Here is a 72089-nt window from a genome sequence, read left to right on the forward strand (position 1 = left end):
CGAGAACCTTATTCTATTATAATATTCTACATATAACTTTTAAAAATAGGTCATATACAATATTATTATATTAGAATATTTTATATATACACATTATTTACATGTAGTAAATAAACTTATTCAATTAAAAAGTTAGAACATTATTATATTAGAATATGCTACGTGCTACATATAACTTAGAATATTCTAGAAATTCTACAAGAGTATAAAAGAACCTAATTTTAATTAAGAAATATTCAATTAAAATATTCTACATATAACTTAAAATATCCGAAAGCATTATTCTATCGTAATATTCTACATATAACTTTTGGAAATAGGTCATATACAATATTATTATATTAGAATTTTATATGTACACATTATTTTCATGTAATAAATCAACTTACTCAATTGAAAACGTAGAACATTATTTTACTAGAATATTCTACATATAACTTAGAATATTCTAGAAATTCTATAAGAGTATAAAAAACCTAATTTTAATCAAGGAATATTCTATTAGAATATTCTATATATAACTTAAAATATCCGAGAACATTATTCTATCATAATATTCTACATATAACTTTTGAAAAGATGTCATATACAATATTATTATATTAAAATATTCTATATGTACATATTATTTACATGTAGTAAATCAACTTATTCAATAGAAAACATAGAACATTAGTTTATTAGGATATTGTATATATAACTTAGAATATCCTAGAACATTATTCTATAAGAGTATATAAACGCCTAATTTAAATAGAATGTTATACATACAAACTTTAAATATAAACTCATGTAATATGAGAAAGATGTTACTGACATTACATGACATAAACTAAAACATTACAAGTACTATTTTTGTAAATACATAATTGAATATCAACATTACACATCATATATTCTAAAATTACAACTATAATGGCATATGTACTTGTTTATATTCTGTTGACACGTCTTGATCAAATGACGAGTTATCGAACGAAGTATTATGAAGTATGACTTTTTTTTGTCTTTATCTATTTCCGATGATAGAAATTTTTCAACATTCTTTCCTTTAGGATCATAAACTCATTTTCCCTTGATTTAGTAGTTTCTTCATTTCAAGTGTATCAAAACATAAACTATATTATTGTTAAAACAATAAAACTATGATATAAACAATCAATTTATTATACTAGAATATTCTAACATTCTGCAAATAATTAACAATATTAAAATTGTTTAATAAATAATTTATAATTAGAGAATTTTATTTTATTTTCACATTAAATTTTACACAAATCTAATATAATCAAGGCATTATTAACAATACACAAGTAGAATATGAGATAAAATAACAAAAAAAACATAACTGTCCACATGGTACTGAGTCCAAATAAAGTTATGTTCCTTTAATTTCGATTAGTAATATGTAGTATAATTCAAACAAGAGATTTAATATTATATAAAAAACAAAAGATCAGATAACCTAGTCACCTAATCAGACCTTTATGTTAATAGAGGTAGTTCTAAATTATATGTTATACAATACTATATTACATTACGTCGTAATTTTCAGAGATAACTATACAGTGGAATATCTTGATTATAGTACATCTTCGAAGATACAAAGTGATTTTTGACTAAAACTATACTATAAGCAAAACACATAGATTTATAGAATATCTCAGAGATGAATATATTAACTCTAAGTCACATACAAAGATACAATCAATGATATTAATACATTGACTCAAAATCACACACAAATATATAACAGTGAAAAAATTATAGTATTATACGTTACCTGGAATAACTCTGGATGCAAACTCTAAATCCGATTATGTAGAATAAACCATTTGCTAGAATAAAAAGCTTCGGTTTCTTTTATTTAGGAATATTTGATGATCCAGAACTTGATCTAGTTTCATAATCAGAATCACAAGATTGAAAATCCAAATGAAAAGGAATAAGAAATTGTGTTAAATCAGAATGCCTAGAATATTTATGTATTAAACCTTATTTCAATGTATGTGTAAAGCATTATCTAATTAATCAACAAAATATCATTAGAACTCAAATTTTACTAATCATAATACTTATAATATTACATATTTTACATCAGAATATGACACATAATTCCAGAATATATCACTTCCTTCATTGGTAATTAAATACTATCACAATACTTTACAAAAAGGTTCAAAGCAGAATTGTTTCCAACAAAAGAAGAATGTGTAAAATAAGATATTACACATTATTCAACAAAAAGGTTCAAAGCAAGTTGTTTCCAACAAAATGATAATGTCTAAAATCGTAATATGATACGTAATTTCAGAATATTTCACATTAACTCATCATAAAAAGGTTTAAAGAAAGTAGTCTCTAACAAAATAACATCTATATAAAAAAAATCAAGATCTAACTTATAAACTAAGAATATGTATAATACCAGGTTATCAGGCACACATTTACTTAACTTCGATTAGTAATATCTAACATAATTCGGACAAAAGATTTAATATTATATAAAATACAAAAGAATAGACCTAATCAGACCTTAGGTTAACAACCACTACCAACCTGAACAAACAATTTCAGCTTTAAATGGGTATTAAAAACTAACCATTTCTACAGTAAACAATTTTAAAAAACATTTAACCGAAACTACAATAAACAAGTTCATTCCTAACTCAAGCTATAGTGAATCTGGATCAAATACAAACCATAGCTACAATAAACATTTTCAGAAAAATAATTCACAATTTAGAATAAACAAAATAAAAACTTCCTGAAGGCTATTGCAAGAGACAATTTATAATCTATATTATCTAGAATATGAATCTAAATGTGATATTGTCGGACTAGAAATACAGAGAGATGAATTCGATTATGTCAAAATAGAATAACAAATCCTCAGATTCTCAAAATGTATTATAGTCAGAAGCATAAAACCAATAGATTCCATTACAGGGTATCTTAAACTAAAAACCATAATTTCATCAAAACATAATACTAATCTATCAAACCCTAGTTTGCTAATGTAGTGTTAGATTATGTGATTAATCAACAAATTAACATAAAAAGTTAAACAAACAATTAATCGAAGAGTCATTTCATATACTATCAATATATTCAAAGAAGATAAGATCTAGTTTATCAAAATCTAAAATCAGAAAACCTGTAATAGAGGTAATTTTCCCATGTGGAGAGGTTTTTGTGTTTGAAACAACCACGATCGATGTTTAATCTGAATAAATCGATGTATTGAAGAAATAAATCTCATCAATTAGGGATGCGGCTATGGATTTTCGTTGAATTGATACAGAACCAAAACTTGGGTTTTTTGTTGCGAGTTCTCGTTGATGGGGCAGATTTCTAGGGTTTTGTGGAATAAGATTGAGAAGATTTGGGTCGATTTCATATTCTATGGAATTACGCTTGAGAAAAATCCAGATCAAGAAAAGTTTAAGGGAGAAAGAAAAAGCAAATCACGACTAGGAAGAGAAGAATCAGCTCTCATATGATTAACTTTGACGGATTTTCAAAATTGTCACCGCCTACATTAGCTTTTTTATAGTGTTTTTATGTTTTATTCCTAGCCACTAATTATTTAAGATGAGTGATCAAGATTTGGTCTTTTTGTCTCACATGAACCTAACCATATATATATATATATATATATATATATATATATATATATATATATATATATATATATATATATATATATATATTCTAAAATCAAATGATCAAAGTAGGTTTCAATCCGTTCCCATTGGAGTTAAATTTGACAAGTTAAGAATATTGATATGAAATAATTAATCTTGCTTTCTTTGATTGCAAGTTTAGAATTTTTTTAAGGCATAATTTTGACTTATTTTTGTGTATTTAATTATTACCGATTATCACATGGTCTTTGGTGTAACGGTATTAGATGTCTTCAAAATGTATCCTTTATTAAGAGTTTAGGACAAAAATAAACTAGTTTATTGTAATTTTGCCATAAAAATAGCTTATCGTGGTTTATATAGTAACTATAACTTAAAAACTATTTTTTTTTCAAATAGTTTGTCAAACATGGCCTAAATATTGGAGAGATTCAAATCCTATAATAGACAATATGTAATTTTGGAATATGATCATATTAAGGTATTCTTTAGGTGTTATAATAGAAAAAATCAATTGTAGGTGAGAAACTTAGTTTATTAAACCTTGCAAGTTAGCTAGTAAAATGGGTTGCAAACCTAAGCATGCTCGTGATCGAATCCAACTCGCCAACTCGGCTTTCTGTATGTAGGTCACGTTAAGCTTCGCTCCCACATCCTTCGATCTTTTTTATTTTGGTCTTTTTTGTCTTTATAGCTTCTTGTCAAAACGCCGAACATTTGCTTCTTAAAAGACAACCTTATTTGAATGTATAGGAACAAACTATCGGTTATGACAAGCTAATTTTGATTTTGAGTTTTCCAAATTCGTTATCAAACTTCCAAGAGGTTATTTTGAGGGGTAATCTTGTTTAGTACACTGAAAATATATATACACAAGATGTAGTTTTACTTTTTTATTGAGAAATATAAACACTGTTATAGTATTATATATATTTAGATGAGTTGGTACAATGAACTAAGAACAATGTCAATATGCGCCATTTGCAACTATTTATTGATGGTCGAACACGACAAAAGGTCCAAGTTTGTTAATGATTGTAATTTTGAGGACGAACATATGAAAAATGAAGCTTGAAGGACTTAACTTTGAGAAAATTGAAACTCACGGGACTTTGAACATAGTTTACCCAAAGGGGAACAACCTTGGGAGGCATAAAGTGGGAGAATCAAGCAAGAATCACCAAAAGGTCTCCACCTTTGTCTCATCAAGAATCAATATATAATCTTTTTTCCCAAGTAAAAAATTTGAAAGCTATGCTTTAACAACTGGATTTTTATTTTAATTTTAGATGTATATATTTATAGTACTATATTTTTGGTTTTTATTAGTTTTCGAGGTTCACACGCTACACTCATCTCTCTGAAATGGATAAACTTTTCTTTTTCCAAATGAATTTGATTCACTCTGTCGGAACAAGGATAAAACTTGTGTCTTTCGGACATAAATATTAAATCATGTAATAAAATGTTGCATTTGATACGTGTCTTTATTCTTTAAAAAAAGGAAAAAAAAAAAAAAAAAAAAAAAAAAAAACTATAAATAAACCTCAATCCATGTTTGAGTTACTAGTCCTTCTAAGTTCTAATATATACATATTGAAAATTTATATTATATAAATATATATATTTTTCTTAGATAAAAAGGGAAAAACACCTAAAAACATGAAAGCTGCTATAGATTCTCCTTTTTCAGGTCGTTTTGTTGGGGATTTTTTTGGAATGTATTTACTTAATGGAGTGTGTTTTCACTTTCCTTTTCTTTTCTTATCTTTCTATTTGTTTATTTAGCCTTTTTGCCATATATATATATATATCTTTGATCCAATAATTCCGAATTTAGATTAGAAATCCAGGCAACACTCTCCAAAGGTGGGTCCCATAGCCATGGAAGTGGACCCACTAAGATACAAATCCAAAGAAGCAAGCCAAGAAGAAAATGAGAAAGAAGAATGGTCTCAAATTTCCTCTCTTCTCATCTACACCTCTGTCTATCAATGGCCCTCACACTCTTTAACTTTGAGTCCACCCAAAGAGACGTGGATTCCATTTGTTGGCCACTATTTTCCCTCCATCCTCTGTAAATTTCTTCGTTTTTGAATGAATCTTGATCTGGGTTTTAGTCAATTTTCAATCTTTTTTGGTGTTTTTTTGTTGATTTCGTCAGCAGTTGAGTTGAAGTCTTTTGCTGTTGGGTTTCCTGAAACCTTGCGAAAAAGTCTATTGTTTTGTCCCATGTTATCTTTGCTTGCTATTCCTTATTTCCTTTCTGTTGTCAATTAAAACATGTTCATAGTTTTGTTTCTTGTGTTTTTGCAATAAGGTTTTCCGTGATCTTGATTAGAGATTGATGAATTGCTAATTCTTAATCATGGAGCTTAATCTGGATCTTACTTACTTAATGACCATACCTTTGAATCTTTTGTTCTTCAAGCTTACTCTGTAATTAGGGTTCTAAGCTTATTCTTCCATTCTGTTGGGTCTTCTGTAATCTTTAATGGAAATTGATTGAACAATTACGGTTATTTTTATTGCTTTCTACTCATTGTTAATCTGGGGTCTTAATCTTGATTTGTTTCCTCGATCCTTTTCCTTTGTTCTTGAATCTCGTGCTGTATAAAGTTTGTGGGGTTCAATTTCCATTTTTTTTTCGGTATTTTGTTTAATTTTTGGGGAGCTTTTGTGATTAGAGGAATTAGATGTTTGGTAAAACAATGAATTTAGTTACAACAGTTATAGGATTTGCAATGAGTGCCACTTTCATTGTATTTGTCTGTGCTAGACTTGTATGTGGGCGTTTCCGTCGATACGAATCACGTGAATTGTTCGAGATTGACTCAAGGATTGACCTCGAGAGGGTATGTTTTTGATCCTTAAATCTTTCTTCTTATATCTATAACATGCATGTTGATATATACTTGCAAAATAAATTGGATATGCATACCATATATGCTTGTTTGTTATTTTTCTGAATTAGAATTCAAAATTTTGATCAATAAGAGCGGAAAGTAATTGATTCCGTGCTTTTAAATAATTCATTTACGGTTTTGAAATTGATTTGAACTTCAAGTAGCTTGAAATGTTCATTGAAACAATGTCGGTTTATGGTTAGCAAGATAGATAAATTCCCCAGAGAAGGTTCATGATTTTAGAATTTCCGAAAATACCCTTATTGGTATACGATCTAGTTACATAAATTGATAAGGAAAACTTGTAATCGTAATTATTGTATGTGATATGTAAGTTGCATGCTTTGGATTCTTCTATATAGAATTCGGTAGGTATTAACTTTTATGTAAAGTCAAAAAGGTTTGTATGACTATTAAACAATCGTCTAATATATCCTTGAATAAGATGACAAAATATCAGATTTTTGTAGATAAAATAGATAGATAGTATGGGCAAATAAGTAATGTTAAATTCAAGTTATCCCGACATGGGAACTTTTGTCATTGGGCCAAATGCAAGAAATAACAACGTACTTTGATTAATTTGTGTATTATAGCATCCGACTTTTATTTCTTTATATCATATATCAATGTATTTACATATTTATGTTTATATTTACGGTGGTTGTTTTTGCATCTTAACCTTTGGAAACACAATGACAGCAAGAGCATCGGGTGGTAGGCCTTGAACCAGCCATGGTTGCAGCCATTCCTACAATGAAGTTTGACCGTGAGGCATTCGGTTCCATGGATGATGCCCAGTAAGTTTAGTCCTACTCCACCCTACACCCTGTCTTATATAATCTTTAGCTGTTATTTCATGGTTGGTTGACTTTTGTTGACAAATGACAGGTGTACTATATGTTTAGGGGAGTATCAAGAGAAAGAGGTGCTAAGAATAATGCCAAAATGTGGGCATAGTTTTCATCTTTCTTGCATAGACATGTGGCTGAGAAAGCAGTCAACGTGTCCTGTTTGTCGCCTTTCTGTCATTGCCGGAAACAGCCCCCCCGAGATTTCAAGGGAGATTTCGTTGGAGCGGTCTCGTCAGTGGCTCCTACCCCACCATGGTCAAGGAACTAGTCAAAGTCAAAGTCAAAGTCAAACAGATTCCGCCATGGGAGATGCAGAAGGAGGAACAGGAACAGAAGCAGGAAGATGATATATATATATATATTATAGATTATGAGAAAGTTGAAAGATTTGGGATTGGTGTATATTATATGGTTGCTTTTGTTTTTCCTATTTTTGTTTTAATTGTTTGCGTTGTGGAATTTAACACATGAAAAAAATTGCTTGTGAATGCCTGTACTCACTCCTTATCAAAATCACAAACATTAATCATAACGGTTTTAATGTATATTCATTTTAGCGAACTGACTGTTTTTATTTATCCGAAGATCGGAAAAAGTTTAGTTGGTATACTTTTGTCACTAAAAATTAAGTGACTTGAGATAACCTGCAAAAATGTGAATGTAGATGACGATGATGATGAAAAGAATAGTATTCATATTTAGTTCCCTTAAATGGACAAAAAGAATAATAAATTGTCTAAAATGAAGATACATGAAAAGTTGGTTGCTATTACAAGCAATTTAGTATTTGCCCTTAACTTCTTTCGTTCTATTAATTTCTTTATTTATTTACCTGCAGGATATTTTTGTACACATTATTTTTACTGTAAGTATCTTTCTCCTTTATTACTTATAAAGGGATTTTCTAACATGTGTCCTATAAGACACATATAAGAAACATTAATTTAACAAATATTACTATAATTAAATGTGAGATTCATTAATAATCTCTATAATAAATGCATTTCATATTTAATTATAGTAATATTTTTCATAATTACTATTCCTTATATTATATGTGCCTTTAGGATAAATATTAGAAAATCCCTTATTAATTTATGTATACTTCTTCAAATGGTAAATTACATTAATTGACACTCTTAATTGGAAAAAGTGTAACATCCCAAAATTTAAGACCAAAAATTTCTTTTTAATAAAACATTACTTTAAACAAAGTCATTATTTCAAAACATAATCTGAGTATAAGTTTTCAAAACACATGCTTATTATCAGAGTAAACATTCCCAGGCTGACTAATCTATGGTGTGTGTCATGCGATCACCCTGAGCTCCTCCCTCCGCTACCGGAAGTACCTGAAAACAAAACTGAAAACCGTAAGCACGAAGCTTAGTGAGTTCCCCACCTTACCACATACCATGCAAAATCACATACTGCACATACTGGGCCACGCCCGCTATCCTGGGCCTCGCCCCTACCCCGGGCCTCGCCCGATACAACGGCCCCGCCTGGCTTCGAGCCCCGCTCGGATACAGATCTGTTTCACTTAGGCCTCGCCTGTCACAGGGTCTCGCCCACTAACATATAATAGCACATAAATACATCACATAACATTACATAAACTAAACACATACTAACAACTCTTGCTCTAAGGCCTCGCCTATCTCTGGGCCCCGCCCGTGCCGACTCGCCGAGTTGGTCACGTACTCCTCGACCCGGATCCCGCTCCGACTCGCCGAGTCCTTCCTTGGACTCGCCGAGTCCCTCTTAAATTTAGGGTTTCCTTTACTTTCTTGGCTTTCAAAATCTTGGGTGTTACAACTCTCCCCCACTTAAACTGAACTTTGTCCTCGAAGTTTACCATGGCCCATCGCCTGCGATCTGCCTCCAATACCCCACACCAGCCGCCTACCTGCGCTGGTCTTCCACCTTAGAAACAGAACTTACTCAACCGATAATCCTTCTGGTACTCACCGAGTACTGCACTGAACCCGCAGAGATTCTCCACTACTTTCCTTGCGTAATTTCTCTGCCTTCCCAAGGCAAAGCCTCATAACCGACTTTTCCTCTGACACTGTGAAGGTCCTAACCTTCACTAACTCCATCACCCCTCCCGCTATTCCCAGAACGGGTCATCACGTCAGTACTCACTGACACTCCTTTCTGTCAACACTTGGTGTCGAGTACCCCTCGACTCAACTAACTGAATTCCACCATACGCTGCATACTCGCACTGCCACCGACTGGCATTCTGCTATTCCTCGACTGACTCTCTGATGAACTGAGACCACCCTGGTCCCTACCAACCTATCAATGACTGGATTACCGGCTCCCACCGGTAGCTAGTCCCAACACCATCACCGGTCGCTCTCAGCGACTTCCAAAGAAACCTCGACCGCCTATAACTGCTCAATCAATCCTGCCATCCAGGCACTACAAACCTGGGATCCCCGATCCCCTAACTTGACACTAAGGTCCCTACCAGGTCCCACCTGTGCTGCTAAAACTCACGGGCCTCGCCCACGGGTCCCACCCGCCTCTATCCTTCTAGTCTCACTAGTCTAGTCACTCTCGCTCGGGCCTAGCCCACGGGTCTCACCCGACCATACTACTGAGCAACCCTGCTCCCAGGTCTCATCTACACTGCTAATCTTATACGGGCCTCGCCCACGGGTCTCACCCAACTATATCCTGGAGCGGCCTCTCCCAAGGTCTCACCTCTCTAGAGCTATACAGGCAACTCCCTATCATTCTCATCCACTTACCCAATCTTGATCCCTACCAGATCACTAGGAGATAAGGGCCTCGCCCCAACTCCACTAACGGAGCTAATAAGGAATGCTACGGCTTACCCATAGGCTTACATCACCATTCATTGCTGACCTCTAGTGAATGCTACAACTGCCCTGTAGTCTTACAACACTTCCACTACTGACTGCTAATACGAAGGCACCCACGTGCCATCAGCTTCTCAAGATCCTTATTCCGACTCCCGCGAGTCCTTCAGGCGATCCACAACCTGAATTCTCAACCATAACTAACCATTACCATCGCACGCGCTAGCTGATGTGGAGTTTCTCAAACTCCCAACCCTGAAATCCTCAATCCATCAAACGCTGAACTACTTCTCTTCCCTCTCGGAGGTCACGTACTCATTCTAGGTCTGCGTGCTTCTCTCTGGGCACACCCGGAGGATTCTCCCCCACTTCGATCCTGCTTACCCCTTGCTGCTCAATACTCAAAGAGATCCCGATCTTTGCTACCAATCCATAACTCATCTACTGAGGAACCCAAGCCCGCCATACCTAAGGATTTAGCCAATCCATCACAATCACTGCACCACTCCGAACTAGCGAAAACGTACCAAATCCCTCCCAAGCATGCTACAGTTACTACATCCTTCGAAACCTTCCTCAATAGAGCACATCCCCTAACTACTATACAAATATCCAAGGTATGCAGATGACATATAACTCGATCACAATCAACCAATCAAAAATAAAATACTTTTTACCGCTAATGATGCAGAACCATAACAATGAAATCATGCACAAATAAAAGAACTGAAAATGGGAAATTGCATACCTACAACGTCCGGCGTTGCTCGCGTCTCCAAGGTCGTCATCTGAAAAGCCCTGCTCCCTGCTGCAGGTGCCTCTACCCGGCCCTGACGGCCATCTGCGATCCTCAAAGTTGCAGGGGGGGTGCCATCACCCGTCCTGCCGAAGACAAACTGGGGCACTGGGCCTTCTTGTTGCCCTTCTGGTTGCAATGAAAACATATCATGTCTGATCCCTGCGCGGCGGTAACAGTACAATCCCTGCTGAAATGACCAGTCCGACCGCACTTGAAGCAGCCAGACTCACCACCGCTACCACTCCTGCACGCGCCCCCGTGCGCCCTGCCACACTTTCCGCACCGACTGCGGTCCTGATGATCCCTCGATCTCAAATCCGATCCCTTGGGCCTTTTGCCCGAACCCGTAGCTACCTGAACCTCATCTGGCTTCCTCTTCCGGATCTGCTCCAAATCAATTTCCCTCTCTCTAGCCCGAGAAATCATATCTTCCAGCGTCTTACAGTCGGACCTGCTCACGAACTCCCTGATGTCGGCTCTCAACATCTCATGGTACCGAGCCTTATTCATCTCCTCATCCGCGACATACTGCGGTACAAGAAGAGCCCTCTCCCTGAACTTGGCGGTGATCTCCGCCACAGTCTCAGTAGTCTGCGTCAAATCCTGAAACTCTCGTGCCAGCTGTTGCACCTCAATAATCGGCGAAAACTCCGCCCTGAACCTGGCCGAGAAATCGCTCCAACTCATCGCGTCCAACGCGGCATCATCCCCCAAAGCATGACCAATCTCCTCCCACCAATCCCTCGCTCTGTCCTTCAGAAGACAGGAAGCGAGTCTAACCTTGTCCCCCTCGGGACACCTGCTTGTACGAAAAGCGTTGGCTATATCCGCCAACCATCTGCTGCTACCAATGGGGTCCCGAGCCCCATGATAATCTGGTGCCCAGCAGGCTCTAAACTCTCGAAACGTCAAGGTACGCGCTCCCATCAATGCCATCATCTCAGTACGGAAGGCTCCCAGCCTCTCCTCCAAAATCTCCAGTATACCCTCCTTGACCGTGCCAAAGATCATAGGAGTCTGAGCTAGAATACTGCGCGTAACCTCAGCTGATATCAACTCTCTCATCCGCTCCTCGAGCTGCTCGGTCCCTGAACCCGAGCCTAATCCCTCTCCGGCGCCTGATCCGCCCGCTGGTCTCTCTCGCAATGTCACCATGCTGAAAATATACCACAACCACTATCAGAATACTCATCACTGATACGAGACCAAACACACCCCTTACTAGGTTCCCGGTCTTGTCTTGGCCCTTCCCGAATCAAGTACGGATCCTCTGCTTTCAGTAGTACGGGCCCATACTACCTTCCACATCTATCCGTATTTTCCTCAGGAATTGCTTTGACTCCACCAGGTCCCTTATCCACTACTACTGCTCCCAACACTATCTCATCCTAGGCTTACCCTAGGGAAACCTCTGACTCAACTCAAACCAGTCCTCAGCTGCTGAGGGTCTCCTTGTGATGCCAATTAGCCATCACCTGGATACCATCACATGCGACGAGGCTCAGATAATCCTTCAGGTAAAAGACTCGTCCCTACAACGGTTGGACTCAAACAAGAGCTGCGCAATAGGGCCAAATCCAGCACTCTGAGATTATTCAACCCTGATCGCATGTGACGTATTGTATCCACCTAATGGCTAACTCCCATCACTCAAAATCCCACAATGCACAAAGCAAGCAGCATTCTGTCACACCCCGAACCAGGCGGCGGAAACGTCCGAGGGCTGTTGTGACTTAATTGAATACCATAACATTGAATATATATATGAAATATAACATCATTCATCACCATGCATTAATATAGTACAACTGAATAAGTTTACACTGAGTACATTGTTTTAACATTACATTCCCAAAAATAAATTGTTCGGTTCATAAATAAACAAACTGCAAGCCATCACTGAGTACATTTTCCTTCGGTTTACTTGTTACTTGAGAATACAAGTATTTTGAAAAACGTCAACATATGAAATGTTGGTGAGTTCATAAGCGGTATTTGAAAAGCAATGTTTTGTATTGTTTTGAAAAAAAACTACCAGAAAATCCGATATTTTCTGAAAAGAGTTTATGAAAAAGTTTGTGAAGATCCATAAGTATGATTGTTTGTTTCTATAGTTGTAAAAAAAAATTGTTCATTAAACTTGTGTGCATTTCGAAACCGTATGTATTGAAAACCCTAGGAAAACCCGATGTTTTCCTAATGCTTTGAATTCCATGTAGTTGAAGAACCATCGCGGCGTGTGAAGTCATTGATTCCAGGCGACGTCAGATTATTGCGCATGGTGAATTGCTATAAACACGCGTTACGCAAACGACCAGTTTACAACTATACTAACGATCCCGTAGGCGTCGTCCGTACTATTCACGTAATCCAACCGCCTTGACTTCGAGTAGTCCCACATCCGAAGAGAAAGAGGGCACGAAGACCTCGATAACTCCGTTAACCGGTTGGGGATAAAAAAAAAGAGTGTGAAGGGCCCTTGACCCGACTCGCATTAAAATAACCGACTTTACTAGCAGTACCAAAGGACCCTTGGGGACCAATAGTATAAAAGCCATTGAAAGTCCTTTTACGCTGTGTTAGATCATGTAAGACCCAACAACTCGTAAGGTTGAAGTCTTCGGGCCTAAAGATCAGGTCATGGGGCTAGCTAGGCCCAACAAACAAGATTTTACACTTTTGGGCCCAAAGGTGGTGCGTCGACGTCTGTGCACTCTCACGTGTGTATTGAATTCCCAAATGTTACTTGTGCGAATCGAGTTATCGTCGTGTTAGTAGTTTCGGGTTGTTATTGATTCGAGACCGAATCAATTCGTTTAACAACGATTTTTGGTATTGTTGTGTATTATATTTCGTCGGTAGTCGCGGTGCCAATATTTGATCACGATGGGTGTATTGAATTAGCCTTGAAAATTTTCTGTTTTCAGCCCCTCTTTATTTTGTAAATTTACTTTTTCAACCCTTTGCGTAATAAATTTCCGGTTTAGTCCTTAAACTATTTTTCTTGGCATTTTAACATCAAAACTTATTGGAATTGATATTTTTCAGCACATTTTTAGTTGAAAACAGTTTTAGTCCCTGAAAATACAGTTTTCTCGGTTGTAACCCCTCTTTTTCGCAGTTTTTACAATTTTGGCCCAAATTGGAAAAATTTTGCAACTTTGGTCCTTTTTAAATTTGAAAAGCATTTTAAACCTTAGAAAAGGACTTGGAACACTAGTAGTCCACTTTTTTACAGAAAAACACAGTTTTGGCCCTTCAAAACAGAAAATTTCGCATATTGGGCCCTATTGGGCCGAAAATGTCATTTTTAGCCCATTAAGCTTGAAATTTATGTTTTTAATCCTCCAAAAGAGTATATTTTCAGAAAATACATTATGGAAACTGTTTTGACTCATCTCACCCATCAGAATTCGAAATATTTCATTTTGGGCCCTTTAACTTTATATTTTTAACATTTTATGTCCAAAAATTGAGTTTTTAGCCCAAAGAAGATGTTATTAAGCCATTTAGCTATTTTTCTTGGAACACTTTGTATGTAGAAATATATTTGATGCTAGTATCATTTAACATAAAGTATATCTCGATTTTTAGGGGTTTATGGCTAGATCCAACATCATAAACACACAAAAATACACATATGAGCATAGAAATCATACAAGGCATACAAAACACATATAGATCTACACTTTCACTTGTATTCACCCCCCCCCCACAAAACTTATAAAACAGAAAAATAGGGAGTATGAAGCTCACCTTAGGGTGTAGTTTCGGTTTTTGAAGAAAAGATGGAAGAAAACTTGGTGATTTTTGGCCTTAGCACCCTTTTCTTGAAGATCTCGAGTTTGAGGGGTTCTAAGACACAAGATTATGATTTCATATGAGTTAAGAAGAGATTTTTGGATATAAAAAGTAGTCTAAAGTGTGGATCCAAGTTTCAACTTACCTAGATGATGATTTTTGGGAAGAATTCTCCTTGTAATGCTCTTGAATCTTCGAAATTTAGGAGAGGAATGGAGAGAGTTCCTTGAGAGAAAAGATGAGTGAAATGTTTGTGTGTGTGTTTGGGATTCGGCCGAGAGGGAGAGAGGGAAAAGAAGAGAGAGACCTTGACAAGATACTTGCTTGAAAATATGAGTTGCATGCATGGAGACCCAATAAATAAAAGTGAGGTGGCAATCCAAAGTCAACTCTTCCTTTTCCTTGGGCTTGGGCCGAGAATGGAGTGGGAAGAAAGGATTTTTGGGCTTTTTGCCCCTAAGCCCAATATTAGAGTTAGTTTGGGTGATCATTGGCCTTATAAAATAAAATTGTGATTTTTATGCTTTATTAAGCTAGATTAGGTTAATCATGGATCAAAGCTTTTAATTCATTTCATTCTAGGCCCAAAATGGCCCAAAATGTTGAAATAAATGATTGTGGGTCCAATTAGAGCCCAATTAGGGTTCTAAGCCCATGATAGTCAAGTTGGAAGCTTATTGGTCCATTTGGGTCCAATAAGGAAGTCCTAGTCCAAAATGGACCTAAACAAGAACTTCTAGGGTTTCCAATTGTTTGTTGACTATTTGTAGTACTTGCATGATGTATTTGATTGAAGTTTTTGATGTCATAATAATAGGTATCACACATGCTCTTAAGTTTTTGATTCAACATTAACTTGAGTGTATATATTACATGACACAAAATTTCTAGTTGTGACACATTCGAACAAGGGAAAAATCTAACCATAACATACTCAAGCAATCATATCCACATAGCAAGAATCTGAACTAGCATGCAACACAAACTCACAACCCAGGCATAACCTAAACAGGCTATCCTACTACTGCCTACTCAACACTACTATACAGCTTAAAAGCACAAATAACAGGCACATAAGGCATCATCCCTAGATCCTTAGTCCTATTCTAGCATGTTGTTCTATCAATTGATAATCATAACATAAACTTGTATGGGTATTTTGGGGTACTTACTTGAGCTCGGTTGATTGCATGCACCACACCTTTTTTTCTCTTTTCAAAGTTCTTTTCTTTCTGAATTCTTTTTGCTTTTCTAAAATTGTTTTTCGTTCTCAAAATTCTTTTTACAAAACTGTCCTTTCACTTTTGAAAACTTTTTATCCGACCCCTCAGTTTGAGTTCAGGCACACCCGAGAGTATGCCCGAATCCCTCAAACCAAGGCTCTGATACCAACTTGTAACATCCCAAAATTTAAGACCAAAAATTTCTTTTTAATAAAACATTACTTTAAACAAAGCCATCATTTCAAAACATAATCTGAGTATAAGTTTTCAAAACACATGCTTATTATCAGAGTAAACATTCCCAGGCTGACTAATCTATGGTGTGTGCCATGCGATCACCCCGAGCTCCTCCCTCCGCTACCGGAAGTACCTGAAAACAAAACTGAAAACCGTAAGCACGAAGCTTAGTGAGTTCCCCACCTTACCACATACCATGCAAAATCACATACTGCACATACTGGGCCACGCCCGCTATCCTGGGCCTCGCCCCTACCCCGGGCCTCGCCTGATACAACGGCCCCGCCGCTCCAGGCCCCGCCTGGCTTCGAGCCCCGCTCGGATATAGATCTGTTTCACTTAGGCCTCGCCTGTCACAGGGCCTCGCCCACTAACATATAATAGCACATAAATACATCACATAACATTACATAAACTAAACACATACTAACAACTCTTGCTCTAAGGCCTCGCCTATCTCTGGGCCCCGCCCGTGTCCTGCTACTGATGAGTCATGGAACCCCGTCCATACTCCTGCTGATAGTGAGATACGGGCCTAGCCCACCCTCACTCCTTTCCTAACTTGGGCCTCGCCCCTGCTCTGCTGCTACTGAGATGTGGAACACCATCTACACTCTGCTATTGGTGAGATACGGGACCTCGCCCACACTCACCTCCCTACCAGGCACATACAAGTATCACACAGACAACAAGTATAAACTATCACATAAACCGCTCCTTGGGCACCCGCCCTCTATCATTGGACCTCGTCCGAATATCATACTAGCATACTGTGCCTAGGGCTAACCCCCGAGTCTTCTACTCATAACTACATGGGCCGGCATTGTGGCCGTAGACCCATTCATACAAAGGGAAACTCACCTGATACTGCTGAACTGCTGCTGCTAACCCCTTTGACCGCTACCTGACCACTGACTCTGAACTGCTGCTCCGCTAGCTCCCCGAGCTACCAAAATCAACATAACACTTAGTCTAACTGACCTTCAAAGGTCAACCAAGTCAACTCTGGACAAAGTCAACGTCCTGGTCAAAGTCAACCTTCCAGGTCAACCCTACTCGTCGAGTCACCCTACTGACTCGCCGAGTTCATAATTCCAGAGTCCTTCCACTCGCGAATCTACTCGCCGAGTCAGCCCCTGACTCGCCGAGTCTACTGATTCCCGCTTCATGTCCTGTCCAACTCACTGAGTCCTGGCTCGACTCGCTGACTCGAGACTTAACTCGAAGGGTTTGGGACCACGCGACCTGACTCGCCGAGTCTAAGAACAAACTCGCCGAACACACGGCAATCTTCATCCAACTCGCCGAGTTGTTCATCCAATTCGCCGAGTTCATGCCTATCTTCATCCGACTCGACGAGCTGTTCGTCCCACTCGTCGAGTTCCTCCTCATCTTCAAGCTACTCGCCGAGTCCAATAAGATCCACTTACATGCAGAGGACTTCCGAGTCATGCATGAACTCTAAACTGTAGATCCACTCTTCCCAAGCCTATTCCCCGCGTAAAGTTGCAAACTTTACGTGTAGAGAGGGAGATCTAGGCAAAATGCACTAATAACTAGGGTTTAAGACCAAGAGGCTCCAAATTCGACTCAAGGGCTGATACTTTATGCTTCCCCAGCTCATAACACACTTGGATCTGAAGTAGCAACTCCAGATCCGGCTTCTAGCTCACTTGGGTGGCAAACCATGGCTTAAAAGCCCCAAATCTCACAACCATAGAAGGTCTAAAAGAGAGAAACAGCTTATTACCTTCAGATACTCAGAAATGTTCCCCAAATCTTCAGATCCAAGACCACTTCTTGAAGCCTCAATGATTTCTCCTTCTTCTTCTTCCTTCAATTCACTCAATATGGCTTGGGAGCTTGAATGGGCAACAATGGGGTTTAAGGTTCGATGCTCTGGGTGCAAGAGGCAGTAAAGGGACCCTAGGAAGGAGGTTAAGGCGTTTAAATAGGCTCCAAGCCCCGGATTTAGGGTTTTCCTCGCACAGACCAGACTCGCCGAGTCCACTTGGCCGACTCGCCGAGTTGGTCACGTACTCCTCGACCCGGATCCCGCTCCGACTCGCCGAGTCCTTCCTTGGACTCGCCGAGTCCCTCTTAAATTTAGGGTTTCCTTTACTTTCTTGGCTTTCAAAATCTTGGGTGTTACAAAAAGGGTTTTACGACCTATGTCCAAAGTTTAAACTATTATATGAAAATTTAATATATGCATACCAGCTATACCAAACCTGCTTTGACTTGTCTTGTTTGGCCAACCCAAAAGATTTGGCCCATAAATGTTTTAGCCTTGTAAGACTTATGGCACCAGGGCTTTCTTTTGTGGACATGGGATGCAAATGCAAGCCGAAATGACTTCGGTTCAATGAACTTGTGGGTAACCGGTCATACTTTTCACTAGAAATTTATCTTTCTTCATAATTAAAAAATTAATAAGTTTGTTCGGTTCCAAACCACATTAAAAACATATTAAAATATTAACTGATTGGTATGCGGTTTTGATTTTTTTTTTATTAAAACTGAATTAATTTTTTTTTTAAATGTAAGTTTGTTGGTGTTATGTATGTATTTGTCATTGTTTGGTTTGTGTAAACCTAAGAATATGTTTGAATCACACTTACCTCATATATGTATAAAAAAAGATGAATGGTAACGAGATGTTAAAATGGAGCAAAGGATAATAAACATAATAAAGATGTTAAGTAATATAATATCAACCTAATTCTGTATTAGTAATATGTAAAAATGTTCAAATACTAAGAAAACCATGTGAATGATTATTAGAATGCTAAATGTTGGTAAGTTAATATATTATGTGTAAAAGTGTGTAAAAAAACACTTAACACTTAAGGAAGTAAACACATTGTTAAATAACTAAGTTAAAATGATGAACATATATATTAAAGTGAAGATGTTAGAGGTTGAAAAATAGAATGGCCATATAAACCTTAATATGTAAACAATAGTGTTTGATTTTAAAGGTTAAAGAAAGGTAATACGTATGAATAATATGATGAGATACGAGTGGAACTTATACTCACTAAAATCAAATAAAAAGTATAAGTATCTAAGATTAAGAGTATATAAAGTAATGAATTAATGCTTATATTATCATTTAAGAAAAAGTGTCGGTACGTCATTATAGTACATGAAGGTTTTTGAAAGTAAAAGTATAAATAAAATACAATATACATATGATCAAGTAACGATTCAAGATACGATCTAAGTAGAGTTATTGATATGTGATGTAGATGTTCAGAGATGTAGAAGTTCATTTAGCTTATGTCAGTAGTGTTATTCAAATGACTTGTTATCGGGTGGTTCATGTTGATTTCTTTGTGGATTCTTGTGTGAGAGACTTGGATGCTAGATTTATCCAAGTTTTCTCACTATACTATGTGTGATATTATATGTCATTTGTGTGGTAAGTTGTATGTGTGTATTGTTATTGTATAGATATCCGATTAGACGAGATTAGTCTTTTGTTATGATAATTGGATGGTCCTATGGGTGGTCGGCCAAGAGCTTTTGGGCCCAATGGGAGGATGGTTGGGAGTCTGTATGTTAGTTGGGGGTTGGCTATATGCCTTCTTGCCTATTGAGGTGTTGACTATGAGCCTATGGTTATATACATTGTATGTATGATGAAATATATATGGTATATTGGGAACTTATTAAGCTTTGTGTTTACTCTTTACAGTTAAATATTTTTTTAGGTTAATCTGGTGAGAAGGGGAAGGCCCGACATAACTATACTCACATCTATGTTTTGTTTTGAGATTTCCCCTACACTCTTATTTTGTGTTTTATGATGTTTGAAACAAATGAATATTGATGTTCTTTTTGTGAAAATGGTTTTTTGGTTGATTTAATTTAAAATTTTAAAAAAAAACTTGGTTAAAAATTTAGAACGTTACATCATAATTGGTGACACTTTGGTGATATGTCTATTCATGGCAATAATTTTTCTACATTTTTTTCTCGGGTTTAAATTAAAGGGAAAAAACGGAACTAAGAAAATGAAGAGAAACTTTTCTTTCTAAACATCTCATTTCGAAGGGATAGATTTTGAAAGAAAAAGTTTTACTTTCCTCCTTAAATTAAACTAAAAAAAAATATGGTTGTCTTTTATTTTCTTTCCCTTAAAAAAAATTAATTTCTTTCTAATCATCTCATTTCGAAGGGATAGATTTTGAAAGAAAAAGTTTTACTTTCCTCCTTAAATTAAACTAAAAAAAAAAATATGGTTGTCTTTTATTTTCTTTCCCTTAAAAAAAATTAATTTCTTTCTAATCATCTCATTTCAAGGGATAGATTTTGAAAGAAAAAGTTTTACTTTCCTCCTTAAATTAAACTAAAAAAAAAATATGGTTGTCTTTTATTTTCTTTCCCTTAAAAAAAACTAATTTTTTTTTCTACCATCTTAAAAAAAAATAAAAACACATTTCCTCCCCCCTTCTTAAAAAAACTCATTTGATTTATTTTATCTTTGATATCTTTTCCTTTAAAACAAAAAAGCACTATCTTTTACATCTTTCCGTTCCTTTAAAAAAAAAACACACACACAAAAAAAAAAGACATCTTTCATTTCCTTCCCCCCCCCCCCCCCCCCCCCCCCCAAGAAAAAAAAAAAAAAATCACTAACATCATCTTCCTTTCCTTAAAAAACTCGAAAGGGGGTGGTAAATATTGGATTGAGGGTCTATCTAGATACTTCAAAGTTAAAACCTAAAGGAAAAAGATCCAAAAAAACAAAGAAGAAACCTCCACCAGTTATTGCTGATGAACAGGATTAAAAATCACCCGTAAGAGAAAGAGAGGGCAAAGTGTGTGTTGAAGAAGCTGCAAGAATGGTGGCACACTTGGGTGTCATCTCCTTCTCCTCCTCTTGTCATCTCCTTCATTCCTCTCCCCAGTTATCTCTCTGTCTGCATAAACCCATAGTCAGTAAGTATCATTTCAATAAAAATATCAAGATTCTCCCTCTTAATTTTTTTAACTTTTATTCATAGTAGCAAAATGTTCAATCTTTAAGCCTTCTGAAACTAGGCCCATTTTCAATTTCATGAGTGTTTGGACCAAATTGTGTGAAAAAAATAGGATATTGACAGTACCCACCATTAATCTTTAACCCGATGAAATTTTTAATCAAGATTCCGGCTATTCTTCTGGGGTTTTAGCTTATAGCAGCACGAAGTTTTAGTTTTTGAGCCTTTTCGAATCAACCCCATTAAATGCCATGTCTTTTTCAACCAAATCACTGTCAAATTAGGAACGACTTTTATGTTTTAAGGAGATTAACAATTGCCCTCTTAAAATTATGAAGTTTTATTCGATTTTGCATCAAGTTGTTTAGCTTTTGCAATCCTAATAAATTAAGTGAATTTTGAATGTATGTTTGTTTATTGTTCTCTGTTTAGTGATCTTTCTAGTTTTAAAATCTCTCTGGTTTGAACTTCGACCAATTTATTAAAATTCTTGTGGGCTTGAGAAGTATAAGCATCAACACTTTCACTCATTCATATGACACAAAGATTCAATCTTTGAGCTTTCTAAGATCAGCCCACCATATGTTTTCATGGATTTTAACTCGTTTCATATGTGAAATACTGAAATATAGTGAATTTTCCACCACATCCCATGTTCTTTTCATCTTGACTACACAATATAATTTAGTCTTCTCTCTAATTCCTGGTGTTTTTTTTACCCCCATATGGGGCTCCTCTTCCATTTGAGCTTTACATTTCCATCCAAAACCACTATATTTTCTGGCATTTTCATAAGAAGTACGGTTGGTTTGCCACAAAAAGTCTGCTACAACGGATAAAGAAGTCGATCGCTCTATAATTAATCTCGAGTTTTATCACTAAATCTTGTAGAAAATTAACATTAAAGTTTTTGCTATTATATAGTGGCAACAGTAAGTACAGATCCAGTAAGAGAGTGGATTCTAACAGAGGGAAAGGCAAGTCAAATAACAGGGATTAGTCCTGTTGGTGGTGGTTGCATCAATCTTGCCAACCGATACACTACTGATGCTGGTTCTTTCTTTGTTAAGACAAACAGGTTACTTTTAAAATTGACCTGTGTCAAAGATTTCTTATTTTGTTGGCTGCCATTGATAGCTCTAGCTTCTCTAAGGGTGATTTTGTCATTTCACTTACAAAGATGTTCATAAACTTGGTTTTAGGAGTATTGGACCGGAGATGTTTGAAGGAGAGGCTTTGGGGTTAAGTGCAATGTATGAAACAAAGTCGATTCGTGTTCCTCAACCATATAAAGTTGGTGCATTGCCAACTGGAGGTTCATATATCATCATGGAATTCATAGAGTTTGGTTCATCGAGAGGTGATCAGGTAAACACTAAGTGAATGTTTGGTTTGCATAATGTTATTGAAAGGAACGAAAGCTGTCAAAGGAATTGGAATCTGATGCACGCATGGAATGGAATTTAATGATAAAAGTTGAATAGTTTTTCAATCCTCGTATACTTCAAATTTTATTTTTATTTATTTCGATTTATATTAACAAAAAAGGAAGTATGGACTTTTAAGGAATCTAACGGAATTGAATTCCTTCCATTTGGCTACCAAATACACCATGGGATGGAATCTCAAATTCCAATTCTGTCAAATTACATTGAAATCCACAAACCAAACACGCCCTAAAACTCGCTTTCATTTGAATAGTGGTTTTCAAATTTCTTTAGGTTTAATTTTAATTTGCTTTTAATTTAGGCTGTATTAGGGAGGAAACTTGCGGAGATGCATAAAGCAGCAAAATCTGAAAAAGGATTCGGATTTCATGTCAACAATACCATTGGCAGGCATGTTTACCTCTCTTTTGCTTACACACTTGCATGTATTATTTGTAGGTTGCATATTAGTTTTCTATTATACATTGGACTTTTGTACATGAATATTATGAACTTCCGGTCAAACAATGATAGCTCACGTTTACCTCTCATCTGTTTACACGCACTTGCACTTACACACATATTGTAGTAGGACGGAGATGAACATAAGTTCATTAAATTTGCTAAAGTTATAATATATTATTAAATACTATATTTGTTTTTTGGTTAAATGCAAGACGTAACAACATACTTTCGTTTATTAGTTTATGATAACATCCTACTTTCATTTCTTCCGGTTACAACCTTGTCTTCTAAAATCCTATCTAAAATAACAATTTTCACCGCCATAACTTGGCATATTTTTCAGAGTACACTGCCTTAATAAGAAAAAAAAAAGTTGAAAAATACAATGTTGTAATAAAATAAATGAAAGTAAAGTTGCGAAAATGGACTCATATATTCCCAACAACTTTGTGAGTTAAATATTGGGTAAATTACACGAATGGCCCCTATGGTTTAGGGTAATTTACACGTTTGGTCCCTAACTTAATTTTTAAACTCGGAAGGTCCCTACTATTTGTTTTTGTTACGCTCTTGCTCCCTGTCTTACCTAAAAAGACTATTTTGCCCTTGATTTTTTAGTTTATTTAAATAAACACACCCCCAACCCCACGCCCTTCACTTTACTTTACCTACCTCACCATTTTTCTCTATTTAAATAATAGTTTTTTTTAGGAAAGATACGGACCAAGCGCGTAACAAAATCAAATTGTAGGGACCAATCGTGCAACAAAAACAAACAGTAGGGGCCTTCCGAGTTAAAAAAATAAGTTAGGGACCAAACGTGCAAGTTACCCCAAACCATAGGGACCATTCGTGTAATTTACTCTTAAATATAATAGAGAATTTGATACAAGAATATACGTGGAGAACTTCCAATCGGAAAAACTCATGGGCATGGGAGAGAAAGATTCACCACGGCATTTGTGAAAACTTGCCGAAAAAATTTGATACAAGAATATACGTGGAGAACTTCCAACCAGTAAAGGACAATGATTTGGTAATGCTCACCCTTACAGGATTTCGAAAGGAATACAATGGTCTCAAGACCAACTTATTGGCCCGTGTGCCTCGTGTCAACTTCAATGAATTACATGGCCTTCTATGTGATCATGATTATGTCTTCACAAAAATGATGACTGCCACTCCCCAAGTTTTCTTGGCAAATACTTCTTCGGTTCCACAATCATCATCGGTTGCAACTCTTTCGGTTCAACAACTGAATATTGATCATCTTCAGTAACAACTACAAAACATTCAACTGATGGTCACTCAGTTGGGTTATCAACTACACCCCATTCAATCTCTACGACCTCAAGCTCATTTTGGTTCTCGGTCTTTCAATAATAACCGAGGCGGTCGTGGATCCCGTAGCTTTTCTTGTGGCAACTCACGTGGTGGTTTTAATCGCTCTCAGGACAGCAGTGGCACACGACCTCTCACCACTCTTTGTCGTATCCTTGGCATCATCCATCGACGGTCTTGTCCTCACACCGGTGAGCAAAATGGCTTTGTTGAACGCCGTCATCGTCGTGTTGTGAAAACTGGACTCTCTCTTTTGGCTCAATCCAGTCTTCCTCAATGCTTTTGAATCTTTGCTTTTGAAACAGCTATATATCTCATAAATCGCCTCCCCTTTTTTGTTTCATCCAACAAATCCCCTTTTGAGCATGTCTTCAAATGTAACCTCATTACTCTTTCTTACGAGTTTTTGGCTATCAATCTTTTCCTTTTCTTCGTCCGTACAATCGTCACAAAATTGAATTTCGGTCTACTCCTTGTGTTTCTCTTGGCTACAGCCTTGCTTACCATGGTTATCACTGTCTTGATCCATCCATTGATCGAATTTACATTGCTCGACATGTTCGCTTCAATGAACACGTCTTTCCTTGTCAGCCTTCACCAACACCTCCACCACCTTCTACTCCTTACATCTCTATTTTTTCCGACCCACCACCCGGTTTTCCATTTGAATCACCACGACCTCCTCAATCTCCTCCACCACAATCTCCACCAACTAATACCAACCTACCACCTCCACCACCAGCTCCTCGGCCTTTGCCATCTAACCTTAACCCTAATCTTAAACAACCAGATCGATACAACCTCGTTGCCTACACTGCCTCCACCTCCATATCTCCTCCCTTTGAACCTACCAGCTTTACCATTGCTAACAAGTCTTCATAATGGCATCAAGCAATGGCCGAAGGGCTATCTGCGCTCCACAGGAATGACACGTGGACCCTTGTGCCCCTTGTCCTCTAATGCTAATATTGTTGCTTGTAAATGGGTTTACAGGGTAAAAACTGATGAACATGGAAAGATTACCAGGTACAAATCCCATCTCGTGGCAAAAGGCTTTAATCAATAGCATGGTGTGGACTATCATGAGACTTTCAGTCCGATCATTAAGCCCGCCACCATTCGTACGGTTCTCTCTCTAGTTGTTAGCAACAAATGGCCTCCGAGACAGTTAAACATCCAAACCGCCTTTCTTTATGGAGATCTTGAGGAAACGGTGTACATGCGCCAACCTCTGCCAACCTTCGGGCTTTATTGATCAAACCAAACCTGATCACATCTACTTGTATAAATTCTTGTATGGCCTCAAGCAGGCTCCTCAGGCTTGGTTTACAAAGTTGTCTACTGCGTTTCATCGGTTGGGATTTTATGGGTCCAAAACCGATCCCTCCCTTTTTATACTAAACTCATCTGACTCTCTTGTCTATCTTTTGGTGTATGTGGATGACATCATCATCACCGGTAACAACTCCACTGCTGTAGCCTTAATCATTCAGAAACTCAATTCTCTCTTTGCACTTAAGGATATGGGTCAACTACACTATTTTTTGAGGGTTGAAGTTGTTCACAGGGATTCTTGGTTCTTTCCCGATGGAAATATGTTCGTGAGATCTTACACCATGCTTGTCTTGCTGAGTGCAAGCCAATATCAACCCCTATGAGCACTGCTCAAGTGCTGTTACCCGATGATAGCCCCTTACTTGATGATCCTTCTTGCTACAGGCAGACAGTAGGAGCTCTTCAGTATGCTACTCTTACTCGCCCTAATATTGTCTTTGTAGTTAATAAAGTCTCTGAGTTCATGCACGCTCCAACTACGAACCATTGGGCCGGTGTCAAACGCATCCTTCGTTATCTTTAGCGCACCATCGATTATGGATTCGACATAATACGGGGTATCAGCTTCAAGCCTTTTCGGATTCCAATTGGTACTCCAATCTTCAGGCCTTCTCGGACTCTGATTGGGTTGCCCAGTCGATCCATAGGGGGATTTGCTATCTATTTAGGTTCGAATCTCATCTCCTGGTCTGCTCGCAAGCAGAAAACTGTATCTCGATCTTCAACAGAGTCCGAGTACAAGGCTATTGCAGATAATGTTGCTGAATTGATTTGGTTGAAGTCGTTGCTTCAAGAACTTGGTTTGGTTAGCACGGCACCCACACTTTGGTGTGACAATCTTGGTGCGACATATCGCACAACTAATCCAGTCTTTCACGCTCATACTAAACATGTTGAAGTTGACTATCATTTTGTTCGTGAACAAGTAACTCACGAAAAACTAAATGTCAAGTTCATCTCTACAGACGACCAAATTGTTGATATTTTTACAAAGCCCCTGTCATCTCAGAAGTTTGAGTTTTTGCGTTCCAAGTTGCAGATTGCTAACCACCCTCAACTTGCGGGGGATTATTAACCTGAGTTGATAGTTTAGAATTAGATTGTTATTATTATTATTCCTTAGGGTATCAAAGTGTAATTATTCTTTTCTTTATATTTGGTTGTAATCTCACCAAATCAATCAATGAATTCAAACAATATCAATTCCTTATATTTTATTCAAAGACACCATTAATGTCGGTTTTAAACAAGTTGATTGTTGTAGTTTTAATAAGCTCAAGTCTTGGCATGTAGCACACCGCAGATAAACACATGGACATCAGATTGGGTTGAGTTTTACTCTAAGCATCGCCTGGCCTTTCAACTTAAGTTAGCACAACAACAATTTGGCGATTCGGCTATATACGAAAAAGGTTTGTGATCTGAAATTGATTCCCGAGGTTCAAGAAAATAATTAATTTGCATATTGACCTTTTGAATTCAAACCAAAACCATCTATTTCAAGCACCAACTCGAGATGAGTTCTTGAAATTTTCTTTCTGCAAAGAAAAGGATGTTAACTTCACAAAACTTATTAACAATTGCTTCGAACCATATATCTTGTTTTGCAATGGTTCAAGCTTTTATGATCTTCGTTTTGATCTAAATGCAGGACAAAGATTAGTGAAAAATCTTGGAGCTTTGTTTGAAGATGTAACGATCGAGCCTTGTTTATTACATGGAGATTTATGGAGTGGGAATATCAGTTCAGACAAGAATGGGGAGCCTGTTATACTCGATCCCGCTTGTTACTGTAAGAACTCATTTCGATTCCAGAGTTCCATTTTTAATCACACCCTCTGTTCCATTTCACTCTCTTATTTTGTAAATTTATTTTCTTGAATGTTACATAGATGGACATAATGAAGCAGAGTTTGGAATGTCATGGTGTGCTGGATTTGGAGGGTCTTTCTACAACGCCTATTTTGAGGTACGTACCTATATTTAGCTTTTCTGCTTAATGACTTAAACCGATCATATTCAAAATCCAATATCAATCTTTCCCATATATGAAATTATAATACATTGAACACTTTAGCAGAGCCATTTACATCGAATTTGATTGGTTTGTTCTATGATGGACAAGTGTGGTATTTGACCATTGCCTTTTGTGTTGCCTTTTAGGTGATGCCAAAGCAAGCAGGATTTGAGAAAAGGAGAGATGTTTATTTGTTGTATCATTACTTGAACCATTACAATCTCTTTGGTTCTGGTTACCGATCATCGGCCATGTCCATCATTGATGATTACCTTAGGATCTTAAAAGTTTAATTAGGTGATGCCAATATGGACAACTGTGGTATTTGTCAATCCAATCTGTATCTCTTTATGATATGGTATGATACTAAATCACTAAGTAAGAACCAAATTTTAGTGTATTTCCATTACTCATGTTGGTAAAAAAAACATGTTTGGGGTAAAAAGATACTAAAAAAAGAATACATGATAAGTAGATAGCCTTACTCTTCTAGTCCATATAACAAGAACGCGATGAATAAAAAGGTCATCTTTCCCAAAAAGAAAGTCCTTTTCTTGCACATTGAATTAAAATCATGTTTAAAACGATTTCACATGTGTAGTTTAACCCATAATGTAATACGGGTAAAAGGTAATTTAGAAGTAGCAACACTACACTATTAACACACTACACTACACTAGTAACACGTTCTCATATCCAGTTTCAACAACAGTTGGGTAGACAAAATTGTAAGTTTGGTCCAAAATGTTTTGGAGTTACACCGGTGGTCAAAAAGGTTTCATTTGTTGTGAATCGGTCCAAAGGCTTAAGAGCCGTTTATGACCTTTGTTTAGGTGAGGGTAAATCTGTAAATTCACATATTCTTCTTTAATCTCTAATTAATTTAATAGCCCCTAATTAAATGATACCTACCGCCAAATGCTAATTAGATTTTTTTTTTTTTTTTTTTTCTTGAAACGACAAATCTAAACTAGACCTTAAATCCACATTTGTCCACGACGGAATTTGAACCCTCAACCTCAAGGAGGGAGGGCAACACCGGATACCGCTGGGCTACAAGCCCTTTGGTTAAGCAGATAAAAAGCCCTAATCTCAAAGTCAAGGTTTTTTCTTCTAATTATAGATTCACTTAGTGTACGAACATACCAATGTGAAATTTCAGGCTCTTAGACAAACCATTCAACACAAATGTGGCTTATGGTCGAGACTTTAAAGGATGATGCTCGAAGTTCTGCAAATAAAAGACTAGGACAAGCCTCAATTTTTAAAGATTCAAGAGTTGTAAGGCCTTGTATGCTCTTAATGGACACCCGATTGTAGCAGTCGTATATGTCTATGGAAACAAGAGGATGGGGATGACATTCATCTAAGTGAATAATCTTTCGGCAATGTTTAATGTGCAACTTCTCGAGAACAGGTAATAGCACTGTTGAGCTGTTTGTTGCTGCATCTATCCACTTTTCCAGTCTCCTCATATCTGATAGTTGGAGGGATCTCATCCGGTATTAAAATTGTTGTCTTGGCCTAAACAACTGCTTAAGCATGTCATGTTGTGCATATCCTCCAACTCAAGATCCCGAGAAGTGGTACGTGCTCGAGCACTGGAAGATAGGCATAGTTGCTACATCCAGATAATTTGATCTTCACGAGCTTGTGAAGGGGTGTCCATTTCCCTTCAATGTTGATTGCCATCTTAGTCACCCATTCCAGAAAACTGTCATTGTAAAAGTTTATAATTTGACAACGAGCTTCTTAAATTTCCATGGGGTTGCAAGCCTTTCAATACATCTTTGTCATTTTGATTGACAAATCTGTGCTCACTCCAACGAAAATAAACCTGGCATAAATTTTTCTTTCCACATATATCTGCCTTGGCAAATATTTTCGAGATTGCTAATACGAAGCTCTCCAGCAAGGTGCTTCAAATCAAAGGACCTAGCTCTGAAATTTGACATCTTTTCTCTCGACCCACTCTAAAATCAGGCAATGTTCTTAGAGAAGTCAATCGTCCCACGTTACGTATAGGTTTGTGCTCTACAAATATCAAATGGTAAAGTTTACCAATAGATTTCATTTCGGAAGAACTTTGCTTTTGGTATATGACAAATCAAGATACCTAAGATGCACCAACTCTCCAACTGAATCATTGATCTTTTTCAGTGCACATGCACTGAATTTTAGTACCCTCAAGCACTTGAAACGTTGCAATGAAATGTTTTTCTCAATTGTACCCCTGAATATCAATGTATGCATAGTCCTATTTGTCATATCCTCTTTGAAGACTATAGAATTCATCTTTCTAAAGTTAGGTAGATACCATCCTCCTGAAATCGACACACTGCGAGATGTTTAACCCGTACAATATCATCATCGCTTGTCGGATCCACCAAACATAAGTTTTCATGTTTGGAAAGTGATATCGAAAGATCATGCATACAACCAGTAACATAACCATACTCATCCATTTTAACATCCTGGAACAACGAGCTGCTAACCAAGATTTGGAATATATCATTTCCCACATCGTCTGCCTCCTTGTTTCTTTCTCCTCTCATCCTCTTGAATCAACCCTACAGCCATCCAGAGTCGTATATGTTCTTCCCTTCGCATGACCTTATCCTTCTTAAAGATGGAACAGTATGCAAAGTATCGTTTAATGATAGAATTGGGAAAGTTATCAAAGCTGAGTTTCAAGCTGTTTTGGATTCTGTCCCCTTCATCTTCTAGATCCCAAACTTTGCTATCTTGGATGGACAACCACTTCTCTTTGTCAATATTGTAATTTCGTAACATGCCTTGTATTACATTTACCAACAAAGGTAAACCACGACACTTTTTCACAATTTCATGCCCTATCTCATCCAATTCGGGCAATGGTGATCGTCCTGCAAGAAATGATTTTTCTCTAAAGATTGACCAACACCAGTCATCAGAAAGAGTTTGCAAAGCATGGAAATCCTCACTCATGGCCTTGGTTCCGATTTCAAGATTCTGTGTAGTGACAAGAATGCCACTTCCAGTTACTTTTGACATACAACTCCTGAGATCATCCCAATGTGCCTATTCTTCGTTCCACACTTGATCTAGGACAAGCAAATATCTTTTAGATCCCAACTTGTTTCGAAGATTTGTAATTAAATTGACCCTCATTTGTGACTTACATTCCTCTATGGCAAGAGATTCATAGATCTTTGCGAGATAACCGATATACAGACCCAAGCTTGAACATCAAAATGATGCTCAATTTTTGGATTATTGTAGTAGATTGACTTGGCCAAAGTGGTTTTCCCAACCCCGCCCATTCCCACAATGGGAACAATAGTAAGTGTTTCTTCTTTTCTTAATTGGGTTAAAAGTTGTATGATACGCTGTTCATCATTCTCCCTCCTAAAAATTTTGAATTCCTCCAGATATGGGTTGAGACTACCTGGAACAGGGCCAGGAGGTTGTTCGTTTTGTAGTCCCAAATCGTTTGCTTGTTTATTGATCTCAACCAACTTTCTACTAATGTTTTCGATTTTATGGCCCATTTCTCTACGAAATGAAAACCTTTTCAATCATGGAGGAGTTTCTTCACCTCACGCCTCAGCATTTCATAATGAATCTCGTCCAACACATCATCGGCTTCATTGACCACATGTGTGAGCTGTTTCAGCCACACCATCACAGCTTCTGTTCCCTTTTGTCTCTCTGCATCACGTAACTTGGCACGAATCAGGTCCAAGGTAGCGTGAAGCTGGGTGGTCAACTTTTCTTCGTAACCCCAAGCAATCGCAATTTCGGCAGCAGCTAAAGACAATACCTTTTGGCTTTTTCAGTATCGCTTCGGCAGTCATACTGACTAAAGCTTGAGCCATTTTTACTGCTGTGTGTGAGAGAGAAGGAATGAAAGACGCCAATATGTGATTCTCAGGAGGGAAATTTCAGCAGTGGAAAGGAAACCAATAATGCAATATTCGATCCAAAATCAAAAGTAACAACCAAAGTATCAAGTATCAAGTAAAGCAAAAGCAAGCATCAAGCAAGGTTTAGGGATTTTTTATTATGGATTTGATGTTAGTAATGTTTATAATTTCGATGGTGTGTTATTACAGATTGTGTGTAAATAACGAAAAAACCCATTGCATGCATGACCAAGACAAACTTGGACTTAGTTGTTAATTTAAAATTATTTTTGTCTGATATTGCAATAACTGAAACTATTCGACTAAAACATTAAATTGAGCAACACATAAGGACGGATTTTGTAATTTTCTAATTAGAGTTTAATTAATTTTTTGTATTTTGAATATATAAAGATGCAATAAAAACGTGTACCATGTTAGATAAAGTCGAACTTCTCTGTGTATTAGCTTTTCTTAGATATGGAGAAGGCGGCGGACCTGGTGACGGCTTTGGAGAAGGCAACCCTAATGGCAAAGCAGCTTCCATCAACCGCCACCGCCACAGGCTCTGGAAATATCTACGCCTCCCTCCACGCTGCTCACCGCCAGCTCTCTCTCTTCCTCCTCGCTCACACCGCCCAACCCTCTGCAGATGTAACTGATGGTGATGATGCGCTGATGGAAGTTACCGACGAAGAGCAACAAGTGGTTGAAGGAGCGAGGGAGGAGGATTCGAAGATGACTTTGATTGATTTGGTGGAGGAACGGATGAAAAATTGCTTTGTTCAGAAGAACAAGCGGCCAAAACGGCCGTTATCGCCGACGTCGTTGGCCGCTGGGGAGAAGAGTCGGTGGTTGGAGTACGAAAGTGAATCGGCTAGGGCTGGAGTTGATTACGATCCTCTTTTAATGAAATTGAGGGCTTTGGATCTAATCTATCAGTTCCATTGTTGAATCCAGAACAGTTTAGGATTATTACCGATGCATTACTTTTACCATAAAAGTTGTTTCCAAATCGAGTATTTGGAGCCGGTAGTATGGATGCAATTACAATTAACAAACTTTGATGTATATATTTTTTACTCAAAAGAAATCCAAATTGTTTTACTTTCTCGAGTTATTCTAACTCCAAGTGTGTGACAACTCTTTCAAAATAATATAATAGAATTCGAGAATATGTTATATGCTTGAAAGCACATTGTACAACAATACATGTGAAGCCCGTAAGCGTAAGAATTTTCCCATAGAGAATATTTACTGTATTCATTGAGAATATATACTACAAATACCATAGAAGGCTTATACAACAAAAGGGCCTAGTAGTATTGGGGTACATTAAATAATAATAATAGACAACATTTCACAATTGGTCCTTGTGGTTTACAAAATATCGCACTTTGAGGACTTCTTGGCAAAAAGTCACGCGAATGGTCCTTAAGGTTTCAGTTCATTGCACGATTGGTCCTTGACCCTAACCCCTTCACTTTTGTACCGTTAGTGCAGGGGCAGTTTTGTCATTTCATCTCGCAGTCACCATAACCAAATGGAACTTTGTTTGCAAAGACTTCAACAAAAGACTGATTTTTATATAAAATCACAAATGCAGGGACTCATTATTTCAACACCACCAAATGTACAAAACGAAGGGTACGATGTCTTGTTCATCTGATTATCAGATTGGGAACGGGATGAACAAGAGTTGTCGATGGGAGCTCATCTGGCGGTGTTCGATCGAGAAAAGAAGGGAGAAGATCGGAGGCAGCAACTGGTTGTGATGGCAGTCAAGTGGTGGTTTGATGGTTCAACAATCGCGATAGGAGGGAGGTCGGTAGCGCACGACTGCTCTGGCGGCACCATTCTTCTTCTGGTCCGATCGTCTTGAAACACAAGAAGGGAAGGACATGGAACAGGATTCTCCGGTCTTCGTCTTTTCGAGTAAGAAATGAACGAAAGAAGGAATCAGGGGGGGGGGGGGGTTCTTCATCTCCCATCTGGTCGAAGAAGGAAAACACGGAGGCAATCAATTGACGTCGACCACCACGGCAACAAGAGTTGTTCCGGCGGGCGGTCTCTTGTCTGTTCGTTTCTGGCAACCACGAAAGGATAACAAAAAAAAAAAGAGGTAGTGGTCTTCGTCTGAGCGAGAATGAAACGAATAAAGGAAAAATTAGGAGGCTTTCGGTGGTGGATTACAAATCACAAGAAGAGGTGGTCGATTTCCGACAGTCTTCAACTTTGATTTAGACATCGATAAGGCCAATTCGGTGGTAGAGGGTAGACACGATTCACACCGGGGTGTTTGGATTGTTGTTCTAATATACAAGAATAATGGAAGGAGAGAGGCTGCCATTTTGAGAATTGTGAAAAAGTGATCAAATGAAAACATAGCAAGATCTGATTTTCCTGGACAAAATTACCCCTGCACTAACGGTACAAAAGTGACCGGGTTAGGGTCAAGGACCAATCGAGCAATGAACTGAAACCTTAAGGACTATTCGCGTGACTTTTTGCTAGGAAGGCCTCAAAGTACGATATTCTGTAAACCACAGGGACCAATTGTGCAATTTTGTCTAAATAATAAGATACAACAAATTTCAGAACATAAAGTCTAAACCTAACACCTACACCTGTCATAGTTGGAACGGGAGTAGCATGTCGAAAGTTGGAACGAGAGTAGTTTGTCGAACGTTCAAACTAAATTGGAAATCCAAAAATAAAGAAGATTGTATACTTTTGGTGACTATATCAGCATATTGAGATTTAGAATAAACATGAAGAACACGAACGTGGCCAATAGTGACTTTGCCTCGAACAAAGTGAAGGTCAATCTCAATATGTTTAGTTTGTTAGTGTTGAATCGGGTTAGCAGACATAAACACCACACTCACATCATCACAATACACAATAGTAGCATGGTGTGGAGAATAGTGTAACTCAAGAAGTAGGTTGCGAATCCAACAAGTTTCCGCAACAACATTTGCGACCCCGCGATATTCAGTCTCAGCATCGGAGCGAGATGCAGTATTCTGACATTTGGATGATCATGATAGGAGGTTGTGTCCTGGAAAAACATGGTAACCGGATTTGGAGCGCCCGGTGATCGGGCAGCCATCCTAGTCAACAATAATTTCGCGATATGGAGAACTGAAGATCTGATGATTGAGGTCTCGCAAATGTAATGTAAGATGCGTTTGAGAGCTGTGAAATGAAGCTCACGGGGATCATGCATGTAGAGACAGATTTGCTGAATTGCATAGGTATTGTCTGGGCAAGTAAACGTGAGATACTGAAATGCTCCAATAAGATTACGATATAATGTGAGGTCTTGAATAAGGGGTTGGACCTGTCAAATTTGGTTGCCAAATCCGTTGGAGTTAAAGCTGGTTTGCAGTTGGTCATAGAGGCACAATCAAGAATTTCATTTGCATATTTTTGTTAGACAAGAAAAGGCCATCTATAGTTCCGGTAGCGGAGACACCCAAGAAGTAATGAAGATCTCCAAGACCAGTCATAGCAAACTCAGTAGCTAGAACTGACGTAATGATGGACAAAAGTGGAGGAGACGAGCTTGTAAGGATAATACCATCCACATATAATAACAAGTATGTAATATCAGATCCATGCCTATAAATAAAGAAAGAAGAATCACACTTGTTAGTAAAACCAAGTCTAGTAATAAACATAGTGAACCGTTGAAACCATACATGTAGAGCCTGCTTGAGATCATATACATATTTCTAAAGAAGATAGACATGATCTTGCTTGGAATGATCCTGAAAGCCATGTGGTTGCTGCATGTAAAGCGTCTCCTGTAAGTGACAATAACGAAAAGCGTTCTTTCACAACAAGTTGACGAATTGGCCATTTGCGAGTGACTACGATGCTTAGAACAGTGTGAATGATGGTTGGTCTGACAACTGAGCTCAAAGTTTTTTCGCAGTCAATGTCGGGTCTTTGGATTCTACCATTAGCAACAAGTCGTCTTTATAGCGAGACAAAGATCCATCCGCATTGAGTTTCTTTTTAAAGAGACAAACACAATTAATAACAATGGCACCCTATGGCCGTGGAACCAAAATCCATGTGTCGTTTGAGATAAGAGCAGAATATTCCTCTTGTATTGATTTTAGCTAGTTTGGATCTTTAAATGCATGTAAATAAGTGTGAGGCAGAAAAGAAGAGGATTAGGCATCCCAAGCAAACCGAACTATCGCATGAACCTGAAAGAATTTAAAGAGTTAGAGCTACAACTCAACATACTACTTGAAAATGGCCTAATACGTGAAAGTATGAGTATTGTTCCAGCTTTGCTAGTTCTGAAGCAGGGAGACACTTTTCGTATTTGTATTGATAGTTGAGTTATCAATAAAATAACTATTAAATATAGATTCCCTATCCCTCGTTTTGAAGATTTGATCGGTTAATTACATAGCTCAACAGTTTTATCCAAGATTGACTTACGAACCGAGTATCACTAGATTCATATGCGACCCGGTGATGAGTAGAAAACCGCTTTTAAGACACATAACAGATTATACGAGTGTTTGGTAATGCCCTTCGGCTTATCAAACGCACCAAGCACGTTTATGCGCATGATGAAGCATGTTTTTAAACCCTTTATAGGCCGTTTTGTTGTTATTTATTTTGATGACATATTTATTTTCAGCAAAGATACGAAAACAACATGTAACACATATTTGACAGGTTTTTACGATCTTGAAGGAACAAAGATTGTAGGCTAATGGGAAGAAGTGTCATTTTCTTACTAACGAAGTTATCTTTCTTGGCTATTTTATTTTAGGCGATGAAATAAGGATGGATGAATCGAAGGTTGAAGCCATCACAATCTGGCTTACACCCACTACAATTCATGACATTTATAATTTTCATGGGTTAGCTTCATTCTATCAGCGTTTCATACGGAATTTGAGTAGTATCATTGACCCTATGACAGAATGTATGAAAGCAGAAAGTTCTATCGGACGAAATAGGATGGGAATGTATTTGATAAGTTAAAACGGAAAGTCACACAGGCTCCTGTTTTCGCTTTTCCTAAATTTAACGAAGTATTTCAGGTTGAATGTGACACCTCGGGTCTCGGAATAGGTGGAGTGCTAAGCCAAAATCAGAAACCAATTGCTTTTTTTAGCAAAAAGTTCAACGAAACATGTCGCAAATATTCTACGTACGATAAGGAGTTTTATGCCATCGTTTGGAAGTTAGAATATTGGCGTCATTAATTGTTAGCCAATGAGTTCATTTTGTATTGTGCTCAAATACATCCAAGGAAACAAAAACTCAACCCTCGCCATGCTAAATGGGTCAAGTTCTTGCAATCTTATTCTTTTGTCATCCGACACAAAGCGGGATCGTCAAATACCGTTGTTGATGCGCTAAGTCGACGACACATGCTCACTTCTGAGATGAAAATCCAAGTACGAGGCTTTGACACTTTTCGAGAATTATACCAAGATGATCCCGACTTCAGAAATATTTGGAACAACTATCAAAATGAACCTCTTCGAGATTCTTCAAAACATGACGGTTATCTCTTCAAGAGTGCTCGTTTGTGTGTCCCTGAGTTCCCTACGAGACCCAGTTATTTTGGAAAGCCATGTTGGAGGTCTTGTGGGTCACTTTAGGAGGGACAAGACTTTAAATTTAATCTATGATCATTTTTATTGGCCTAAGATGGAGCAAGATGTTTCCCGTGTGATCGCACGTTGTCGCGTGTGTCGTGTGGCCAAAACCCACCACACCAATGCGGGTTTGTACACCCCGTTACCCGTTCCCGATGCTCCTTGGGAGGACGTTAGTTTGGACTTTGTCTTGGGTTTACCTCGAACTCAAAGACATAAAGATTCAGTTATAGTAGTTAACATATTCTCTAAAATGACTCCTTTCGTGCCATGTGTCAAGACCTATGACGTTTGTCAAATTGCAAGGCTATATTTTTTTGAAATTGTCAAGCTCCATGGAGTACCCAAGACTATAACTTCATATCGTGACGTGAAGTTCGTTAGCCATTTTTGGCACACACTTTGGAAAAGCATGTGCTCAAGGTTACAATTTAGTAGCTCTCACCATCCGCAAACGGATAGCCAAACAGAAGTGACAAATAGGAGGTTAGGGAACTTGTTGTGAAGCCTTATCAGGGACAACCCCAAGCAGTGGGACCTCATTCTGGCAGAGTTTGCATATAATCGTTTTGCCAATAACACAACTTCACACAACTAGGTTGAGTCCATTCTTGATACTTTATGGGCGAAATCCACTCACTCGCTTGATTTAACGCATATTCACCTTATTGACCATGTTAATGTTGAGGCAAAAAATCAGTCCCAGCATATTAAGGATCTACACCAAAAGGTCATTAAACATAATGTTGGGTACCAGAGTCGTGCCAACAAGCATAAGAAGCAAGTTGTGTACAATGAGGGTGGTTCGGTATGGATTCATCTTCAAAAAGAACATTTTCTGATTGGTCGTTTTGGGAAGTTCCCCGTGCTGATGGACATTATAATAGACATTATAATGTTTCGGCTACTTTTAATGTGTCTGGTTTATCACCATTTGAAGGGGGTATTGATTAGATTGGGAGGCGAGTCTTTTCCAAAGCAATGAGGATGATGCAAGGGCATCCAATCACAACCTCATATTGGCTGATTATTCATCGTTTTAGTTTATTTCTTTTTTTATTTAAAGAATAAAGATTTTGATTAGAAGATTATTTTTATTTATGAAGCATATCTCTAATCGAAATCCTAGGAGTAACTTCAGTTACTTTCCTGTTTTTTAGGATGATTCTATTTTCCATGTAAGTATGTTTATGTCTCTGAAGGGTTTCATTATTGATTACTGAGAATAAAAATTTACCGAGACTTTAGATCTCGTTCTTTGCCTGTGTAGACCATTTGAGTTGCTAAGTTTTGCATCATGGCCTATTTGTAATTGTACTTGGTCAATCGCACCTTGAAAACATGTTCTTTTCTAGGCCTTTTTTTTTAACTATTAAAAAGTAAATTTTAGGTGGTATAAAAAACAAATAAAACTGTCGATAATATATATAACGAACCGGTGGTAACCAGCATACAAAACTGATTTCAAGTCCAAAACTGACTCAATGTTGTACTTTATTGTTAAATTATAATTTTTCTGGACTTATATTACAATACTTGAAAGTATCTGGACTAGAGCTACAAATTGAGCAACACCACAAGGATTATATTTGTAATTTACTTAATTAATGTTAATGTTTTGTTTATATGTGAATATAGTTCAAATAAATACACCGTTTAACCTGCCGGCAGCCCACCCCACTCGCGTCAACACCACAACTTCCATCAATTCTAAGTTGAACCTGCTGGAATTAACTTTTGTCGAATATGGAGATGGAGATGGAGATGGTGACGGATCTTGTGACTGCTTTAGAGAAGGCAACCGTAATGGCAAAGCAGCTTTCATCCACCGCCACAAACTCTGCAAAAATCTACGCCTCCCTCCACGCCGCTCACCGCCAGCTCTCTCTCTTCCTCTCTCACGCCGCAAAACCCTCTGCAGATGTAACTGATGGTGATGATGCGCCGATGGAAGTTGCCGATGAGGAGCAACAAATGATGGATGGAGCTAGGGAGGAAGATTCGAAGATGGCTATGATTGATTCGGTGGAGGAACGGATGAAAAATTGCTTTGTTCAGAAGAACAAGCGGCCAAAACGGCCGTTATCGCCGACGTGGTTGGCCGCTGGGGAGCAGAGGCGGTGGTTGGAGTATGAAAGTGAATCGGCTAGGGTTGGAATTGATTACGATCCTCATATAACGAAATTGAGAGCTTTGGATCTGATTTATCAGTTCCATTGTTGAATCCTCAACGATTTAGGTTTGATTCGTTACCAGTTCCAGTGTTAGAAAGTATTCTCATAGGATGATTCTATTTTCAAGCTTGAGGAGTGTATTACAAAACTCTAGCTATAGAAACACATAATTTGGGAATATGCTACATGCTTGAAAGCACATTGTACAACACCTTAAAGGTGTGTTCTTACATGTTAAAATAGGTTTACCAATGTTAACCAACGAATTATTTCAAACCAAGGTGTATTGGTTGTAAAATTATTATAAATGATGACAATGATAATAATGATTGGAAAAACCACAAGTTCAACTGTTCAAATGCAAATATCAGATTAAAAAGAAAGATGATATATGGCTAATGTTTAAGCCATATTATTAAGTCTCAATTCTCAAACAAACAATGCATGGATGGTTACAACTTACAACAGTTTCTTTTTACAATAAGAATGGTCAAATCTCAACTATGGTTTCTTGAAAGTTAAGAAACACTTATACAATACCATTTCTAACACTGCATTCTTCACAGATGAGAATACTTTCTAAGTACAATTTTCCTACATATGTTGAAAAGAAATCCTATAATTATAATGTGTTATGAATACTCGATCAAATTATGCAACTTTACAAAATCTTGTGGTGTGAGTTCTTCTGGCCTTGACTGCATTAATAAACAATCCTTGTGTAAAAAAAAATTGTTTTAGGATTAAAAAAAATGGAAATTTCCAGAAAAGTAAGTCGCTATATTCTGGGTTCATTAACGATAAAGTCGTTACTTTAACAGAAAAAGACAAAATAGATCCTAGAATATACGGACTTTTGTAAAAATTTCTCCCAAAAACAAAAGATAGCAAGAAGAGAATAGTTACAGTAGCTGGGAGACCAATATTTACAAGTGCTTCCTCAATCTCAAGGGATGATGTTATGTGTTGGAGTGATTTACGCAACATCTTCCGCTTCCCATTGAATGCAGAATTAACCTAAAAAATAAAAATACCCCACATTTATGACATATGAGAATATATTTGATCAGACTATTGATTGAGGATCTTGATCAAGTTTTTTTCAAGATCTAATAATAATAATAATCATATACCACATTTTTCAGGTCCAATCTTGATTTTAGATCAAGAGAATGGGAGGGACCCTTTATGATATCATGAGTAGTGGAAAAATGAAAAATTGACAAGTAGAAACCATTGAAAAGAAGGCCTTGGTTGATGAAACTTGGGGATAATCTACTTCTTGCTTCAGTCTAAACACAACAACAGCTGCATCCACCTATAAATATAATAAATAATTAATTTTGTTAATGAGAATTTATATAGCGAGTGACTATTGATTATCTACTCCTTGTAAAATTGTGTATGTAGTAGTAAAATAACAGTGACTTTCCGAATCTCCAATAACAGTGACTCACATCTTGCATAAGATAGCTGTAACTGTGTATGATTTTGTAGAGTGATGGTTTCTTATTAATTACTTAAATAAGTAACTAAATAGAGTCAAAAGATTGCTTACTTTGGGTTGAGGAAAGAAGTTTTCTCTTGGGACCTTAAATTTATATTCAGGATCTGCAGGAAAAAAAAAGATGAAAACGTACTCCACCCTAAAATCTCCAAAACCAGGTCAATGTTCTCCTTTTTATTTTGGTTTTCATATGAACACTTGTGTTACCTGAATAGAAGTTTATGAAGATATTGATGGGTCGATACTCAGATGTCCTCAAGGATGCATCCACCATGCGCAAAGCAGCTTCCTCCTGTTCAATTCAATCACAAAATCATACCAGAAAAAAAAACATCTTCTCTCTCTCTCTCTCTCTCTCTCTCTCTCTATATATATATATATATATATATATATATATATATATATATATATTATAAAACAAAAATATCACATGAATGACATGAAAGAAAAATACAAACCTGGAGCAATAATACCACTTCTGAGAATACATCGCCCATTGGAAGAAGCTGTTTAACTACATCACTACTTATATTAAATGGTATATTTGCAACTACCTGCAAAAACAATAACTTATTTTGTCAAAAAAAAAAAAAAAAAAAAACACCCGCAAGGAGAATATAGAATGTATTCAAGCATAGAGAACAAGTTTTTGACCTTTGCGTATGGTTTTGAATCTGAGGAATCACTTCCCATGAATGATGACAAATGTGATTTGAGGTGGCATCTTGTAAAATCTTCTTGTATCACCTTCAACAAATGTGAACATTAAGGTAGAGTTTAACTTATTTAAGAAAAAAAAAACAAACATAAGTAAATAAATGTGTTTGTTACCTTCACACGGTGTGTACTTGCAAAGCGTTCTGTTACAAGTGCAGCCATGTAAGGATCCTACACAATACACATTACAAAGATGAAAAATGAGATCTTGAAATGTTACATTATTATGTGATTAAAAGATCAAAAAGGAAACACCTTTTCAATCGCGAGAATTGTTGCACCAGATTCAACAAGAACATTGGTGAGAGAACCAGTTCCTGGACCGATTTCGAGCACCACATCACCATCACCCACATTCGCAGCATCAACAAGCTGCTCATTTACTTCATTGTTTACCATGTAATGCTGCATATAAACAAAACATTAACAACTACTTAACTATTAACTATCACTCTCTCCATTTTAAAATACTATAGAGAACCAAAAGCTGACACTTTGGTGTAAACCCAAACAGTTTTCAGATTGATTTGCTTATACTGATAACTTGTTCTAAAACTCAATGACGTTAAACAACTTGCCAAAAGAATCTTATCTTTACAAGAGCTTCACCATTGTAACTAATGCAATCAATTCCTGTCAGAAAAGAAAGGATTTGTGCTTAAAATTTCCTACAAGAGCTTTAATTAAAGCATTTCGTATCTTGGGTAGCTAGCCATTCGATTTCAAAGATTCAAAATGTAGCTTTTCTACTACAATCAACACAACCCACCAACTGTTCGACGAAATTCCCACAAAAAAATAAATGCACATCACGTACTTATTCGCCCAAAGAAACTGAAAAAGAGTATCGAAATTAGCTCTAACATAACAAAAAACTATGTTTCTAACATAATTTCCGTCGTTTTAGTGGGCGACAGCAGTCTAATAAACCGTTCTTTGCAAGCACAAAAATGCATAGCAAAATACACCCAAAACTCAAGAAAATCACCTGGCCAAGGGCTTTCCGAGGGATACGGCCTTTGGAGTTGAGAGCTTTGAGAGTTGAATGGTAGTCGTCGGGTTCTTTGACTTTGATTCTGGTTATTTTGGGTTTGATTCTAGGTTTATCAGTGTTACTACTTGATACACCACACACAACAGAGTGGGATCTTGTGTAGTGAAGGGGAGGAGCAGATGAAGGCACTGACGGGAGATTTTGTAGCAGAAGAGTCATCGTCTTCGCCCAGAAAACTTGGTCGGATTGAACGAATTTGCGAGAAGAATAATAATAGTTATCGACCCGTCCCAACTCCCATGTTAAGCTGTTAATGCAGTTAATGACATTTGAAGTCACTTATTTAGAGAAATTTAGAAACGACTCATAAATAAATTATGAAAAAATATAGTCTCCAAATTATTAACAATTCCTCTAGGTTAATGCCAAAAAAGCATTATATATATATAAAAGGGAAAATGACTTAAAATGACAACCAATAACACAAAATTTGTTCTTTAGGTCACTAAACTTTTATTTGTATAACCAATATTTTATTTTGATTTATAATATCAACGATTACGATTTTTATCGATTAAAATGATAACGAACATAGTCATTCCCCTTGCCACATTTAACTAAAACTTTTTGAAATCATTTTTCTCAAACAACAGCCGACAACCATCAACAATGTCATAGTGTTTTTGTGACATTGTCATTTTAATCGGTAGAATATATGTAGTTGAAATTGTGGTTTGAGAAAAAAAAAATACTATAATAGCCTATTAGTTAGACGTGGCAATGGCAATGACGGTGTTCGTTGTCATTTAATCAATAAAGTTGTAATCATTGTGTAACATCCCAAATTCATGACAAAAATTTTCAATTCTTAAAACCATTCAAATTCATAAGTTTTACAAAAACAAGATTCCAAAAGTCACTACCACATGTATTCCAAAATCGTAAATCATATAAAAATCCAGGATGATGTGCACAATTAGGCATTCGCTTTGCCCTTGTCCGCTAAAATACCTGAAACCATAAAATCAAACTGTAAGTCAAAGCTTATTGAGTTTCCCCAAAGTACCACACACAACCCAAACAGATACACATATTGCATGTTGGGTCCACAGTCTCCCGACTGGAGTACCTGACCCACAATCTCCCGACTAGATTGCCCAATGGCCTGTAGTCTACCGGCTGGATTGCCCCTGGCCCTCAGTCTCCCGACTGGATTGCCGCCAACTCACACCATGTCTACTAGTGTAACATATAGTTGAATCGGTAACTGCTCTGAGCATTGTCTCTACAGGTCGCCTATACAATAAACAAGGACCCAAATATCAATCTACTATTTAAAATACCCAAAATGGCCTAAAGTCAAATTTGGTCAAAATCAACGGTCAAAAGTCAACCTCCAGTTGATTGTCACGCCGTGGCCACTAAATTAAAAAAATAGACGAGTCTTAGCCCAGTCGCCACATCGTGGAGATCTAAGGCCACGTCGTGGGCACTGGGTTCCTAACAGCTTAATGGGTTAAGCCGTTTTCTTCGATTCTAAGGTCTCTAAAGCTCATATCTAAATCAATATTATGGTCTAACTGGATAACGTTTCCAACTTTATCCCATTAGACCTCCACGAGGTAAGGATTCCACTCCTAGATCCAAAAAGGGCAAAATAGAACTTGACTTAATTTATTAAGCACTTAATCTTAGAGACTTCTAGTTCAACACTTCTAGAAAAGTTTCTAGCATCATAAAACAACATAAAAAACCTTACTTTCCATACATGCATGTCCAATGCATGTATTGGACTCTTATAAGGTCAAAATGAGGGTTTTTGACCAAAAATTCATGCATAATACTAAAACTCATTACTAATCCACATCCAAAGCACCAATTGCCCTAAATGGCTTGTAGATTCATAAAGTTGTAAACTTTATGAGATCTCACCGCCTAACAATCAAGAACATGAAGATTCAGGGACAAAAATCAAGATCTAACAACCTATCATGATAAAAATCAAGTCTTGGACACTTACAAAGATCTAGAAGAATGCTACAACAAAGGATGAGGACTTGCTTGCTGAATCTTAGCTCACTTCTTCTTTCTTCCTTTAATGGATTTAAAGAACACCAAAACAAGGTTTAAACAAAGGAGGAGGGAATTAGAGTCTAAACATGACATATTTACTTGTTAAACTTTATTCTCTCTCCTTTATTTATTAAGTATATTTTTTTATTTCTTTTATTCTAATAAATTAAACGGGTAAACTGCAAAATTATTTGCAAACCCGTATAATAAACGGGTTGGCGGATTAGAAAAACTCAACTCAAACCCGGTTTTCTTTTACTTGTGTTTTCGTATCGAGAATTGTCACCTATAAAACTATTAATGATTTTAATGTCATGGAACATTTTAGGTAATTGAGTTTCATACGGGCACCAAAAAAGGATTTAAGGCCATAAATAAGTGAAGAAGTGTGAGTGCACAATAGTTTAATTTCCCTACAGAAATTGGAACATAGCCAAAAATAAGTTGATAAGCAAATCATTTCGTTATTAATCTGATGAGTAATGTTTAATTTCTTTCGTGGAGTATTATATAAGAACATTACATGCACACAAGTTGCTTAATGATAACAAAACTCTGGGGAAATACACCACGTGTACATAAATCACCAATATAATATATAGAGTTAGTATTTACATGTTTGTCTCAAAAAAAAAGTCAAAACAAGCTACATATCTATTGAATCAAGTCAAATCCTGATTATTAAACAGTAAGTCATCAAAACCGCATATCCCAGTTGCATCAACACCATTCTCATCCATTCCCTTCCCCAATTCACAAAGACCCGTTGAGATGAAATCACTAAAAATCTCAAAGTTGTCATTGACCTCGTTTCCTGGTGGTGGTGGTGGCTGCTGAGGAGAATAACCGGGGGGATCCGCCCAGTCACTCCACTGCAGCCCAACAGATGGTGGTGGCTGAGTCATGGTGGTTGCAGCCACCTTGTTCTGATGAGACGGTGTAGGTGGTTGCTGCGGAGTCAAAATGGATGGCAAGTTGTCATCAACACCTAGAAGACTGGCCACGGAAGACATCCAGTCGTCTCTTTCTGGCCCAAGGGTGGAATCGTCATTTCCCATTTCTGGACAAAAATCATCCTGCTGAATGTAACTCTTATTCACACTGCCATCGTCAAAATGACCATTTTGCCCAAACTGAATAGACTTTCCATCATTAGCTAATCTAAAACCAGCAAAACTTGAATCCGAGCATATCCTATTATTGTCTTCAATGCTTAAAAGGATGTTTTGCTTTTCATTGCCACAAACCCTAAAACTACGGTCGGGTTTGAACTGGATTTTGCTTAGTAGGGGCATATTTGGAAATGTCCTTAATCTTGATTCATAACAGTTCAAACTGAATAGGCTTGGAGTAGTGTTTCTTGATCTTATTTGAAAAGGAAAAGGATTCCAATGGGATTCTTGAGAATTTGCTTGTGAAGGGTTGAGATTGAAAGGGTCAGTGAAATCATATGAAGAACTTGTAGGCACTCCTTGAGCTCGTTTCATGCACAATCGATACTTCTGCAAATGAATTTGAAATAGGGTTGAATGCAAGAAATCGCAATGTACTTTCATTGATTTGTTTATTACTGCAATATGGTCCGAATACAAAGCAATTTTTAAAAGGATAATGCCATATTAACACACATACCAAAAAAAAACTAGAAGTACAATGCCATAAGTGGGTAGATTTTTCAAACTGCAACGCCTTAATCAGAAAAGAAATTGGAAGAACAACGTTGTAATAAAAATTGATACAAGTAGGATGCTATTATACATATATAAATGAAAGTATGTTGCTAATCACTCTTATCATTTACTACAAATCTCAATTTTTAATGACTATTAATTGTGTATATTTCCAGATTCTATAAGTGGTAAACGCAATCCTTGTAATTAATCAAAAAATATTCTAGTTTTAAATGCTCACAGGTAATCACAACGAAGCATGCGTAATTAAATTCCATTTTTCTTCTTATTATTTGTCCAAATAAAATCTCAAAAAAAAAAAAAAAAAAAAAAAAACTCAAGAATGAGTTTTTGAAAGTTGAAGAACAACAAACCTGCAAATGACTAGCCACGTTTTCTCTTGTCAATCCTGGAACATTCATAAGTTCAGCTATCTTCTTTGGAACAACTTCTGAATCCCAAAACAAAGAAATAAATATAATTAAAGCACAGCATTTTATGACGGATTTACCCTTAGTAATCATTAAAACAAAATCATTTCACAAAGGGCAAACTCGTTACAACCCGTAAGAAAATAGCTGTTGGAAGAACATAAAGCTCAATAAGAAAAATAAAATTTTGTCAAGAAAAAGCATCAAAATCAAGAAGAATTATCTTACTATCATTCCTTAATTGATCAATGGCGTCCAAGAACTTTTGATGCATCTCCTTTGTCCAAACAATCCTCCTTTTCTTTTCTACATTTCCATTTTCCTCATCAGTTTCTCTCTTTCTTTTATCTCCTGATTTCCCCGATGACGATGATATTTCCCTTTTACTTTTTTCTTGTGCCATTGCATTTGCCCAAAGATTATTAACTTCTTTCACACTTAAAGATTTCAATATATATACAGTTACGCCATTTCCACCACCCTCTGAAAGTGAAACCTTCTTTATATCATCAACATCCGGTGACATCACTACATCATTTTTATAAAACCAGGTTATTCTTTATACAAAATATGTGAGCTATTTAGCAAAATCTGTTTTCTTGGCATTGATGGCTCAAAAATTCAATAACTTTTATCTTAAACTAAACAAGAAATCTGAAAAGTTAGTAAGAATTTGGTGTATGAACACACAAGCAAAAAAAAAAAAAAGGAAGGTAAACTTACAAATGATTTGGAGTTTAAATTCCTTTTCTATATGCTCAATGATCTCATACTTCTTTGCATATGTTCGATGAACATTTGTCAAGATTATTTCCAGTGTGTCTTTCTTCTCCCGGATTATACTCAGTGCATCCATTTCTTTTTCGTAGCTAAACACTATAACAAAAAAAGTTAAACAGATTAATACTTTTATGAAGGTTTTACTCATATAGTTCATAATTTGCATATCCTAAAGGAATATCAAGATAAATTATGAATAAAGAACATACAGTTACAATTAGCATCAAATCATATAAGATTCTATAAAGAGAAAATCACAAAAAATTCTTTTTGGTACCTTCATAACGACAGTGATCAAGCATATTGGATACAATATTACAACAAACATGATCATCATTCACGAGCAATATGCATATATCTTTCGCTCTAATAGATTGTGGGAATCTTCCAAATGAATTAGTTGTGCTCATTTTTTTGATGAAAGAGAGTAAGGAGAACGTAAAACAAGAATTGTCTTAATTTGAAGGTAAGATTATTGAGGGAAGGTTTTGTGAAAGATCAAACAGGATTGAGTTCTTATATATATGCATGCTATTAGGAAATATGGTGGTTTTTTATGCATTAGAGGTGGGTCCAGCATTAATATCAAGGGCAAATGGGTAATTAAGATAGAGAAGAAGCGATAACAGAGAAAAAAAAAACAAATAGTAACAATTAAGCACATGAGTCATGAGTGTTTATCTAGGAGGATTAATACATTAGGTGTGTGTGTGTCCCATAAAGAATGTAATGCTTGATTGAAGAAATACTTTTATAAAACTGTTTGGCTATTTGTATAAGTGATTTGAGCTTGAGATGTTGCTAGAAAGAATAAAACTATGATTGGATATTTAGAAAGGAAAAAATGTTGCTATTTTTATTAAATATAAGCCAAACTTATAAGGTTTGTCGATTGAAGTGAGCTAATGAGGAACATACTTACCAATTAAATTAAGTAAATATTTTAGCTCCTTCTTCATGTGTTCTCATTCTAAAGTTTAATATATAATAGTCTAATTTGATAAACAAATTGTCACTATCTCATCTCTCCCATGAAAATGCATACAGTTTCCATTATAAGACATCCCAAACATTTTTATCACGTTTTAAGCAAAAGTTAACTTATTTTCTCACTGGTATCAATCCAAAGAGATGATATTTACAAGATGCAACTATGTTGTAAAGAACAAGCCTTTTTGGCTTTTTCTTTTGCCTAAAACAAATGAACTTTATCATGTTTTCATCTTTTTTAAGTAATAGTTACATCCCTTTTCTGTTCCTTCACTTGAAAATGTTAAAAAAAAAAAATATCAGCTACCGGTCCAAATGATTTTTTAAGAAGAATATTTTTCCTTAGTGATAATGTCATAAAATAGCAATGTACTTTTAAAATTATATTCTTTTTTCCATAAATACTTGGCCTACTTTCAAATATGTCATGCTTAGATCATTTAATTGAACTCAATTTATTTTTTTGAGTCATCTCATCAACATTTTGGTTTAAAACAACAATACCACATCATTGCAAAGTATATTAGCTAAAAATCAACAGATACATCAATATCAAAACCATTTGCAAAGTATATTATGTATCAAATGTGTAGGGACAAATGTTGAATGTTGTTGATTTTAAGCTAATATACTATTTGTTGTATTAGACCACAAAGTTGATAAGATATTGAGATGACTCAAGAAAGTCAAGCTGCTTTTAATTAAACGACCTAAACTACACTTTTTGAAATAAAAAAAATAAAGCTGCAAAATTCCATACCAACCTTAGGAGAGAAAGACCAAGGATATAAAGTTACAAGCTTCCAATCAAATTTATAGTGATTCCTGTTTAGACAATAACTTTCAATCAGTTTGAAGTTCAAACAATAATTTTCATTCATATAGCTTGTTTGTTATTATTATTATTTTTTAATTTTATAAGATTAGTTAGCTTTTTTTTTCTTTTAGTTTTTTTTTCTGTTAGTGCTAGTATAGATTATTTCTGTTTGAAAAACATAACAAGTATGTGATACATAGATAATAAAACTAAAAAAAAATCTTAGTATGAAGAATATATGATGAGATGATATTCTCCATTTGAGGTAGTTCATTCCAATATTTGTGTGTTTATCCACTGATGCCTCCAACTCAGTTCATTCTGATGTTTGGATGCTTATCAACTGATATCTCCAACTCAAATAAAATAATTAGTTTGTAACTTTTATTGATGACTTTTTTAGAACTATTTTATCTTCACTTAATAAAAAGTAATTCCAAGTTGTCATGTTTTGAGTAAAGACTCGATTTAATATTTTGAGTATTGATAATGCAAAATAATCTTTCTTAACATCCTTTCAGACTAATATGATCTCAAATGGCATCTTCATCAATTGTTTTGTGTTGATACCCCAAAATGGAGTAGGTGAAAGGAAAAACAGACATATAAAACTCCTAGAGCACTTCAGTTTCACATGAAAGGAAAACAATTTTGTGTTCAACCTCAATCCACCAAGTTTGACCCCTAAGCCATTGAAATGTCCTAGGATATTCTAGATGACAAAAAAGTTATTGTTGTTATATTCTCCTACTTTTCGCAAATACCTTGAGTGAGTGTGTCAACTCATGTTACTTTTCTATGAACATATTCCTTTATCTATCTCTACCTCTACTCCTTATTAAGTGGAGAATGATGATTTGTTGCTCTATATATTATGCTCTACCTTAAACATCAACAAATATAAAAAACATAAAAGTTACTCTAGCTAGGCAAGAAAGACCTCTTTCTTCATGTTCACCATCAGATCCTCTTCCATCATATCCTCCTCAGGTTACTTCATCCCTATCATATCCCACAACCAGAGTGATCTTGATCTTCTAATTGTAGCTTGTGAAGGTAAAATACAATGTATTTATCCTATTTCATCATCAGTTGCTTATGCATACTATATATGGTATAGAAGAAATGAATGCCTTAGATACTAATGACACATGGAATCTAATTAATGAACTTCTAGAAAATAACAAAGTAATTGATATGATTACAAAATGTTGAAATATTTTTAATAAAACATTCATGAGGTCGTAATATAAGCAAGTGAATACACTTTGAATAAACTATTGACCCTTGACCAAGTTTTTAAGTTTTAAACATTGGATCAGTTGGAGATAATATATAACATAAATTAAGCCACTTTTAGGAAAATGGATAAAAAATTTCACATTCAATATAAACCAATACACACATTTAGTTGGCTGTGCTTTTACCAACTCGACGTAACTTTTGTCGTTTTAGAGAAATATTTGTGCCCCAAAAAGAAACCTAAATCATACAAACTTCAGTGATTCAAACTGAACATACCAACATTTACAATCACAATACAGATCAAATTTAGTTAAACATGCAAAATTGAACAACCATTTCACACACACAAAAAAAAATGATAATAATAAAAACATAGATACACAAACCCTTAACGCAAAACCCATCCTAAATGAATTGTTACATTCATGAATAACCCAAAAGGAGTACTGAATTACCTTTGAAAAGCAGTTGATGGTAAAGAAGACGATACGTCCAACATCAGGGTTCCTATTGTGAATTTTAACTGCGTTTCCTGCTGAACGATCCAGCACAGTTGATCAATTGCAACCTTTTTGGTTTCTAAGCAAATGGAAACCTTCTGATTTGCCGGTAGGGTTTAACTAAACCCCGAAATTTCCCGCCAAATCCCATTTTCTTGAAAATGAGCAAGATAGACAATATGGATTGCTCTCCGTTAACTAAGACGTACTGCCATGATTATGATTATTTATTTATTATTTATGACTCCGTAGGAATTGGTTTATGAAAAAAAGGGGATTTGAGCTGTAAGACAAGGAAGAAGATTGCAATAAATAATTATGATTCTACAGTGGATTACAATGTATTAAGGTGAGCGGTTGGCCAAAATATCATCATTAACACAAATGCTGTTAATTTATTTTCAAAACCATTGTTATTTTTGCGGTGTGGTTTTTTTATTTTTGTGTTTCGGTTATTAATCACATGAATTTGGTGCGGTTATTTTGTATGATTTTAAACCATAGTTTGAGTTAAAATAGTTTTAATAGTTTAAATATATTACTTGTAATAATAAAATACAAGACAATTAACTTACATCACAAACAACTAATATCTTAAAAACGTCAAATCACGATAAATATCTTAAAAGTGTTAAATTTTATAATTTTCCAAAGTTAAAAATTTAAAAAAAACCAACATTTTTGTCTTCTATAAATTTATCCTTCTTTAATCCATGAAACTTGTCTTATTTTTAATATTTAATATATTGATAGTTAATAAAAAAAAAATTGTATATAATATATGCGGTGCGGTTTTTTTTTTTTTTTTGCGGTTTTTGAAAACTAATAATCACACTATACCTTAAATTTTTGGTTTTTGAAAAATAGAAAATCTCACCATCGGTTTTTATTATATTGATTGCGGTTTCTCAGTTGCAGTTTTTACCGTTATTTTTAGTTGCAGTGCGTGCGGTTTTTGCTCACCCCTATAATATATACAGATAAAATTAAGGTTTTTTTTTTTGAACGGTAGGAATTATATTAAACAAGAAAACTAGCCACGGGCTAGAGATTACAATTGTTTGACAGACAAAAAAAAAAGTAAAGCAAAATGGGACAGCCTATACTCCAGCAACCAACCTCGATTTAGATGATGACTTTGTTTTTGGTCCGTGAGCCATATCCTTCCATTACGTTTGTAGCCTCTCTCTCAAGATCCGAATCCATCTTTAGTCCACTGCTTTGTCTATTGGGGTGATAAATCAATTATTTGATAAGGTTGTTTTTCCTCTTCAGTTTGGATCATCTACTACAACAGAAGGTGAGTCAAATGAATTGTCGATCCCTCCAAATCAGCCCTTTTTTAGCTAGGGACAAAATTGTCCATGTTGTCCAATTAGTCCAGAAACCATCCAGAATTTTAGATGCAAGCTTAGCTTTTGACTAGAACTTGCAATAGAAGCATGATCTTGTCGTCTTTGCCGGCTCCAAACAGCAACACATATGTTGTCTTGATCCAGTTCAAGTTCCAATTTTCTTCAATACCTGCAGATTAGGATGCAACACCAGAAAAAGGAGAAGAAAAAAACACACACCAAGAATTATTTTAATGTCCCCCAACCCGCAGCCCTGATTTCACACGAAAGGAAACCACCACGAAAAAGAACCTAATCACAGCCATTTCCTAAAGTATGTCTACCCAATGAAAGAGACTCACACCAAACACACGCTGGCTGTAATTAGGAGCATCACCAAAGACCCCAAAATACCCACACCCAGCCCCATCACGCTGGCTGTAATTAGCTAAAACACTCAGCTATCGGATCACAACACCAATTCTCCCATCTAGTTTTTCTATGTTTGCTTCTTGAGTTGATCCACAAATGGCTTAGTATTTGTATTTCGTTTACCAGAATTTTATGTGATTTGACTATGTTTGAGTGGATTCTATCGTTTCTGAAATTCCAGATCACCCACATGTATATCAACATAATTGCTTCCTGAATTTGATGAAGGTTACCCCTGCTCGGCGCTAAGTTTCTGCAGTGTAACATTTCGTTCAATGAGTCAAAAGATAATGGGAACATATACCACCATTTCTGTACACAGCTCCAAACTTCTTGTGAGATAGAGCATTCAGTTAATAAATGAGATTCAGATTCCTCAGCTATATTGCATAGTGGGCAGGTAGTCACCGATACAATACCCCTTTTATTTAGATTTACCCTGGTGGGTAGCCGACTATGACAAATTCGCCACGCTAGGATATTCACTTTACCAGGGACCAGGTTGTTCCATTCCCAAGAACTAGCTGGTGTTTTTGGTAATGTTGTTTCATCGATGAATCTCCTGAGAAAGGCCACAGTATATATCCCTGAGGGTTCTAGGTTCCAGGTCATGTTGTTTTCTTGCCTGGCTGTCGATATTGAGAAGAGATTACAGAGGTTCATATTATCTTTGGACAAGAGGTTATGGAGGTTCACAATGCTTCCCCAACAGTATCCTTTCCTCTTAGCTCTGGAAGGGGCATTAAATCCCCCATCATTCCCATATATTGATTTTATGACATCTTTCCAGAGCTCATGTTTTTTGGAATAGAAACGCCACCACCATTTACCTAATAGTGCTAGATTGTGAGCCTTCAGACTGCCTATGTCAAGTCCTCCATCATTTTTCATTGTCAAAATTTTATCCCATGCGATCCATGTTATCCTTTTTTTCTCGGGTGACCCGCCCCAGAAGAAGCGGCATCTCAATTTCTCAAGTGTTTTTAATACCTTAACCGGAGCTTTGTAGAGCGAGAATAGGAATGAGCCGAGGCTCCCCAACACTGATTTGCATAATGTTAATCTGCCCCCAAATGACAAATTTTTGGCTTTCCATTTTGACAGTTTTGCTTGGAATTTGGATATAAGGGGATTCCAATGAACCACTCTAGACATACTTGCACCCACAAGCATTCCTAGATATATGAAGGGGAGGTTCCCGATTGAGCAGTTAACGCTTCTTGATAGATATTCTAGTTCCACCTCTCTAACTCCAATGCCAAAGAGCTTGCTTTTGGTTATGTTGACTTTCAGACCTGAGGATAATTCAAAGCATCTCAGAATTCTGACTAAATTTTTTGTGTTTTGTATTGACCAGGAACCAAGGAAGATTGTGTCGTCGGCGTATTGAAGATGTGATATGTTAGGTCCATTGTTTGGTAATTGAACTCCTTTAAATATGCCCTGCTCTTTGGCCTCTTCCAGCGCTATGTTAAGACCCTCTGCAGCCAAAATGAATAGAAATGGAGACAAGGGGTCGCCCTGTCTTACTCCCCGCCTAAGTGGAAATTCTTTGGAGGTGGATCCGTTAATGATTACCGAAGCACGAGCTGAGGAGAGACAGCCGAAGATCCACTTACGCCATTTCTGGCCAAAGTTCATTTGAGCCATTACCGAATCGAGATATTTCCAATTGAGGCAATCGAATGCCTTCTCGAAATCGACTTTAAAAAGAAACGCCTTCGATTTGCTCTTCCGAAGCCAAGATATCACTTCGTTTATAATCAACGGGCCATCAAGAATATTGCGGTCTTTGATGAACGTCGTTTGTGTATGACTAACGACTTGTGGGGTATATCTTTTCAGTCTTTCCGCTAAAACTTTGGCTATGATTTTATATATACATCCAATTAGACTGATCGGGCGGTATTCACAGAGGGAAATCGGGTCGGATGTTTTGGGGACAAGAATGATGAAGGAGGAGTTGCATCCCCTATCAATTACACCTGTAGACTCGAAGTCTTTGATTGCTAGGTATATGTCACCTTCCATTGTGTCCCAGTGTTTTTTAATGAAAGCAAAGGTGAATCCATCAGGTCCAGGGGCTCTATCATTTCCGCATAGCCACACCGCCGATTTGATTTCTTCCGCTGTAATTGGGTCTTCTAAGCTTTGAGTTTGAATAGTGCTGAGTTTGTTGAATTTTTGACTGAGGAATTGAGGTCTGCTGCTGATTTGTTCAGTGAACTTTTTGGAGAAAAATTCAAACGCTTCTTTTTTGATTGATTCTGGGTTGGATGTCCAGAAACCATTGATGTTAATGCCAGATAATTTTTGAGATCGATAATTTTTATTGATCAGCCCATGGAAAAACGCCGAGTTTTCATCACCTTCTAGAGCCCATTTACAACGGGATTTCTGTTTAAGGTCAAGTATGCGTTTGGCTTCAAGATCCATCAATTCTCTGTGTAGATTCTTTACAAAAGTTGCCTTTATAAGCCATCTCATTCAGAGATTTTTTGACTGATCACTTATTTTTATTTGATATCATCGAAAGATGATAGTTTTTTTTATTTATTTTTGATTTTATATTGATCGGTGAATACATTAAATTTTTTAACCGTTTCTATTTTTATTATATTTTAGTTTTACCTCGTTGATTATATTCAAAAAAATTTCCCTTATTTATTTGAATACTTAGTTATTGTATCATAGTTGTTCATTTATAATATATTTATATACAAATTAATAAATTAATAAATGACATATTTAATTTAAAATATTATATATTACAGTATAATATGTTTAAAAATAAATAACTAAACAAGAAAATTTATGAAACATTTTAAATACATAAGGAACAATAAGTTAAATGCATAAAAAAACTATCGAAAAAATTTAACCATTAGATGAGTCATTTAATTAGAGGTCAATTTATTTATTAGAATAATAAGAAAAAATTATTAAGTGTTATTATAGGTTTACTATTGAAGATGCTCTTAGTTTTTATCTTTATTTTTTTTTTATTTACCTGGTCTATGTTTTAATTTATTTTTTTCGTTAGTGGTCATTTATCTAGGTGAAATATCTATTCCAATCTTTTTATTTATTTTTCTTTTAAACATCTTTAATTTATATTAATATTAAATTATAAAGCCTTTGCTACATACACCCACCAAACCATACTTACTTTCTCTATAATCTTCTTCCACCTCCACCACCACAACCGTCCACCGTCACCACTTTATAATCTCAAATACATTAAATTATAAAGTCTTAGCTACAACAGAGGAAACATATAGCAAGTGGAAACCTACAGTGGAGGAAATACAAATACGGTCATAACCTAGGGCAGAGGAAACATAGATCGGGTCGACGGTCGGTGCTCTTCTCCTACTGAAATAGAAAGAAGGGGAGAAGGAGGGAAATTGTATGCCAATTGAAGGGTGGGAGAATCAGGACTTCGATGATGATGGTGGTTATAGAGAGAGCGGAGATTGGTGACAATGTTGGTTGTGGACAAAGAGAAGGTCGGCAATGGTGGTGGCCAGAAAGATGCCTGGTGGAGATGGTTGGAAATAGACCAGCCGATGCTGATTTTCTCCAACAGAGAGAAATAAAAGAGGAAAGTGGTGCTTTTAGAGAGAGAGAGAGGGAGAGAGAGGAGGAGGAAAGTAGCGGGCTTTCGGGTCAAGGTGAGGTGGAATATATATATATATATATATATATATATATATATATATATATATATAAGATTAATTGAAAATAGAAAAAGAAAAAAAAATTAATAAAAATATCAAACATAAGTAAAAGAGTAATTTTAAATCAATTATGAAACAATTTCTATTCTAATAAAAAATAGTTTTTTATATGTGTCACTCATTTAAATCTACTAATTAATAATATGTCATTTGTCAATATTTTGTTTCTCCTAATTAATATTTTGCCAAGTGTCATTATACTCTTTCTCTAATTTACATATATAACCACTAAATTTATAGATATTAAAATCATGGATTCAATTTTTTTTTTTTTTTTTTGTAATTATACCAAATTACATACAAAAAATTTCAGCATCTTTATCTTCAAAATAAATTTCATATATTCATTTAAATCAACAATTATAATTTTACATAACTATATATATATATATATATATATATATATATATATATATATATATATATATATATTCAAGATCAAATTGAAACACAGTTAATAGAACAAACTCTTTGGTTAAAAGAAAAATAACTCAAAACCTTTGTGTTACAATTGTTAATTGTTAATCCTAAGACTCGATTAAGACATGTATATATAGATCTAATTACCGACTTGTATTAGACTAAAATTAGGAAACTAAGAACCGACTTATCCTATTATTTCCATAAAACTGATTGCTTGTTCACCAAGTGTATGGATCCTACGACTTTAGGATTCCAACAATCACCCTCGAATCCCTAGTCCTTCTAGAGATGTCCTCGATCACAATCAAGCTTCGCATTTCCTTGAACTTGGTTCAAGCTAATGGTTTGGTAAGAATGTCCGCCTTTTGTTCTTCACCAGGAAAGTACTCCACCTCCACTTGTTTGTTTTCAACACAACTACGAATAAAGTGAAATGTGTTTACTCCTTCCATGAACAACGAGATTCTTCATTAGTTCGATAGCCGACTTGTTATCAACTCTTAGAACCACTTTCTCTTGCGCTTTGTTCATGATTTCTCTGAGCAAATCTTGAAGCCATATCGCTTGACATGTAGTCGCCATAGTCGCCATGAACTCCGCCTCGCAAGATGATAAAGCAATGGTATCTTGTTTTTGAGAACACCATGTTATCGGAGATGACCCATAGCAGAAAATATGACCATTTGTGCTTTTTCCATCATACGGGTCAACATTGTGACTACTATCATTATAACCAATGAGTCGGTTTTGTCCCATCCTCTCGTACTTGATTCTATATCCTGTTGTTCCTGTAAGTACCGTAGGATATGCTTGACTGCGCCATCATGTGATTCTCTGTGAATTTGCATGTATCAGCTAACAATTCCAACTACGTATGTCATACCAGGTCTTGTTTGCAAGAGATATCTAACACATCCTACCACCTTTCGATATTGTTTCGGGTCGATTTTGGGTTCATCTTCGGCCTTCGACAATTTATCTCCTAGTTCTATTGGAATGTGGGTCGGATTGCAATCATGTAAACCGACTTCTTTTTGTAAACTGGCTTATTTTAGAATGCGTTGAGAATACGCTTCTTGGTTTATAGTAATCCTCGATTTTTCTTTTTTCACTTCAATGCCAAGGTAGTAAGTCAATTTTCCAAGATCCGACATTTCAAAATTATTTTACATCTCCATCTCGAACCTTTCGATCATGCTCAAACTAGTACCTATGACAAATAAATCATCAACATAAATTGCTAAAATTAACATGTTAGCTCCTTCAGTTTTCCGATACACCGATGGTTCTTTCATGAACTTTTGAAATTCCATACTCTTCAACATCCTGTTAAGCTTCGTGTTCCATGCTCGAGGTGCTTGTCTTAGACCATATACTGTTTTTGAAAGGTGATACACTTTATGCTCGTTGCCTTTCTTTATATAGCCTTCCGGTTGTGATACAAAAACGGTTTCTTTTAATTCTCCATGCAAGAACGTCGTTTTAATATCTAAGTGGTGAAGCTCCCACCTATTAGTTGCAGCTAAGGCTATAAGAAACCAGATAGTTTCGATTCGAGCTACCAGAGCAAATACTTCTTGGAAATCGATGTCGGGTTGTTGCACGTAACCTTTAGCAACCAACCTTGCATTGTATTTATTAATGGTGCCATCTGCATTTTTCTTCAACTTAAACACCCATTTGAGTCTAATTGGCTTCACCCCCATAGGCTTGTTCACGAGTATTAATGGTGCCATCTGTATTTTTCTTCAACTTAAACACCCATTTGAGTCCAATTGGCTTCACCTCCATAAGCTTGTTCATGAGAGTCCAAGTATTATTTTTATTAATCAAATTGATTTCCGCATTCATGGCTTTGACCCACTCTTGTTCTTTATTCGCCTCTTCAATCGATACCGGCTCGCCATTGGTTGTTAGGAGAAGTTCTTCGAGATTATCAAGATCAAGCTCATAATCTTGAAATCGTCTTGGACGCACCTTTGATCTCGTAGTCATTTGGTTTTGAACATTGTTCACATTATCATTGATCGGACTTGGTTGTTCATTATCTTGTACCTCTGCCACGTCTTCAATCTCGTGATTTGAATTAATCGGTTCTATTGGATCATTATTTACATCGTTTCCTTGATTGTTGTTCGCCTCGTCTTCCAGGTAGTCCTATGGTATTATGAATGAACCCGATTCTTCATTGTTGGTTCTTGCTTCTTTAATCTAATCTCACCCTTTGGTTTCATCAAAAATATCATCTTGACTCACGATTATTTTTTGTGTCGCCGGCTTAAATAACCGATAAGCTTTCGTACCTGGTTCGGAACCAACATGCATTAGTGGTCTTGATCTTGCATCCAACTTCTTTAGATTTACCGATTCAACTTTTGCATGTGCTAGACACCCAAATATACGAACATTTTATAAAGACAACTTCAAAAATGGTCCCTGTGGTTTTCAAAAATATCAAGCTTAATCCCTAAGTTCAAAAAACCTCACAGATGGTCCCTGTGGTTTCAAAACTTTTAACAAATGGTCCTTTTCACTAACTCCGTTAGCTTTTGGGCGTTAAGTGAAGGGCATTTCAGTCAATTCACAAAAGAGGGACCATTTATGAAGTTTTTTGTTATTTAAAAAAATAAAAAATATATAATTATTTAAATAAAGGGTCTCTCTCTCTCTATCCCATCGAGAGAGAGGGGGGACCCTTTGTTAAATAATTATATATTTTTATTTTTTTTAATAACAAAAAACTTCCTAAATGGTCCCTCTTTTGTGAATTGACGGAAATGCCCTTTACTTAACGGTCAAAAGTTAACAGAGTTAGCGAAAAGGACCATTTGTTAAAAGTTTTGAAACCACAGGGACCATCTGTGAGGTTTTTTGAACTTATGGATTAAACTTGATATTTTTGAAAACCACAGGGACCATTTTTGAAGTTTTGTCTTTTATAAATTTGGTTTTCTTTTATACAACTTTTCGTATGGAGTTGTATCACCAAGGAATCTTGTGTAGATGCGATTTATTAGATTTGTAGAGTGATTTACTGCTTCTCCCCATAAGAAATTTGGAACATGAATTGCCTTCATTATACTCCATGTCATGTCCATTAGTGTTCAGTTACTTCGTTCCACAATTCCGTTTTGTTGTGGAGAGTATGGACCAGTAAAGTGGCATTTGACTCCAGTTTGATCACAAAAGGAATTAAAATCGAGAGAAGTAAACTCACATCCTCGATGACTTCTAAACACTTTCAAAGGATTTCCAATTTCATTCTCCACCAAAGCTTTGGATTTTTTGAAGTGTGTAAACGCCTCACTCTTCTCTTTCATGAAATAAATCCACATAAATCGTGAAAAGTCATCAATTAGTGTGAAAACATACCGATTTTGACCATTGGTTGCCAGCGTGATCAGACGATATAAATCACTATGAACTAGTTCTGATGGTCGTTTTTCTTTGTATGTCGTCATAGTTGGGAATGACTTTCTGGTTTGCTTTCCCACCAAGAAAGACCCACACAATTGATTCTGATGATCAAATTGGGGTGACCCTTTTACTAGACCTTTCTTGGACATCTTTTTCATTGACTCGAAATTGATGTGTCCAAGTCTTGCATGTCATCGCCACGTATCTTCACTTAGTCGCAAATGAAGGCAAATAGGTACTCCAATATGTAATTTTATTTTATAAAGTCGGTTTGGAGTTCTTTGTACCTTCATTAATAAGCAATTATTGGCATCATGCATTGTCAAATAGTTGTCTTTCATTCGAATATCACACCCGACTTTGGTTGCTTGTCCGAGACTAATAATATTATTCTTGAGATCCGATATGTAGTAAATCTTCATCATCAACCTTTGTTGACCCCTCTTTCCTTGGAAAATTATAGCATCTTTTCCCTTGATTTTTACACACGAATTATCTTCGAATTTAACCCTCCTGGTTATCCCTTCACCGATTTTGGAGAAAAATGAACTGTCTCCCGTCATGTAATTGCTCGCCCCATTATCCAAATACCACACATCGTTATCTTGTGAGTCGTATCGAGACGGTATCACATTTTCTTTGTTAAAAAAATACAATTTTGTGTAAAAATATGGTCTCATCAGTATTGTTGTATTCGGCACAATTACTATCTTGTAATTTTTGGAGTCGGTCTGGGCATTTAGACGCGAAGTGGCCTGGTTTATCGCACCGATAACAAATAATTGTGGATCGGTCTTTTTTAATTTTATTATTTCGATTTGGTTTGTATGTGGGCTTGTTGGATAGTTCATTGTTGGTCCGGTTGATATTGGGCTTTCGTCTATGGGCCAACTTTGATTTGTTTCCACTTGGGTCAGATCCGGTTGACCCGGATGAAGACCCAATATTATAACCATTCGCTTCATTTGAACAAGTTGATCTCCTCTTTCCTTTCGAATCGTCGTGAGCAAACGAACTACCACCATCAGACGATCGCGCAAACAACACCTTCAATTGCCCTTTTTCGGCATCATCCGCCTCCCTCACCCTCTCCTCGTAGGCTTTCAACCACCCCACCACATCCTTGAAGCCTACCATCTTTAGATCAAGGACCTGCTCAAGGGAGGCCACAATGTGGATGTATTTTCTCGGCAACGACTTGAGGAATTTCCTCACCATCTTTGATTCTTCAATCGTCTCACCAAGTGCTGTTGATTTAGACGAAATTTCGGACAATTTTAAGGCGAAATTGTCGATTGATTTCATCTCGATCATCTTCAACCTGTCAGAATCAACACTTAGGGTTTGTAATCTTGCCTCTTTCACCCTGTCAACCCCTGCATAGTGTTAATCGATTCCAATAGAGCCTTTGAAGACTTGACATCGCCAATCTGCATGATCAAACTTTCTGGAATTGCATGATAAAGCAAACCCATAGCAAGATAATCTTGCTCCTTATTCTTGTCTGTTCCTGGATCGATCACAGTCCAAGCGTTTTGAATTCTAAGTACCATCTTCATACACAAGACCAAACGGTGTAATTGGTGGGTGTGAGCATCAGATAGGCAACGCAAGTCGCTCCGATCTCCTTCATCCTTATCAGAGCAGCTTCTCTTCCTTCTCCATCCGACATGTTGACCTGGCTCATCAACAGGTAAGTAATTTGATCTCAAAGTCCTTGTTCTTGGCTCTGATACCAATTCAAGATCAAGTTGAAACACAATTAATCAAACAAGCTCTTTGATTAAAAGGAAAATAACTCAAAACCTTTGTGTTACAATTGTAAATTGTTAATCCTAAGACTCGATTAAGACATATATATATATATATATATATATATACACACACACACACACATATCTAATTACCGACTTGTATTAGACTATAATTAGGAAACTAAGAACCGACTTATCCTACTGTTTTCATAAAACTGGCTCCTCGTTCACCAAGTGTTTGGATCCCACGACTTTAGGATTCCAACATACATTAATTAATAATTTATTTAAAATAATTTATTAGCATTAGTTTTTCTATGAAAGCTTAATTCATTTTATAACCGTGGTTTCCAAGGGTTATAACCTAGTATAGAATAAGGGAACAATGTTTACAAACTAATCAAAAAGTCCATAATATTCAAGGTCATTGTGATCTGATGATGATTTGCAAATTAAAACACATTATGAAGTACCTGTGAGAGATCAAGTTTAACGAGCATGTGATTTTGGCCATTCTTGGAGAGTTCAATCTTGTCGGTTTTATTATAATTTCCATCATTGAGTTCAATTCCGCCCAATACTATCAAACAATGCCATTTGCTACTAATATTTTTTTTTCATGTTTTTACTTAAAAAGGTGATATAAGACCTACTGTTGTTATCATAAAGGCATAATCCCTCTCTTCATGTATTAGATCAAAGTTTGAAGTTCCAACCCCTTTTTCCATCAGGTTCATATGGAATGGTATCACAGCGAAATACCTTACCTAGGTTGGTGCTACCATAACACTTTGTATCTTGTCCATGCTTCAACACTTAGGGGGTGTTTGGATTAGATTTTTAGCTTATTGCTTATAGCTTATTTGTGGTGGGAATAAGTAATAAGCAATAAGCATGAGAGGGATGCTTATTAAAATTAGCTTATTTAGCCTAATAAGCTGGATTTTATCCAAACACTTAGATTAACTTATTGTGGGAATAAACAATAAGCATGAAACGACCCAAAAATTTCGTTTTTCAACATAACCAAAAACCATAATCTGAGTGTCATATCATGAAACCATACATAATGCATCTCAAAATAATAATAAACCACGGTGCGGAAAAACTGTATCATATCCATGACATATAAAAATCAGGAACTAAATCAACTCCCAGGATGAAAGCTGAAGCTGTGGTGTGTGCAATGTCATCAACCCGAGCTCTTCCCTCTGCTAGCGGAAGTACCTGAAACCAACACTGAAACTGTAAGCACGAAGCTTAGTGAGCTCCCCCAAATTACCACATACCCTACAATAATATATATATCAAACACATATTGGGGCCTTGCCCCCCCCCCCCCCCTCCATCGGACCGAAGTCCGAAGCTGACTGACCGGGACCTTGTCCCCTACATCGGACCGCAATCCAAAGCTCACATCAGACCGAGTCCGAAGCTGACTGGGACCTTGTCCCCTACATCGAACCTGAGTCCGAAGCTGACATCGAACCGGAGTCCGAAGCTGACCGGGACCTTGTCCCCTACATCGAACCTGAGTCCGAAGCTGACATCGAACCGGAGTCCGAAGCTGACCGGGACCTTGTCCCCTACATCGAACCTGAGTCCGAAGCTGACATCGAACCGGAGTCCGAAGCTGACCGGGACCTTGTCCCCTACATCGGACCTGAGTCCGAAGCTGACATCGGACCGAAGTCCGAAGCTAACTGATCATAACATGACGTATCACTTAGCATGAACACACATAATCCTGTCTGAGCCACGAAGGCTTCAAACATGCTAACTACTGCGTCGGATAAAAATCTGGATACTACTGCTAGCTAAACGGGCCGGCATTGTGGCCTTAGACCCGTTCCTACTGAAAAGGAACTCACCTCGTGAATTAGCTGCTGAGTGAATAGCTCTGAGGGCTAACTGCTGCCGCTCCGGTATCTCCCCGGCTACAAGTCCATAAACACACTCAATCAAATGCTAAACACTGCACTGGGTAAAATGACTCTTTTACCCTTGGTCAAAGTCAACTCTCTTTGGGCTAACTCGCCGAGTTGGGCCACCCAACTCGCCGAGTCCTACTCTCACTTCTCAGTTCTACACGCTGCTACTCGTCGAGTGTGGCATCGACTCGACGAGTACCCTCTTGATCCAAGAACTCAGACAATCTTCATCCGACTCGCCGAGCCGTATGAACAAACTCGACGAGTTGTTCATGATCCTAAGAAGATTGCCTTGGACTCGCCGAGTTGTATGAACAACTCGCCGAGTCCCTCCATCACTGAGTCTACCCTCAACTCGCTGAGTCCACTCTCTAACTCACTGGATTCACTCGACACTGATCAAAATGAAGGACTCGGGAACTCGCGACCCAACTCGCCGAGTCGTTCTTCCCGACTCGCCGAGTTGCCGCCATGCAACTGATTTTTACTCGATTTTGTTTGAATCCAACACATACAATTGATAGATCTGAGTCCAATAAGCTGATTTACCACGTAAAGTTTCCAACTTTACGTGCACAACCTCATGAATAAGGGAAATAAGGCTAAAAGATGCATAAAATGGGTAGATCTATGATTAATATGCAAAGTAACTCCAAAAAGACAGTAGATCTGGGCTCTACAACACCCCATCATTCAGATCTAAAGATATCTCGACTTATTAAGGCATACATGCAAACATAAGGCTTGGAACAAGCATCAACTAGCTCTTAGGAGAGCCCTAATGGAAGTTTAAAGCATATAACAAGAGGGGAACTCCGAAAATACCTCAAATAACTCAGATTTGCCCTTGGATCTTTGCACTACAACTCTTCTCCTTGCTTCTTTCTTCTTCTCCTTCTTCACACCTTCACAAAATGGCACCAAAAACACTTATAAGCTCTCAAGGGAGGATTAGGGTTTTCTCACTGTGTTCTCAGGTTGAGGGAGGCGAGAATGGGGCTATAAGGTGGTTTAAATAGTGGGCAACCCGGGGATTTAGGGTTTCTCCCAGACGGGCAGACTCGCCGAGTCCAGAATATGGACTCGCCGAGTCGTCACCAACACGTGCTCGAAATCCCGTCCCTACTCGGCGAGTCAGGCCATGAACTCGCCGAGTCCCTTTACAAAACTTCAAAATAAATACCAAGGAATCATCATACCGGGAACGGGTCGTTACAAAGCACCTCTTTTTTACTATCCAAACACCCCCTTATTAGCCTTTGTAAAGTGTTAATGTATTCTCTTAATACAATGTATGTAAAACCATATAATACTAGTATAACTTCGAAAAAATAACAAAATTTGTTTACATCGTAAACCAATTTATATAGATATGCATATACATAAGTTTCTATACATGTTACACCTCGTCCATATAAAAGAAGGTGATATTCAAGCTTAAACCTAACAATAAATCAGCTAAGTCAAGCAATCATTTCATGTCTATCAAACACATGTGGTAACGATTCAATTTATTTTATTATTTTTTCCTTAATGAGAGTGTGGTTGCGGTTCCGAGTGTAGTTCTCTCCTCGGCTAGAAAGTGTATTCTCTCTCTCTCTCTCTCTCTCTCTCTCTCTCTCTCTCTCTCTCTCTCTCTCTCTCTCTCTCTCTCTCTCTCTCTCTCTCTCTCTCATAGTTTTAAAATGGATGCCACACCACAATCTTATATGACAATCTTATATGGAGTTTGATGTGAAGATGAGGTTGAGAGTTTTGCCATGGTAGAACCATGGCATGGCATAGTCTTATCTCCTATAAGATGTCAAAAGCGTCTTGTTGGCGTAGCTAGTTTATGTCCAATGTATATAGAATCAATAATTTGGAAATCGGCGAATGTCGCATGATGCATACGTCCAATTGTACCAAATTCACGAATAATCTCAATTAATTTATATGAAAATGAAGCGAATTGAATTATAATTTACCGACAATACTAACATTTAGCAAAAATAAATAAATAGACACGTCAAACATGGAAAATCGTTTATTCGTCACTTCAAACATACTTAATTGTGTACCACATTATAAATTGTTTTATTTATGAAGTTTGACATCGTTATTATAATGAAAAGTAATAATCATACTAATATATAAATTATTCATAAATTTTATATCAATTAAACAAAACTTATAACGTGTTAACTAGATCCAACCTAGTATTTAAGCCAGCATAAAATTTAATTATTTTAACTAAAACTCAATTTGATATTTTATTTGGCCCATCTAACCTTGTACAATTTGCAAGCTATAGTTCATTAGTACCTAAATTATTCGACCTGCTTTGGTTTTCTAGTGAATACAAACCACCGAACAATGAAACTGGATTTTATATTTAATATGCAAAATATATATCATTCATACTTAATTATATTCTGAAAGAAGAGGCCACGTTATGTCGTTATCCCATTCACGTATCACTAACTTATTTTATTTGCATATGTCTTAGGAAACATCCTCATGTTCTTTAAATATTTTCTCTATTTTTGTTTTTGTTTTATGCATATAACCTTGACCAGTAGCAATGTATTTCAATCATGCTTTTTAAGACATTCTTCAGCTTTTGTAAAATAAATAAGAATCCAATGTTTGACCATCTTTCATAATATATATATATATATATATATATATATATATATATATATATATATATATATATATATATATATATATATATATATATATAGGGCCGGTCCAGACGGTGGGAACCCAGGCGGCCGCTTAGGCCCAGGTCTTCATGGGGCCCACAATTTCTTGGCTATATATATATATATATATATATATATATATATATATATATATATATATATATATATATATATATATATATAGGGAAGAGTTATATGGAAAATGAATGATTAGGGCAACACATATTTGAACCAATGAAAACATGACAACACATCACTTCAACAATAACTTCCACAATACATTACTTGTGAAGAAAGAAATGGACACGTGTCATTTGATTATTGGTTCTGGTAGATGTTGCCCTAGTTATTTGTTTTCCATAGAACTCATTCATATATATATATATATATATATATATATATATATATATATATATATATATATATATATATATAGGGTCGGTCCAGACGGTGGGAACCCAGGCGGCCGCTTAGGCCCAGGTCTTCATGGGGCCCACAATTTCTTAGCTATATATATATATATATATATATATATATATATATATATATATATATATGTAGTTAGGTTATTTTGTTTTTACTAACTATTGTATGCCAGAATGCATAGATCGGGACCAATGGATGAAATTAACCAATAGACATGATTTGAGGGTGTATGATATTACAATGAGATAACATGTACTATATAATCACACAAATTCTAGCAAAAGGGTATTTTGGACAATTAACTACATTTATAATAGGAAAATTTCGGATTTTTAGGGATAATTAATTCTCCTAATTTTAAAAATCTGAATTTTGTTAATTAATTCAATTTTAATTCTAACGTAATTTGTATACATAACCGATTTTATTCTGTCAGAATATTTTTTTGTTAGAATAATGTTCTTTCACAATTTTATTCTATTAGAATATTATTGAAGAATAATAGTATTATTGAATCCAATGTTGAAAAATAACAACATTCTAATATATTCTTATACATCCGAACTTAAATATAAAATTCATACATATTCTTACAGATTAAAAGTCTTATACATTTTAATATAATTATACATATTCTAAAAGAATATCAACAAAAATGAATAAAATTCTTAAAAAATTAACAACATTCTAAAATTACGAGTGTGATCAAACTTTATTCATTCTTCAAGTTATTCTTATTAGGTCTTCAACGTATTCTTCCAGCCATTCCTACCACAAATAAAACAAAAACTAATAATGGTTAAAAACATGTTACTTGCAATTAACTATCACTTTATATATTCTGGTACAATACATATAATATGATAGGATACATAGAATACATTCTGGCAAAGAAACATAAATTTTATTCTGCAAAATAATAGGCAATCCAAGAGAAATATCTATTACAAAAAGAGAAAAAAAGAAAGAAAGATTAAAGGGTAAACAAAGATTCTAAAAGAATCATTAAATATAATTTGTGGTTACCATTTAATTCTGATAGAATATATATGCAATTACCATTTATAGCATCATACAATTACCCATTACTATTGTGTAACCAAAATATATTATAAAATTTTTAACAAAAATTCTTAAAGAATCATTAAACCTAAAGTGTAATTATCATTTTAAATTCTAACTGAGTTTACTCTAACATAATATACTATACAAAGCATAATGTATTCTTACAGAATCTACTATATTGTGTATTTTATTTTCCTAAAAAAATTAGTATTCTGTTAGAATACATTGTATAATAGTTTCTTTTCATTTGTATAAGTAATGAAACCATGAAAACTTATCATCTATAATCAAGTTGCAACATAAACTAATAAAATAAATAAAATTACCTAGATGAGTATATTTGTATGTGAAGGTCCAGGAGCAAATCGAGTATTTCTCACAAGTTGGGATGAAATATCAATGTTTTTATCATCATCTTTTCTATTTTAGTTATATAAACATTATCACCAACCTGGAAGGTGTTAGAAACACATCAAAAATATTCTAAGCATGAAAAGATCTTCAAGCATAAGGTAGTCATGGCATCATTTAGAAACCTTTTGAATTTGCTATTTTATATTACATTTATGTATTACCACTAAAGATGCATCACGTAATAAAAAATGAATAAGGAACGTATTTCCTAAGTGAACACATACAAGCATGTATATACACATCATATATTGTCAAGTGAAATACAAGTAGCAGAATACATTCTACTAGAATAAACCTAGCATGTAATAAGAAAAAGTACAACCAAACACACTAACACACTAAACACACTAACACACTAATCAAATTCACCTAAAATCAATCATATACAAAATCAATCATGAGAAAATGCACATCCAAACCCATCAATCAAACAAATTGTATATACTATATCAAGTTCTCTTTTAGACATTTTCACAAACACCTTACATGCAATAAGATAAAGTACAGCCAAACACACTAACATACTAATCGAATTCATTAGATAAGTTAACTTAGAGAAGACAAAGAGAAATGTTGACGACATAATATAAATTAACATAGATATACACTAGATTACCTGTTGGAGACGGCATAATATAAGTTTCCCTCTTTCAAACATAACTCGGCCTTATCTGTTAACTACTTAACAATCCTTCGCTCTTCCATTAGGGCACCCGAATCAGCAATCGTCATGATCAGTACAAAACCTAAAAACGATAGAAGAAAAAATCAAATCGGACACCGAGTATTGCTAAAACAGGGGTAAGACTGAATCAAATCTTTGCAAATATTGAAAAGGGGAAAAGGGTTTATGTACTTTGAAATGTAAATAATGTGTCAGACATGGGCAGATCGTGAAGAAGAGAGGTTCAACAAATGTAATCGAAAGAGCTTAAGGAGATTTGCGGAACCCTAGATTGCAGGGGGAGATTCGATCTGGAAGAGGCATTTGTGGAAGAGAGAAGAAGAAGAAAAATGGTATTACCGTCCTTTGAAGGTGTCCTCTTCAATTTTGTTTTTAATCGATCTACAGGGATGGTGGGAAGCTGTGAAATCGATTTAGGGCTAATGTTCTATATTTATCTTTGCTTGTTGCGTGATATAAGGAATTGTTGTTGATCTACCATAATTAACTATGCAAAGATTACTATAATACCCTTAAATTATTTATTTAATGACTTATTTTTTCCTAATTTCCTATTGGTGCATTCACGCACACAATAGTTGCTAAAAACATTTGAACCTATATATAAATGTATATATATATATATATATATATATATATATATGGCTATATATATATATATATATATATATATATATATATATATATATATATATAGCCAAGAAATTGTGGGCCCCATGAAGACCTGGGCCTAGGCGGCCGCCTGGGTTCCCACCGTCTGGACCGGCCCTATATATGTAATATGGACCGATCATTTTGAGAATTAGGATAAGGGTAAATTTGTAATCTTAACTATTAATTAATTTTGGTAACTAAATAATTAATTCATTAATCTCTTTTATTTAGGCAAGTTTGTTTAATTATTTAAAACCCACACATCGATCAAGCCCCAAAAGACGTCGACATTCTTCTTCCTGTTCCCTCTCCATTTTCAGTCGCCTTCCTCCTTCCCCCCACTGTCTGGTGTGCTCGATTAATGCTATTGTTGTTGTCGGAACCCCTCGCCGCCACCGACCCACAGTGTCCGCTACCAACACCACCAAGGAGGAGCAAGAAATCAGTCGTCCATGTATTGACGGCAAGAATAAGGGATTTTTTTGACAAATGCTTTTACATCTATGAAGGTACATAGTTTAATAAAATCGGTCTTCAAGTAATCAAACTCAAAAGTCAACATTGTGTGTAAGCTTCTTAAATCATTCTTTACTTCGAGTTTAAAAAAATCAAACCTTGTATGTTCTTTTCTTTCCACTGCTGATTCTTCCGCCAAATACCAACAACACCCACATCCGATACCACCCTCCACCAATGCCGCTTACATCCAGCACCCCCTCGGTAAGTTTGATCTCATAAAATCGATTTTGTATACTCCAAATTTCTGCAATCTATTATTTTCACACATAGGTAAAGGAAAAAAATCCATTTTTTGGGTTTTGTATTGCTCGGTTTGATAAGAAAAAAAACAATTATGTGTTGTTATTGCTACAATTTAAAAAGAGAAAAAAAAAACATTTGCGCGTGTCTTTTGGTTTGGTGTTTGATCTAATACTTGATATGTAATCTACATTGTCATTATGTCCTCCACCTGTTTGATAATTTGCCTCAAAGAGAGATGTGAATTGTCATTTTTGTTATACTATTAATTCTTTATTTCTAGTTTTTTAGTTGATTGAACGTTTCTTCTTATACTAATTTGTGCTAGGTTCATATGTACATCAAAAATGAAGATCCCCAAACTCATCAAGACTATCTCGACCATTCAAATTATGGTTTGTTTCCATCTTTTATATTTCTTTTACTTTCTTACATGTTACATTCCCTTTTTTTGGTTTGTTTAACATTTTAAATTTTCAGTTTGCATTGATATATAATATTGGCGATTGGTCATTCTGCCAGAATTAAATCTAGTTCTGTCGAAATGGAATCAGGAATTTTAGTTTTGTTGGAATAAAATCATGATATTTCATCACTAATTTGTGCATTATCTACAATTGTTGGTTATGGATTTTGGTGAAATTCATAGGTCTTCAAATTTGTAAAAAAGCCTTTAGTTTTTTATTTTTCATTTGCTAATGTATTATTGGGTTCTAAACTACAATTGGATTTGGTTTCACAAATGCTTGAAGAACGCACCGCAAAATTGAAAGTGATTCTCAACAACAATATTCTTTTAGAATGTACTAGTGTCTTTTGTTAGATTTTGATGATTTTTTTTTCAATTGAGTACATTACTGAAATTGTCCCTATGGTTTGTTCAAAATTTCACGTTTGGTCCCTAACTTTTCTTTTGCACTCGGATCGTCCTTGTGGTTTGATTTTTTTGCGTTTTTCGTCCCTTAAATACATAAAATTAGGGACCAAATGTGCAATTTTGACCAAACCATAGGGACAAAAAACGCAACGAAATCAAACCATAGGGACGATCCAAGTGCAAAAAAAAAGTTAGG

General features: G+C 36.1%; 8 protein-coding genes across 9 annotated transcripts; 4 read left to right on the forward strand and 4 right to left on the reverse strand.

Moving 5' to 3' along the window:
• Positions 1-5519: 5519 nt before the first annotated feature.
• Positions 5520-7968, forward strand: LOC145062539 (RING-H2 finger protein ATL52-like). The gene is made up of 3 exons (XM_079010129.1): positions 5520-6502; positions 7256-7353; positions 7445-7968. Exons 1-3 carry the CDS (start codon positions 6344-6346, stop codon positions 7752-7754), a joined length of 567 nt encoding a protein of 188 aa, XP_078866255.1. The 5' UTR covers positions 5520-6343; the 3' UTR covers positions 7755-7968.
• A 13059-nt stretch (positions 7969-21027) lies between these two features.
• LOC145062019 (Protein kinase superfamily protein) lies at positions 21028-28274 on the forward strand. The gene is made up of 8 exons (XM_079009627.1): positions 21028-21248; positions 22214-22367; positions 22492-22657; positions 23039-23127; positions 27151-27269; positions 27509-27649; positions 27750-27826; positions 28021-28274. Exons 1-8 carry the CDS (start codon positions 21152-21154, stop codon positions 28165-28167), a joined length of 990 nt encoding a protein of 329 aa, XP_078865753.1. The 5' UTR covers positions 21028-21151; the 3' UTR covers positions 28168-28274.
• Positions 28275-30385: 2111 nt separating this feature from the next.
• Positions 30386-31404, reverse strand: LOC145063704 (putative disease resistance protein RGA3). The gene is made up of 2 exons (XM_079011296.1): positions 31090-31404; positions 30386-30934 (listed from the first exon to the last, which is right to left on the reverse strand). Exons 1-2 carry the CDS (start codon positions 31402-31404, stop codon positions 30386-30388), a joined length of 864 nt encoding a protein of 287 aa, XP_078867422.1.
• Positions 31405-32185: 781 nt separating this feature from the next.
• LOC145062020 (uncharacterized) lies at positions 32186-32884 on the forward strand. The gene has a single exon (XM_079009628.1). It carries the CDS (start codon positions 32239-32241, stop codon positions 32710-32712), a length of 474 nt encoding a protein of 157 aa, XP_078865754.1. The 5' UTR covers positions 32186-32238; the 3' UTR covers positions 32713-32884.
• A 6259-nt stretch (positions 32885-39143) lies between these two features.
• LOC145063705 (uncharacterized) lies at positions 39144-39620 on the forward strand. The gene has a single exon (XM_079011297.1). The coding sequence runs from the start codon at positions 39144-39146 to the stop codon at positions 39618-39620; it is 477 nt and encodes a 158-aa protein (XP_078867423.1).
• A 323-nt stretch (positions 39621-39943) lies between these two features.
• Positions 39944-43108, reverse strand: PFC1 (Ribosomal RNA adenine dimethylase family protein). Of its 2 annotated transcripts, XM_079009724.1 has the most exons (10): positions 42784-43106; positions 42051-42200; positions 41910-41966; positions 41733-41825; positions 41537-41632; positions 41286-41370; positions 41130-41182; positions 40806-40889; positions 40478-40588; positions 39944-40269 (listed from the first exon to the last, which is right to left on the reverse strand). In XM_079009724.1, the coding sequence occupies exons 1-10, from the start codon at positions 43006-43008 to the stop codon at positions 40204-40206; spliced, it is 1020 nt and encodes a 339-aa protein (XP_078865850.1). In that variant the 5' UTR covers positions 43009-43106; the 3' UTR covers positions 39944-40203. The 2 variants fall into 2 exon arrangements, 1 of the variants encoding a protein (XP_078865850.1); XR_013687423.1 differs by lacking the exon at positions 39944-40269 and having other exon boundaries at positions 40705-40889; positions 42784-43108.
• Positions 43109-45524: 2416 nt separating this feature from the next.
• LOC145063706 (uncharacterized) lies at positions 45525-48153 on the reverse strand. Its single transcript, XM_079011298.1, has 5 exons — positions 48021-48153; positions 47687-47839; positions 47192-47491; positions 46907-46983; positions 45525-46364 (listed from the first exon to the last, which is right to left on the reverse strand). The coding sequence occupies exons 1-5, from the start codon at positions 48151-48153 to the stop codon at positions 45525-45527; spliced, it is 1503 nt and encodes a 500-aa protein (XP_078867424.1).
• A 9488-nt stretch (positions 48154-57641) lies between these two features.
• On the reverse strand, positions 57642-57980 carry LOC145063708 (secreted RxLR effector protein 161-like). Its single transcript, XM_079011299.1, has one exon. The coding sequence runs from the start codon at positions 57978-57980 to the stop codon at positions 57642-57644; it is 339 nt and encodes a 112-aa protein (XP_078867425.1).
• Positions 57981-72089: the final 14109 nt, after the last annotated feature.

Source organism: Lactuca serriola, chromosome 7 (genome assembly GCF_051521515.1).
Source record: "Lactuca serriola cultivar US96UC23 chromosome 7, Lser_US96UC23_V15, whole genome shotgun sequence".
NCBI lineage: Eukaryota > Viridiplantae > Streptophyta > Magnoliopsida > Asterales > Asteraceae > Lactuca > Lactuca serriola.

Coding starts and splice junctions, on each gene's coding strand:
- LOC145063708 (XM_079011299.1), bottom strand. CDS start 57,980: ATGGGACAAAACCGACTCATTGGTTATAATGATAGTAGTCACAATGTT.
- LOC145062019 (XM_079009627.1), top strand. CDS start 21,152: ATGGTGGCACACTTGGGTGTCATCTCCTTCTCCTCCTCTTGTCATCTC. Junction 22,658..23,038: donor GTTCATCGAGAGGTGATCAG/GTAAACACTAAG, acceptor CTTTTAATTTAG/GCTGTATTAGGGAGGAAACT. Junction 27,650..27,749: donor ACTCGATCCCGCTTGTTACT/GTAAGAACTCAT, acceptor AATGTTACATAG/ATGGACATAATGAAGCAGAG.
- LOC145063705 (XM_079011297.1), top strand. CDS start 39,144: ATGGAGATGGAGATGGAGATGGTGACGGATCTTGTGACTGCTTTAGAG.
- LOC145063706 (XM_079011298.1), bottom strand. CDS start 48,153: ATGAGCACAACTAATTCATTTGGAAGATTCCCACAATCTATTAGAGCG. Junction 47,840..48,020: donor TGATCACTGTCGTTATGAAG/GTACCAAAAAGA, acceptor TTTTTGTTATAG/TGTTTAGCTACGAAAAAGAA. Junction 46,365..46,906: donor ACGTGGCTAGTCATTTGCAG/GTTTGTTGTTCT, acceptor ATTCATTTGCAG/AAGTATCGATTGTGCATGAA.
- LOC145062539 (XM_079010129.1), top strand. CDS start 6,344: ATGTTTGGTAAAACAATGAATTTAGTTACAACAGTTATAGGATTTGCA. Junction 6,503..7,255: donor CAAGGATTGACCTCGAGAGG/GTATGTTTTTGA, acceptor ACACAATGACAG/CAAGAGCATCGGGTGGTAGG. Junction 7,354..7,444: donor GGTTCCATGGATGATGCCCA/GTAAGTTTAGTC, acceptor GACAAATGACAG/GTGTACTATATGTTTAGGGG.
- PFC1 (XM_079009724.1), bottom strand. CDS start 43,008: ATGACTCTTCTGCTACAAAATCTCCCGTCAGTGCCTTCATCTGCTCCT. Junction 42,201..42,783: donor CTCGGAAAGCCCTTGGCCAG/GTGATTTTCTTG, acceptor GTTTATATGCAG/CATTACATGGTAAACAATGA. Junction 40,890..41,129: donor ACTTCTTTCCTCAACCCAAA/GTAAGCAATCTT, acceptor TTATATTTATAG/GTGGATGCAGCTGTTGTTGT.
- LOC145063704 (XM_079011296.1), bottom strand. CDS start 31,404: ATGGGCCATAAAATCGAAAACATTAGTAGAAAGTTGGTTGAGATCAAT. Junction 30,935..31,089: donor ATTTTGATGTTCAAGCTTGG/GTCTGTATATCG, acceptor AACGAAGAATAG/GCACATTGGGATGATCTCAG.
- LOC145062020 (XM_079009628.1), top strand. CDS start 32,239: ATGGAGAAGGCGGCGGACCTGGTGACGGCTTTGGAGAAGGCAACCCTA.